The sequence below is a fragment of the Mytilus galloprovincialis genome, chromosome 14 (genome assembly GCF_965363235.1).
Source record: "Mytilus galloprovincialis chromosome 14, xbMytGall1.hap1.1, whole genome shotgun sequence".
Classification (NCBI taxonomy): domain Eukaryota; kingdom Metazoa; phylum Mollusca; class Bivalvia; order Mytilida; family Mytilidae; genus Mytilus; species Mytilus galloprovincialis.
In genome coordinates, this window is record NC_134851.1 from 46,665,595 (window position 1) to 46,719,077 (window position 53,483).

Sequence of the window (53,483 nt, forward strand, 5' to 3'; positions counted from 1 at the left end):
TTGAAATAATATGAAATGTTAGCTCATATAGTTGGGTCACCGTACTTGATTGCTACCAAACATTTAGAAAATAAGTCTCCTGTACATTATATATAAAGTATTATTATCTGAGTTCTTTCCCCTTTTTTTTAATTTAGTAGGTAAGCATATCAAACAAAATCTATTCTCTTTTTTATATAGTCGTATTAACAAAATGAAAGTAATTTTCTTTATCTAGAAGTCTAGTCATATTCATATTGTTTTCAAGGTGTACACTGATTGTTTTCTGATATTTTGTAGTTATAATATAAATTGACGGATGATCTCCTTGTAGTCTTTATTTTCTTCTTCTCATTTTTGTAAAGACCAATATCAGTATTTTCCCCTTGTATTTATTTCATCAGGAAATTGAAAACAACACGTTTAATATTTTCTTGCGTCCGAAGCGCTTTTCTGGATTTACCTTCATCAGGAACGATTAAAGCCAAACGTTTGAAATCCGAAGATGGATAAGTGCTGAAACCGTTGAAGAGCTATATGCCAAAAATACCTAAAATAAATAGCTAAATTCATTTACAGCCAACTATGCCTGAGGGAGTTGAAACCTTAGTTTCTTAATAATTTCAAAATTTATAAACGGACAATTTTAGTCAAGTATATTAAATCATGTCAGCAGCGAAGTACTGACTACTGAGCTAATGATACCCTCGTGAACTGATAGTCCACCAGCAGAGGTATCGACCAAGTGATGTAAAAATTGAAAACAACACGTTTATGACAAACGAGACGATTTTGATTTTGAAATTATCAATTTCCCCCACCTTAGTAGCAACATACCAACTTCACCTGCATATGGAATATACATTTCCCAACTTATTCGGTATTCAAGAGCTTGCAGCTCCTACTCAGACTTTGTAAAACGTCACCAGTGTCTGAGCAGAAAGTTGATGAACCAGGGGTATGTCAAAGAACGTCTCGTCCTTTTTCTAAAAAAGTTCATCGGAAGGTACCCAGAACTTGTTGATAAATATTCCGTATCAACTTCACAAATAATACACGATGGTCTTGAAGTATAGATTTTGCGTACTGACGTTGTTTGTCATCTTAATTACGTGTTATATTATTCTTTTATTTGTCTTTATTAATATTACTTTTACTGTTGTCTGTTTTTTGAGATATCCTTTTGACGTAACTCTGTGCTTATGTATCCCATCATACTTTGAACGACAAAATTATTTTATGATGTGACTCTGTACCTATGTATCTTGTCATACTTTGAATGACAAAATTATTTTATGATGTGACTCTGTACCTATGTATCTTGTCATACTTTGAATGACAAAATTATTTTATTCATTAATATTACTTTTACTGTTAACCAACTTTTTTTGTGATATACATTTTACGTGACTCTGTACTTATGTATCACGTCATACTTTGAACCACACTATTATTTTATTTATTATTATTACTTTAACTGCTAAGTCAGTGTTTGTTATATCTATTTTGCGTGACTGTATTTATGCATCCCGACATACTTTGAACGACAAAATTATTTCATGTCTACCTGTGCGAATTTCAAACGCGCAATTTTACACCAGTACCCATACCCTCCTTCCTTGATGGGTGCATTTTACATAGACAAATATAATCGTATAATATAATCAAAATGAGTATGTTAATTTGATGTATGCCTTTTTGTGCTTCTTCGTTACATTTGTTGTTTTTATAGTGATTAAGATGATAACACAATGTTGACTGCTGTACCCCTATTTTTGACATTTTTACCTATTATGTCTGTTTGTTTTGTTCACGCATCGGTGACTATATAATGGAATTTGATGCGACTGTCATACAAGTGAGAGGTTTAGCTAGCTATAAAACCAGGTTCAATCCACCATTTTCTACATTTGAAAATGCCTGTACCAAGTCAGGAATATGACAGTTCTTGTCCATTCGTTTTTGATGCGTTTTGTTATTTGATTTTGCCATGTGATTATGGACTTTCCGAATTGATTTTCCTCTGAGTTCAGTATTTTTGTGATTTTACTTTTTAATAATTTCTTGTGTCCGAAGCGCTTTTCTGGATTTACCTTCATCAGGAATGCTCAAAGCCAAACATTTGAAATCCGAAGATGCATAAGTTCCGAAACCGTTGAAGAGCTATATGTCAAAAATGCCTAAATTAAATAGCCAAATTCATCTAAAGCCAACTTTGCCTGAGGGAACTGAAACCTTAGTTTCTTAATAATTTCAAAATTTATAAACGTACAATTTAGAAATATGTTCTTTTCTGTTGATTTGTTCTAAATTAGTTGAGCATGGAAGCAGCTTTACATTTATAATGCAAACCAATTCAATTATTTTTTTTCTTTTGAAAAGTGATATTTAGGTGTAACGGTAAATGAATAATTACGAATCTGTACTGAATAGTCTCTAACCACATTTGTTTAAGTCGTGTTTTAATCTAAAGGGTTGTGAATGTCAACCGGAACAAAGTTTGTATCATACAAGCATACTATTTAGTTACACACCATCCTTAAATGTTACATAAGCAGTTTTTTACCATCCTTAAATATTACATAAGCAGTTTTTTTTATATAAACTGCGTTGTGATGGAAAATATATTTTGATGAATAATGAATATACAGTTGGGAACCAATCCATATATAAATTTAAACATGATCATTCAATGATTTATAAGTATTTATTTATTTATCTCCATACAAGTAACAATTTATAAAAGTAACGGCCTTCAACACCGAACAGCAAGCTATAAAGGGACCCAAAAATTACTAGTGTGAAACCATTCAAATGGGCAAACCAACGATCTAATCTATATAAAAACGATAAACGAGAAACACTTATGAACCACATAAACAGACGACAACAACTGAATATCAGATACCTAGATTCAATATCCATATTACAATAAGATCTGCCCTCAACTCTAATGACCTTTTAGCAAAGAAGTCAATAATTCCATCATCTTAATAGGAAGAGAGGTTTACTATACAATATATTTTTTTATTATCAAAGAAATGAATGAAATATTCATCATATAATTGTATATCATTGCATAAATATTGTCTGATATTTTCGTTTACCTTGCAATTAAGAATTGAATACTTCCTTTTGTAACTTTATTGGGGTGTTAAAGCGTTGACCGAAGTACATTTTGTATGAAGCGCGGAAGCAATCTTTAAAAAAAGATAAACACATAAATACTAGTAAATAGCACACAAAAAATGGCAAGGTTCATGATTTGGGACAGGCACATGAATATGTGCCGGGATTGAAACATATTTTATTTTAAGGGATACACCCTTTCATTTTTGAAATGATCTACCAACGAAGATATTAATTTTCATTTTGCGGGGAATGGTCAAATCATTCTTTAGAAGGACAAAAAAAAAACCACATACTTAAACAAACCTTTCTTTAAATTTATGCTCATTTGGTATTGATTTAAAACAAATCTAAGAATTCAAACATGGAAATTTTTCAAAGAGTTTTATTTATTAACACACGAATTCGCGAATGCATGTTATAATGTTCTTCAAAAAACTTTGTGAAGATAACTGTGTCGAAATACAAAAACATTGATATGTCAGCTGACCAGGAAGATCAAGATTTGTGTTTGTATTTCCAAACTTACTCTAGCATCACTGAAGGAGACATTGATTGTAAAAATGCGCATTTGGTGCAAAACAATTGGTACCATTTATGCTATTACTTCTTGAAGTATGCTTTGATGATTTGTATGAATGTTTTTACGGAGATAAGACGGTGTAAAATTATAAGCATTGTACGGGAAAAAAACATAAATGTAAAACGGAAAGTCGTCAAAACATAAAAACATACAAACAACGAAACAATTAAAGTGGTTGTTCTATTAGATAAAAAATGATAAATGTGGGCTTGCATTTTTATTGATTTTACCATCGGTTGACCCTTTAAGCATATATGTTACTCCTCGTTTTTGTTCTAGGCAAGCTATTTACCACCAAGGTCAACACGTTGTAAAATCAATATAAACTATTTACATATATCCCATTTCTTAATGAAGACGCCTATTGTACGTAGCGTAGTATAACATGACACGTCCTGTGATGGATGTATGCTGCCGAATACTCACGAGTCTGGGTGAGGTGATGGATGGACGCTACCGAATACACACGAGTCTGGATGAGGTTTACAGAATAAAAGATTAAACGAAAACATTACAGAATAGAGAAAATTGGGGTCCTGAAATAAAATAAAATAGATAGTTATGACTTTAGAATTCAAGAATACAGAACTAAAGAACCTCCTATCAAGACTCTCCCATCTAGCTGCATAACTTAAGCTATGAGTTTCAATGAAAAATATAAACGAATATAATAAACAAAATATGTATAGAGAGAAATCTTCATTCCTTTATTGTAAGTTTAAATTTGTTAGCGCCTTAGAAAAACTGATATTTCATGAATGATCACCCAAAAGTTTTGTGACTTTTGGAACCGTATTTGAACACAATGAATGTCTGTTGTATTTAATGGAGGAGGAACATTTTGAACGTCTACTTTACCATTCACAAATTGTCCTATTATTTTATAATCTGTACAATCGTTTTTGTTAATACTCTTAGAGCTTATTTCTAATAACGCGCTGTATATTTTGTCTTCTGGGAATACATCTAACCCAGAATTGACAACAATTCTTTTAATAGATTGAGGTTTGTTGAAAATAATTCTAAAGTTATCATTTTTCCTTGCCTTAGATTTGGACCAAAAATATCCGAAGCTGGTATTGTATGCATTTTCAGGGGAATGTTTTGAAAGGAACCTTAAACTGGTAAATACTTTTGCGGGTGGATTATCTCCTTTTAAAACTTTCTTTTGATCATTTGCAACAAAAAATCGGTCTTTAAGTGCCTGTACGTGGCCCCATTGTGAGGAAGTCATTCCAATATGCTGAAACAAGGTCGGTTTCCTTATTATTCGACGAAATTGAAGCATCTGCGGATTGAAATGTAAATAAGTATTGTCTGCAGGTTGTTCCTGGTAAAATAAAGCTACCATTTTAGCAAGTGCCTCTAAATCATGTGTGTGATATAATTTAGCAATCATTCCTAGTTCAGAGAACTCTAAACACGTCCATTCTCCTTTTTGGTCGTTAATGAAATTTTTCATAGCTTTGATGTACCCTCCAACTGTTATGACGTCATCTTCAAGATGCAAATAAAACTCTGAAAGCTTTGTTTTATATACATACAACCACAATAGAACAAAATCTATGTTTTGTTTTGCTTTCCACGTGGCTTTAGATTCTGAATGCCATTTCCGATGGTGAGTTAGATTTGTCAAACTAGGATACATCCAATCAAAACTTCCAATTATTTTAATTGTTCCATTTTTAACTTCCTGTGGATATCTATTTACAATTTCTGACGTCATGTTTGTCCTCCATTCTTGGTCTAAATCCGAAAGCAATATGACGATATATATTTCTCTAAAGTCTTCTCTATTAGCATTTGTAATAAGCGATTTCAGTGTGTTGTAGAGGTAAACAGTGTTCTGTGGTCGCTTTGCCGTAACCAGACCCATTGTCAAATATCCTACAAAAGGAGAAGAATAAGAAATCATACGTTTTATATATTGTTTAAGCAACATGAAAACCATATTTATATCTTTATTTTAAAACTACCATCTCCTTTACATGTAATAGATATACATGTAATAAGATATGGTATGAAGGCCAACTCTTTCCTGCAGCTCATAAACTGTAAAAGTTAACCATTAGAGATCAAAGTACGGTTTTCAACATGGAGCCATGCTTAAAATTATTTACATTAACATATTTAGATAGGTTTGGAAGAATCTAAATGATAATTGTACTTATATATCTTATGTGTATACACAAATGGCTTATATAACACAATTTAGCATTGTTTGTTTACGTTTCTTTGTTGAGATGATTTTCGCTTTCACAAGCGTGCATTTTACCTTAAAATGATTATATTCTTATGTCACACCATCGTTCTATGACGTCGGGTAGCTCATTCATAAAAAAAGTATATGACGTGGGATACGATCGGAACAGCTCAAACAGTATATTCATATCTTACATCAGGTGTGTACTCAACGCATCTGAAGAATGTCATGTTAGAATGTGTTATCACATAAAAAAAAAAACGATAAATGTTACATCCTATATTTTAAATTGCTTGAAAATATTCACTTAATGGCTATGACAATATGAGAATAATAAACACAAAATATACACTTACGTCTATTAGTTTCTTTTGGTGATCTTATTAATGAAACTGTGTCTGTCCAATTTCGATTAACGTTATCCAAATCAAATTGCGGGTATAAAATACGTTTTGGGGAACGTTCAATAATTTCCTATCAAATATAAAACACATAAATATGCAATAAAATAGTTATCATCTAGTTTTACATTTACTTTTTGAGTTGATAACAATGATCAGCAGTTGAATATGACGAAACGACGGGTGACATATGTGGAGAAGTCTCTGCTTACCATTTCGAAACACCTGTGTTCGTCCACAGTTTGAATCTTATTATTTAGTTCTTATTAGGAAAAGATAGGAGAAAGATACCAGAGGAATATTCAAACACATAAGTCTGACAAGAAGTAAAATATGATCAAACAAGTATCATGTCAAAAACACAAGCAATTGTAGGGGTCGGCGATCCAGGATGTGCAGAAAGAAAAAAATATTCAAGGCGATGATCACATTTACTCACTACTTCAATTATACATATTTACAACATAGCGGATAGCATAATTTTATAAAATTAATTACAGTTCTAGTTCTTTTTGATATTTGAACTGCATCGGATAGAAAATGAGCTTATTCTACACAGGTAAAATAGCTACGGACGTTTCACTGATGTGGTAATAAACATTAATGAATATCAATAAACCATTTGTAATGCGACTGTCAGGCAAGTGAGAGGTTTAGCTAGCTATAAAACCATGTTTAAGCCACCCCTTTCTACATAAAAATATGCCTGTATCAGGAATATGCCAGTTGCTATCCTTTCGTTTGATGCATTTTATTTTGCCAATTACCGATAAGAATTTTCGATTTCTTTTATTTCGTAGTTTTGTAATCAAAAGTCAATCAAGTTCTTATACATGTGCATAAATACGTGCGCTTGTAAAAAGTTGATTCCTATCCAAAGTAAATATATATATATACCTTTGTTGATGTTATAGGTCTGATAGATGATTCTTTGTTGTTATAATTCTGATAAAACTGTGCATTATCTAAATCAATATAAATAAAAAAAAAGTCAACAAAATTATTTGTTAAAAGAAATAAAAAATATAATTAGTAGTTGGCCTATCTGTACATTAACAAGGCTTTACCCTCCATCTTCCCTCGTGTTTTTGTATGACCAATCAAAATAAAAGGTAGTTTGATTATCATGTGTTCCTAATGAAGAGATAATAACGAATTATCTTACTTAAATAAAGGCAACAGTAGTATACCGCTGTTCATAAATCCATGGACAAAAAAACAAAATCGGGGTAACAAACTAAAACCGAGGGAAACGCATTAAATATAAGAGGAGAACAACGACACAGCACTAAAATGTAACACATACAGAAACGGACCAAGCATCAGACAACATCCCACGAGAATAACAAATATAACATCAAAATCAAATACATGAATTAGGGATAGACAAGTACCGTGACACGTCTTATCGCAATGTGAATATTCACTCAAAAATTAGAGAAAACAAACGACGCAACGTTAAAATGTAACACACACAGAAACGAACAATAATATAACAATGGTCATATTCCTGACTTGGTACAGGACATTTTTAAAGGAAAAAATGGTGGGTTGAACCTGGTTTTGTGGCATGCCAAACCTCCCTCTTTTATAGCCATGTGAAATATAACATCAAAATGACAACACAACACCACAGGACTACAATATAAATAAATTGGAGAACACAATTGACAAAAAAACACACGAACAACAGGCAACAAGTTCAAAATTTTAACACGCGAAAAGTGCATTTTATCCACACAAGACCTACTAGTGACGCCCAGATACAAAAGTTTGAAAGCCGAAACAAGTACAAAGTTGAACACTATCGAGGACCAAAAGATAAAAAAAGTTGTGCCAAAGTTGAACCAAATATTTTCTCCCAAACAATAAAAAACAAAATAACTAAAAAGGGTATTTCAAGAAAAACTCAAATCGGACATTTTAATTCAAAATGTCAAAACTAGGGGTACAGCAGCGAACAGTATCTTATAATCATTATGAAAACAAACAAAAATGTCAACAGAGAAAAAAAAACCTGACAAATAGACAAACATGGCAAAACTCGGAAGCAAACTAAAAGACAGGCAAACTTCGGGGTTCAGTTTTTTGTGACTTTATTTTTTAAATGTTATCAATCAGCTTTTGAAACTTGTACTTACTTTGAATTTGAATAACAAACAAAACCGTTTGAAAAACAACTATCACAACCATAACTGTAACTAGGCTCAATATTGTCTGTAAAATATTCTTCCTCTTCTTCATTTTCTTTGAAATCTAAAATTAAATTAAATAAAAAATACAGAGCAAATGATCAGTATAAATCATAGTTATATTAACCCAAATAACCCAGTCGTTATATTTCACTCCCTTCGATCGCTACATTAACATCAGGACGACAATGACCGTAAAGGGGCACTGTAATTATTCGAGTTACAGTTATATTAGAAATTACTGTATGAATTCAATTCAAACCTAATATCCTAATTTTAACCAACTTGACTCAAAGTCTTAACTTAAAGATCACAGTAAAGATATTTTGTCTAGTGTTGTAATAAAGGCAACAGTAGTATACCGCTGTTCAAACTCATAAATCCATGGACAAAACAAAAAACAAAATCGGGGAAACAAACTAAAACTGAGGGAAACGCATAAATATAAGAGAACAACGACACAACACTACAATGTAACACACACAGAAACGGACCAAGCATCAGACAAAATCCCACGAGAATAACAAATATAACATCAAAATCAAATACATGAATTAGGGATAGACAAGTACCGTGACACGTCTTATCGCAATGTCAATTTACACTCAAAAATAAGAGAAAACAAACGTTGCAACGTTAAATTGTAACACACACAGAAACGAACTATAATATAACAATGGCCATATTTCTGACTTGGTACAGGACATTTTTAAAGGAAAAAATGGTGGGTTGAACCTGGTTTTGTGGCATACCAAACCTCGCACTTTAATGGTAATGTTAAATATAACATTGAAATGACAACATAATATTACAGGACTACAATACAAATAAATAGGAGAACGTATTAGACAAAGAAACACATGATTAATGAATAACAAAAAGCATCAGGTTTTAAATTTAATACGCCAAAAAACGCGCCTCGTCCACACAAGACTCACCAGTGACGCCCATATATAAAAGATCGAAAGCGAAAAAAAGTACAAAGTTGTACAGCACTGAAGATCAAAAGTTGAAAAAGGTTGTGTCAAATACGGCTAAGTTTTTATGCTTGGGATAAGAACATCCTTATTATTTAGAACAATTAATGCTATTGCAAACAGTAAATTTTATCAAATGAATATAACAGATATACATAATGAAACTGAAGTATTAACTCATTACATAAAACAAACACGAATACATAATGAAAGACCAATATATAAGCTATATAAAGCAATTGATGGGATTGAGAAAAATAGGCCCACATTAATCAAATATCTTTATACTCATATATGTATATTATTAATATTGACTTGTTGACCACGTTTTATGTAGTGTATGTTTCTTGTGTTCATTATGTTTGCATTTTAACCAGTCAGGGTTTTCCTTTTTGCAATAAAGTTTATTATTAGGATAATTCTGAGCTGATGATAGTAAATCTTTGATATAATCTGTTTAATTCTTATTTACACTTTAAAACATAATTGAGATGGCAGAAATTTTAAAATATTGGATCTCAACCTGTCATTTCTTAAACATTGTATTGATCTCTATTTATTATTATGTCGTTTTATTTCTGAGGATTCATTACGTCGTTTTATTTTTTAGTTATTTATACTTTTTCAACATCTTCTTTACTGATTTACACTTGCACAGATCATATTGATTTATTTTTGTCTTACGTTTTGTCCAAATATAAACCAAAGATGTTGAACAGGAATATTCTTCAGAAAATAAGATACTGATATATGTTGGATTTTCAATCAATCTTATATTCCATTGGTGTGTAAAATGCTTCTCTTTCAAAAACTGTCATACGTATATCGATAATATGAAAAAACTATTAGTCTTAAACATTATTACTTTCCAATAAGACAATCGTCAGATGCATCATAGTACATATTTTTAAATAATTTTAATTTTAACTGTCTCGGGAAAGTGTGAAGATAGGCGCCTGTTAGAACATTAGACCCGCCACGGACTGACCTCGCCACATTCTATATGTGCCTGTCCCAAGTCAGGAGCCTGTACCATTACATCATTGTCGCAGGAAAGGAGGCGGGTATGGCGTCAACAAAATGAGTTTATACCTGCTGCATTTTATGCACCTGTCCTAAGTCAGTAGCCTGTCGTTCAGTACTTGTCGTTTGTTGTTGTGGTTCATGAGTGTATCTCGATTCTATTTTTCAAATATATATGAAATGGATGGTTTTTCTGTTTAAATGGTTTTATACTTAGCCTAGTTTTTTGGGTGCCCTTTATAGCTTGTTGATCGGTGTGAGACAAGGCTCCGTGTTGAAGGCCGTACTTTGACCTATTATTGTATTCTTTTTTTATAAATGGATGGAGAGTTGTATCAATTGTACTCATATCATGTCTTCTTATTTAGAATCATAATGAGGATCCTGTTGCTCGGGTAAATTATTCAACGGATTGAGATAGAAATAACGCCTCACGACACACGAAGTAAGATTTTTAATTAACTGGAATTTCAAAACGCATATTCATTACTAAGATTACTTAATAGTTGTATCATGTGCATCTGTCATACATAATTTAAAACCGGTATATATGATGAGTTTATATACATACACGGTATACACCTAGTGATTAAGTTGATTTAAAAACAATAAAACAAATCTTTCGGCGTTCACCTATGATATTAAATGGGTGGCGTTTAAATTACGTAGCTAATATCTGTTTAATTCAAACGATCTAAAAACTGAAATATTTAAATGCAATTAACAAACAATCCTTCCTTTAAACGACAGTTATACAAACACATGTAAACAAGTCTTTTGTTGTTCAGGTACTAGTAGTTATTTATAGAAGGAAATTATTTGTGAATACAACAGAGATGACGTTTGTCAGCACCCATAATTTCATATAAAAAGGGAAATTAACAAAAATACTGAACTCCAATGGAAATTAAAAATGAAAAGTCCTTTAAAAAATTGCGAAAATCAAACATGAAACGACAAATAAAACTGTCATATTTATGATACGGTACAGACATTTCCGTATACAACACACATTTAACTTATTTTCGTTGAATTTAACGCAGACGATAGAAGAGGATGTTTTGCATTCCGGTCTTTGCGTCCGTCATTCGGCAATCATCGGTAGAATCCGTTACTCTCCTTAAAGGAGGGTACGGAATCGGCCGAGTTGTGACGAATGTGTCTCCGTTTGTCTGTTTGTCTGTTTTCTGTTTTAAGTTTAAATGGTTGAAACCGGTCAATCAGGAAACAAGAGACCGTACAGCCACTGCAGCCCCTCGCACTTAATAAAAGTCAAGCGGGAATCTTCTAAAAAAAAATTTAGCATAAAACATTTCTCCACATAGATATACAAGAATGTTACCTTTTGACTAATAAAACAATCAATCTAAATTCTAATAGATGAATATTGTTGTCTTTCACTAAATAGACTGCCAAAAAAAAATATCACAAAATATTATTTTTCAAAGTCAATATTGAAACAAACTAATTCACATTTCACTTAATTAAACATTTCATTGTATGTAAACTTATCTGTTAGTTAAAATTTCACTGATGATTTGTCCTCTTTTATGGCTATTTTTCATAATTATATTATTTGATTTCGAGTCAAACATGTGCGTGATGTTATTACATCTTATTTGTTTAAAAAAATCAATTATGTCGGAACATAGCTTTCCAATTGACATTTTGTATATAGATACGAAGGTGACATTGAACTGTTTTTTTTAATGGAGGGTGACTGTTATTGATTCAGATAACCTTTGAAATTATTGTTAAGGAATCTTTAATTTCTGACTTTGTTCTCTTATATGAATATATTGAATATGTACAGCTTGACAATTTATTATTATGAAATATATTAGAATGCACTTAAACATTTTTCTATTTTAGAATTGTATGAAATATGTTTTCTATCTATGAAAAAAAAATAAACCCGCATAGTTGATTATTTAAAAGTATGCATCACATTTATTATGCTATTTTGTATAAATCCTTTACCTCGGATAAAATCTTCAACGGATTTATAAAGAAATAACGCTTCACGATACACATCGTAAGATTTTAAATTAACTGGAATTAAAAAAAAACGCGTTTTACTGAGTCTTCTTTTTATGTAAGTTAGTCTGTTGAATCATGTACACAATTCAGCCCAGTATCTATGATGAGTTTATATGCATACACGGTATACGCCTGGTGATAACGTTGATTTACAAACAATAAAAACAAAGCTTTCTGATTTCGGTTGATTATTTTTATTTAACCAATGTTGTTCTAAGGATGGTATTTAAATTACGTTCTTTGTAATTTGTTCTTTAATACCAACGATAAAGGAGTTCTTTCGATTGAAATATTTAAATACAATTAACAAACTATCATTTTTTCAACGACAGTCATAAAAACACATGTAAACAAGTTATTTGTTGCTAAAGTAGTGACTTTTGCAGAAGGAAAGTTTCGGTAAATACAAAATAACAAATATACTTAAACTTCAAAACAGAAAGTCTTTTATAAACTGGCAAATCAAAAGTTTAAACACACCGAACGAAAAAAAAAAACCCAAAAAACTGTCATATAAGAATACATGTCTTACCTTTTGACTAACAGAACAATAATTCCAAATTTGTATAGATGACTATGACTGTCTTACTCTAAAGGGACTGTAAAAAAAGTCATACAAGAAATTATAGCTTTACATTTGGGAATATATATTTCTTAATTCAAAATAGCACAAAATGTCATTTTGAAAGTCAATATTGAAACAAACTGATTCACATTTCACTCAATTAAACATTTTAGTATATGTAACATTTGTAATATTATCTGTTAGTTAATATCACTAATTCTTTAGCTTATTTTATGGTTATTTCTCATAATTATATAATTTTATTTTGAGTCAAACAAGTGCGTGATGTTTTACATCTAATTAGTTTTTAAAAAAATTAGTTATGTCTGAACTTAGCTTTCCAATTGACATTTTTAAATAGGGAAATAAACTCATCATAGATCACAGGATTAAATTTTGTATTTTCGCCAGACGCGTATGTCGTCTACAAAAGACTCAGCAACGACGGTCGAATCCCAAAAATTTAAAAAAGCCAAATAAAGTACGGAGTTGAAGAGCATTGAGGACCAAAATTCCTAAACATTTTGCCAAATACGTTATAAATAATGCATATTTAAAGGTTTTCTTGTTGAGAACACACCGAGGGGTGTCAGGATTGATCAAAGGAAAGAACTACCGTAGGGAGATCTTTCTTTGGGCAATACTGAAACCCCGAGGTGTGTTCTACAACAAGAAAAAACTTAAAATATGCATTATCTAACTTATATACCGTCAAGAAAATACTGTTTTTTTTTTTCTATAAAGACTTGTAAAATTTAACATCCTATTTTACTGACATTACTAAAGTAGGTTATTCCTTTCTCATGCGTTCAGGGTTTGAAACGCCGTACGGCTCATTTAGAATGTGAAAGAAAACTCACTAATTAATTTAGATATAAACCTTAGAAATTATTTTCCATACACAATGAAAAAATGTTACTGTAACTGCATGACGGAAGACACAAACGAATTGTTACCATCCGATAACGGTGTATGAAAAATACAAGACACATTGTAAGTAGTTTGTTGTACCAACTTAGTTTATAGAAAAGAAGGGGGATACTATGTTGTTTGATTATTTTTTCAACAATTTTAATTGAATCGAATGATATATTCAGAATGATTAATTTTGGATTGCAATACATTTTTTTAACAGATAATCAGGATATAATTATACACCCTCCCCACGCGACCCCATTTATGCGTGAATGTTATTCAATAGAATATAAGAATATTTTATTAGTTGATCATGTGATAGGGTAAAAGGTATACATAAATGTAAAAAAGTTACGAACTGACACGAAGGGGAAAAACGAATATCAATACATATGGTTTACAGTATGATTTCCTATTCAGTGTGTATCGTCTGAACATGCATGAAATATTTTCCAATGGACGTTAAGTAACCATCAATCAATCAACCTATTCAGTGTGAATCAATGAGATTTTAAACTCTTTAACACATATGAAACCTCTGGCTTCATATCTCTGTATTGTAGCGATAAATTAACACGACGTCACATTATTTGATTCTAAAATTAAAATGCGGACAAGGACGATTTTTATCATAGATTAGAATAAATTCCCAAATCGGCAACAAATAAACTTTCAGAAAAATATAATTTTGAAGTAAATTATAGTTTGCATTTTTATCAAGGAAAATAATGACCTCGCGCAGGTCATTATTATGTGCCTTGGAGCATATTTAATTGTAATATGGTATCGTCCGGGCTGATTCTTCAAAAGAATGACCTAACTCCATATAGATATATAAAGCTACGGTAATCTATTCCTGAGGTACAAAACCTTAGTATTTCAATTTTTTTTTTAATAATATGACCATATCAATGATAATTCATGTCAACACCGAAGTCCTGACTACTGGGCGGGTGATACGCTCGGGAAATTATAACTCCACTAGCAGTGGCATCGATTTAAGGAAAGACAATATAATGATTTCTATCTATGAAGAAATAACATAAAAAATGTGGTACACAATGATTAACCTGCAAGCTTTATTACTAGTATTTGAAAGGGAAAATCGCAAAAATACTAAACTCCGAGGAAAATTCGAAACGGAAAGTCCCTCTGGCAATATCAAAAGCTCATACACATCAAACAAATGAACAAAAACGGTCTTAAATGTGTAGACTACATTTTAAAGGTTATGTAAAATACACAGAAAAAATATAACAGTACTCATATATTTCAATTCATTTTTTGATATTAAGGAGTAAATCATGTAAAACGTTGATGACGTCATGAGCACATGACAAAGGTGTCCAATAGTAATTCGACATTTTGGATATTACTTTATTGCATAAGCATCATATTGACTGACCAAATTATATCGTGAATATAAAAACATATTTTGAATCACTTGTAATCATTAGAATGACATTAATGATTGTATATGTTGTATCCATAATCGGTAATAGGGTGCGACTTAACGAAGCAGTATTCTTCATACTAAGGAAATTACCACAAAAGTCAAAGTATTTTTACTTACAGTTCAGTAAAATGTTAAATCAAGATGAACAGTAAATAACTGGTAGTTTGATTCGATTTAAAAAGAATATAAACGAAATCTTTTAAATTACGTTCATATATCATCTATCATAATTGGTTGTTTTGTTAAAATGTTGTAGGCGTATATTCGGTTCAATGGTTGTATTATATCCCTTTTTGGTCACAAAGTATAAGAAGTATTTCAATTGAGATATTTGACCCGAAGATCATTTTTAAAAGATGATTTTTAAACATCAAAATCACATGTTTTTTTTCTTCAATCAATTTATAGTTCGTTCAAACATATAAAATATTCATCGCACCGTTCATTTGATAAATGCATTCGCGTCAGTCTTTGCTTTACGATTTTTGTTTTAAACATCCCCAATTCAGTTTTTTTTTATCATACGCATGCGACTACATCACTTTGATAAGTATATCATGTATATACACATATAGAAGGGAACGTTACTTATCTGCTCTTGCGTTTATCTGTCCATTGATTGTTGTTTCTTCTTGTTTAAGATTTGGGTGAAAACTGATTAACAGATATATCTCAGTTCAATCCGGGCAAATAAAGTATACATGATTTGAAAAGTTATTCATAAATAATATAATTCATAAAATAAGGGAGTATTACAGTTCCGGTCTTATTGTCCATCTGTATGTTTACTTGGCGTTTTTCTTGTTTAAGATATGGTTTAAAATTGAAAAAAAAATATTACCCAGATCAAATGAAATTATATCTATTCATCGAATGGATTATATAATGCACAGAGGAAGTTACACATGACGCGCACATAAAAATGATAATCATGCGTGATATCTACAATACTTATCTAAATATACTATAAAGAGATGTGGTATGATTTTCAATGATACAGCATCCAATGTAGTCTAAAAAACGTGGTTTAAAAATATTCGTTTCCACTTACAGAGCAGCAGGCCGCATCTTGGCCATTTTGTTTATATATATTATCGATTAACAAATAGGCGGGAATTGATACCCTCTACATTTTTCATAGAAAAATAACAATGATTTATAACAGTTTCACTGTATGTGATAAAATTATTCGAGAAAAACAATGTGATCGTTAGCGATCACAACTTTATTTTCTCTTCAAAGAGAAACTAGAGAGTTTAGTATTACTGGAAACAAATCCAAAAAACAAGAAAAGCAAACACCAAGAAACAAGCAACTCCAAATTAAAAAAAAATCTTATCTGCTGACCCTTCCGGAGCACCTGGTTATTTGTGGGGTTCGTGTTGTTTATTCTTTAGTTTTCTATGTTGTGTCATGTGTACCATTGTTTGTCTGTTTATCCTTTTCATTTTTAGCCATGACGTTGTCAGATTTATGTGTTTGATTGCCCCTCTGGTATCTTTCGTCCTTCTTTTAAACTAGTTAATATATATTTCCAATGGAATTGAATAACGCTTGAAGAAACGTGTTTAGCCAATTTCTTTAAATATTTGTTTTCGTAAAAGATGAATATGATTTGATTTCTGACCGTTTTAGTATTTATAATAAGTAGACAAAATGATTTGGATTTAAGGAATTATGAGTCAGCGAAGGCATTCAAAAAGATATCATTTCCTATAGACAGCCATAAAAGGCCACAACATGGCAACATGTAAAAATAATTTTAAAAAAAGTAAAAAAAAAAAAAAAAAAACCAAACGGGTAAAGATATGGCTTGAATTGTGACAAAACAATAAACAATAAAAATATATTAGACTGAAAACAAAATCTTGATTCATCAGATTGGAACTAAACACAAATAAAAAAATTGCACTAGGAAAAACTGCAAAAAGATTCGTTCTTAGAATAAGCCAATTTACTAAAAGCTATTACAAACAAAAAGCATTATACTCTTTTTTTATTAAATAAATTGATAAAAAAAAAATCCTACCTTTTTCTAATAAAATGATTTCCAAATGTCACTTTTTGTAAATGTTCAAGTTTCATAAAATAATTCAGATATAATCACAGGGTGTTGGTTTCGAGGGTCAAATGAGTTTGCTTGAATTTAAAAAACTCATTCACATTTCATTCATTTATATTTTCTCACGCCAGTTATCTAACCCATAACATTTAAATAACACTGTGGTTTCGTTTTATCTGGTTTTTTTTTATATTAGTTATGTAATTATATATTAAGGGCATCCGATACAGTTTCTCGATTAAATGTCATTTTTATAAATTTGTAATATGTTGTAGGCCTTGGCGAGATATAAAATAAAACACAAAATAAAACATAGGTCACCGTGCTTGTTTTCGAGAAAATTGAGGCTAAAAATTGGGGATTTATGTAATTTTGTAAAAAAATTAGGCAATGTTAAATTTTTTTTGGAGCAGATATGTTTCGTCGTAAATTATTAAGATCGGGTTCAATCTGAAGCTGAGATAAGTGACAAAAAGGAAAAAAATAAATCACTACATGAATAACTATACAGTTATTCAAGCCTTGCTTGTCATTGCGGACCAGATGCTCAAAGTGGTATTTTTTTAAACCTAAAAAAAAAAGAAATAAACTGTTTCTGAAAATGTCATTTTTATGATTTTTCTGCATAAATTGCATTTTGACATTCTTTCTCCAAATCCCAAATAAAAAATATAGGTCACCGTGCTTGATTCCATGATAAATGCGATTTATCCTAAAAATTGCGTCCCCCCTTTGTAACCTCAACGTTAGCGCTAAAGTGCACGACGTCGCTGGCAGACAATTTCGACGTTATCTCTGCAAATGACCGGAGACATTTTTCAGATGTATAAATATTGCTTGTAAGATGTGTAAATTACTATCTATAAATTGGTAATATTGTTTCCGGAAATAAAATCCTGTGAATAACAAATCCCTCTATCTGTTTGTGGTCTAAGTGAGAAATAAACATCTCAAGAAAAGTTAAAACGGACTGTTGATAATTTTTACGGCTTTTAAAATTAAATACTCGGCAATTTAGAACTTGACATACAGGTACATTTACTGTACACACTCGTATAGTATTTCATACCGTATGTTGACCTCTAGATTTATTTTGTTTTGTTTGGTGGGCTGCTGTTTCATTACAAATAATCCTTTAAATCCTTTTATTCACGTTTTAATCACTGAGATATCCGGTTTTGTTGATACGAATTAAAAGTTAACGTTGTTTGGACAGTAAATCAAATTAATTAAACGCGAATTAGAATTTACGTTAGTACGTAAAACATTTTGAATGCGAATTAAACTAATTCGAATTAGTTGCATGTAATGCGAATCGAATTCGAATTACACGTGAACTCAGCATTATCCTGCGAAAGGAACTTCTTTTTTTGTACATAAATTGTAGCACATAAATTAGGCCGTTACTTTTCTCCTTTGAATTGTTTTACATTGTCATTTCTTGATCTTTTATAGCTGACTATAGGATACGGGATTTGCTCATTGTTGAAGACCGTACGGTGACCTATATTTATTCATTTCTGTGTCATGTTTGTCTCTTGTTGAGAGTTGTCTCATTAGCAATTCTACCACATCTTCTGTTTTATGTGGTCAGAAAACAAAAGCAAAATCTTATAAAGGAGAAGTCTTTAATTTGCTTAAGAATGCGTTTGTCCAAACAATGAAACTATAACTTTGATTTTTGTTTTTTTGGCAAATACGATTCGATTAGTTGCGGTGAAAATCCTTCTCTCATAGCGTTGGTCAATAACTATATATTTTTTTCACCATATAACGCGTACATAAAATATCGCACGTCCATTCCTCTGTCTGTCCTTCTGGTCCTTCTGGTTAATCACATTTTTCAAGTATACAATTCTTGTTAACTTTTTATAAAACTGATATCGTATAGACACGCTCGAAAATCAGTGCATATCAACTATTCTTTAAGAGTTATGCCATTCGGAAATATTGATTATATTGGAAATTGCATTGTATTTGCTGTCATTCCGTCATTTCTCTAATATATTTATAAAAAATATTAAAAAAAAAAAAACCAAAATAAACAGTTGCGCTACGAGCGCATACGCCCGTCGTCTTATGATTTTGAATAATATGCTGTACCATGTTTACGACGGACAGACGGACGCGGGCATTTGTATACCATAATATGTCCCGTCAAAATATTTACGGATGTATAAACATATTGTTGGCTATTGCCTTTTGTTAGATTTAATACGTGCAACGTGGAAGAAATAAGAACTTTGTTCTTTTATAAAAGTTGTGTCATTGTTTATATTAGCGGCGTTTACCTACATTTTCCGTATTAGTTTTAAAATATCATTGGTTTCTTGTCATGTAATAAAATGTCAATCATGGATGATGATTGATAATAAAAATGATAATTGACATGCAACAAAAGGGTCAGTCGACTTGAGATTACTCACTTTACGATATTTTGTTGAAGATCTCAAAGAAACAGTAATTTGTTTTATTTCTTATAATGTTATTAGACTGTTATCCTTTTAGAATCGAATGCACTAATATTAATGGCGTAGAAGTTAGCATGCGGGAGAAAGAAACAGAAATTGGAGCAGAAATTGGAGCATGAAAATTCCACATTACGTTTCTTATTACGGAACATTACACGCATTACGTCCCGCAAAAAGTGACGTTTTGCGGGAATTCGAACGCTTAACGTCGCGCCAAGAGTTAACTCCCTTGAAACTGTATCGGATGCCCTTAAGTCAACCAAGGTCGTGACTTATTTCAATCATCTTATTCAATTATTTTAATACATTATGTTAGATTTGTAATTGATATGTCAACAAGCATCAGACATTCTTCATTAAAGAAATATTCAAAAGAATTAAAAGGGTGTGCTGTGAAATCATTTTGCATGGATTAGCGTTATAATGCACATGAATAAAGGCAGAAGTAGTTAACCGCTGTTTAAAAGTCACAAATCTATTGAGAGAAAACAAATCCGGACTACAAACTAAAACCGAAGGAAACACTCCAGAAAAAAATGGAACAACAGAAATACTGAATTGCAACAAACATACATAAAAGCATGAGATGAAAATAAGTTCGATATCTATGTGAGAGAAGTATAAGAACTATTTTTGTTTTGGGGGAACAAATGAAGGTTGCACTTTGTAAATACAGCTGTTTCTGACAACACGCCTCTTTTGGGGAGAAATAGAATATTCATAGAAAATTAATTTTGTTTACATACTGGTTCCCAGTTATGCTCTCTGTGTTCCATATCGCAGAGACAGAACTGGGGAATGTTACCAGTAAATAAACACGTGCATATTGTTTACATTGAAATCTGTGGTAACCTTTCATTCGAGGTAGGGGTAGTTAAGAAAATAAGTGTAAGTTTCAACTCTGAGAAGTTCGGGGCATATAAACGTTGAAAATATGCCGCACAGCCCTATATTTTGACCTTTGAAAAAAATTGTGGTGCAAATGAACTTTCAATTCTAGGATAAGATTTTTTTCAAAACTTCATAGTAAAAGTGGTACAGTTTTAGCCGTAAAAGGAGTTCCTATGGGAAATTGCATTGTCAATATTTACAGAAATGCAACCTGAAAGACTAAAATTGGAAAAGGGGAATCGTAATCGATTATGATATTAAAAAAAAGATTCAAATTTATATAGCTTCAAGTGGAGATAAAATTGATATATTCATTATCAGCCCTAAAATTATTGAAAATTTATTAAAAACAAAAGGAAATTTAAGTACATTGCAAATCATAAGCAAATTATAGAAATTATTGTTATACATAATAAAGTTTTACGGTTTCTAGATTATAGGTTCAATTTGGCAATTTCCCGCTTTTCATTCTGAACTATTGAACGTTAAAAATTATAATCTAATACAAAGACACAAATTTACATTTTTCAAATTTTCAAAACAATGAAGCGGTACGGCAAATTATTTAACGTGACCCTGTAAAGAATTCAAGATATCAAAAGAAATTGTTTATAGTTTTATAAAACAAGCAATTAAATTACAAAAACAAAATATGAGAAGACAAACCATAACAAATGATTACATATGAACCGAATGATAAAGGGAGCTACCATTTGATTTTTATGGGGGGGGGGGGGGGGGGGGGGGGGGGGGGGGCTAGGATAAAAAATTTTGTCCTGCATTTGTTTTAGTTGTAATCTCTGTCCTGCCTTTTTATTTTTCACTCTATTCGGTCCTGTTTTTTTTTTATTTTTAGTTTATCCTGACTTTTTATACATAAATTGTCAGACTGATTTTTATTTTGCAAGTGTCTCATCCTGCCTTTTTTTTTTACTCAAAACTCCTGTCCTGCCTATTTTTTTCAAATTTCATCCTAGCCCCCCCCCCCATAAAAATCAAATGGTAGCTCCCTAAGTCACGCAAACGCCACACAAATGGTGTTGAATCAAATCCTCTGGAAAGGTAAGGATTGTTGCTTATCGGTGGCAATACATACCATGTGGTTTCAAACATTTATTCAATGAAAATAAAGCAATTTAAGCCTTGTTATATCTATACCATTTCAAACAAAAAGTTATAATCGGATATCTTATGTGATATACACATAATAATTAAGTTTTGACAATGTACAACATGTGTTTATAAAACGCATTAAAACAATAGTTTTCAACATACCTTATCACTTACTTAATCATTCCATTCAAATAGGCACTCCTATCTTAGTTTCTTTATATCTATTCAGTATGAAATTTTAAAATACTAGAGTGCGACAAATAGAAGAATATATTTTCATATTAAGGAAAATACTACAAAAGTCCAATTATTTTTACTCACAGTTCAGTCAAATGTTAAATCAAGATTAACAGTAAATTCCTTGTAATTTGATTCGATTTGAAAAGAATATAAACGAAATCTTTTAAATGTCGTTCATATATCATATATCACAATTTGTTTTTTGTTATAACGGTGTAGGCGTATATGCAGTTCAAGGATTATTGAGTTTTGATCAATAAGAATATAGGAGTTTTTCAATTGAGATATAAGTCCCGAAGCATTTTTAAAAGATGATTTTTAAACATTAAAATCATTTTTGTTCAATCATTTTATAGTTCGTGCAAACAGAATAATTATTCATTGCCAAAGAAACTATTTGCTAATAGAAAACAAAATTGTAATAACACAACAGAATTACAGATAGTTTTTTCTCACACCATTTATCTGATATGATTAATGCATTCGCTTCGGTCTTTGCTTTCATATTTTTGTTTTAAACATTAACAATTTAGTTTTTTTATCATATACATGCGACTTCATCGCGTTAATCATTATACCATCTATATAAACCTATAGAAGGGAACATTAATAATTTGCTCACGCGTTTATCTGTCTATTTTGGGTGTCTTTTTCTCTGGTTTAAGATTTGGGTAAAAAAAAACCTGAATAACAGATATTAAAGGTGCAATCTAGGCAAATGAAGTATAATTCTTCTTCATCGATAAAAACAGAGTGCATTATATTTCCGGTCTTATTGTCCATCTGTATGTTTACTTGTTTTTTTCTGGTTAAAGATTTGGTTTAAATTGAAATAAATATATTACCCGGATCAAATGAAATTATATCTATTCATCGAATGCACTCTATAATGCGCAGAGTTATGGAACATGCCGCTTTCATAAAAATGATAATCATGCATTTTAGCTACAATAATAATTTAGATATAATACAAAGAGATGGGGTATGATTGTCAATGATACGCTATCTTATGAAGTCTACAAGACGTTGTTTAAAACACTCCTTTCCACTAACAGAGCAGCAGGCCGCATATTTTCTCCTTGAAATGTTTCTACTCCACTAAATTTAAAGAAGGGTGATATGTATTTCTGGTGGAAATGCTTACATTCAAAGCACCTCATGGGGTGTCCAAGTAATACATTGCTCACACATTTTGGTCCAATATAATCACATATTCATTACGGATTTTTTTAAAAAGGTAATTAAATAATCAAAATTACAGTCCTGAGTTATCAAATAATCATAAAATATTTGGTCTGGTAATCCAATAATCACTGAAAAAAAAGACAGAATATTCACATAATAAAAAAAAAAACCAAGATGAGGATCACAAACCTAAAAAATGTCCGCTCCTCTGTTTTAAAATAACAAACGTTATCAAATACAGTTCCAAATGATAGTTTATAAACATTGGAACTTAAAGAGCAAAAAAAAATAAATTTCTATGTCTTCGTTTTTGAGGTATAATCAATTAAAAAAATAGGCGCTAAATGATACCATCTAGACTTTTTATATATTTAACATTGACACCTTTTTTCATTTAAAACTTTTAAAAATAACAATGATTTATAACAGTTTGACAATATGTAAAAAAAATTATAAGAGAAAACCAATGTGCGTGTTAGCGAGCATAACTTTACCTTTACTTTGCCTCTTAAAGGAAAAGCTAGAGTAGCAAACACCAAGACAAAACCGACTTCAAATTCGAAAAAAAAATCTAATCTTAAACTAGATAATATATATTTCCTATGGAATTTGATAACGTTTGTAAGATACGTGTGCAGCCAATTTTTTTAAATATTTTTTCGTATAAGATGAATATAATTGGACTTCGGACCGTTTTAGTATTTAAAATAAGCAGACAAAATCCAAATGATTTGGATTGAAGGAATTATGAGTCAGCGAACGGCTTTCAAAAAGGGTAAGAGGCCCTAACGTGACAACATATAAAAATAAAAAAACGAATAAAACTGTTAAACATATGGCCTGATTTATGACAAAAAAAAAATAAGCAATAAAAATATAATTGACTGAAACCAAAGTCTTGACTCATCAGATTGAAACGAAAAACAACCCTAAAATTTGCATCAAGGCAAACTGCACAAAGTTCTGATCAAAGAAAAAATCGAATTTATATTTCATTCATTTAAATTTTCTCACGTCAACTTATCTATCCTATAGCATTTAAATAATACTTTTTATCTGCTTTTTTAAATACTGTAACTGTATTTTGAGTCAAGCAAGGTCACAACTTTTTTCAATATTCTTATTTAATCATATTCATATAATATGTGCGTTTTCTAATTAGTATTTCAACAAGCATTAGACGTTCTTCATTAAAGAAATATTCTTAAGAATTAAAAGGGTGTGCTATAAAAATCATTTTGCATGGATAAGTATTATATTGCACTGTTCAAAAGTCATAAATCGATTGAAAGAAAAAAACCACGGGCTACAAACTATAACCGAAGGAAACACATCATTACCAGCTTCAAAATTATTGAAATATTATCAAATGAAAGAAAACAAAGTCACAATGCATATCATATGCAAATAATAAAAAAACATTATTAAAAATAATAACGTTTTACTGTATTTAGACTATATTTTTAATTGAGCAATTTTCCGCTTTATTATTCTTATCCATTTACGAACTTGGATATCATTACTTAATACACAGACACATTTTTATATATTTTTCAAATTGATATCAAAACAATAAAGCGGTACGGCAAGTTATTTAACGTGACCCTGCAAGAGGGACTGCTTATCTTTTTATTTAAAAAACAATTAAATGACAAAATCAATTATGAGGAGACAAACAATAACAAATTGGTGTGTTTTCGTCTGTTTTAGTTTGTTACCCGGATTTGTGTTTACTTTATCGAACTATGACTATTAACAGCGGTATACTACTGTTGCTATTATGTATGCCGATTACTTTGAAATAAAAATAATAAATGGAAAAAGTATAGTCTATATCATTTGTTAACTTCAGTAAAAGATCATTCTTGATAAAATTTTTCTACAAAAAAGTGGTAAAATTTAGAAAATTTCTTTCGTTTTATCAGGTTATATGTGGTGCAGAATCAGCTTACCCTTCCGGAACACCTGAGACCATCCCAAGGTTTTGGTGAAGTTCGTGTTGCTTATAAATTTCCTGTTACATAACTTTGAATTTTTCGAACAACTTAGGATTTTCTTATCCCAGGAATAGATTACCTTAGCCGTATTTGACACAATATTTTGGAATTGAGGGTCCTCAATGCTCTTCAACTTTGTTCAAGTTTTGCTTTATAACTATTTTGATCTGAGCGTCACTCATGAGTCTTATGTAGACGAAACGCATGTCTGGCGTATTAAACTATAATCCTGGTATCTTTGATAACTAATCAGTCTTGCCTGTTTGTCTTTTTCTTTTTTAGCAATAGCGTTGTCAGTATAGATTCGATTTGGCACTATCTACAATTCTTGATAAAATTGTTCTACGAAAATGTGGTATAATATAGATAATTTCTTTGGTTTTATCAGGTTATATGTTTAGATATAGACTTGTTATATGGTGTGTTAACTTATCTATGTATTTAAAATACAGAGATCCAAGAAGTTTCTTAGAGATATTAGTAGCTATTGGTTAGATATTGACAAAAAAAAGATATACTCTTTATTTAAACTTTTTTTCTTCATAAAAATGTTATAGAATGATCTAAACACTCAAGTTATCGTAACAATATAACAAATTAAGTCGTAAAATCAACGTTCATCACTAAATGATCCTTCAAAAATCATAAAATAGTGAATTGCTTCCTCCTTTAAATAAACTGGTTAGCTTCATTGCTCTTAAACGAGTCAATGACATTCTATAATGTAAGTAATTTTTTTAGGCATTCAAATGGATAAAACCAGAGGATTTCGAAAATGTGACAAAAATTCCAAAACATGACAGGCAAACATCCTTAAAGATAAAGATATCTTTCACGGTTATATCAAAAGATAAGTCAATGATCACAAACAATATCACATTCAATTTATAAACAAGAACAAGGAACACGACAGCTCTTTAACACGTCCCAAAGACGATTACGAGTTACGAAGAAGCGTCAGAAGTTCTTTTTTCACTATTGGCTCATCCATTGTGTGCTTATGACAGTTCAAACCCTATTAGGAGTGTCCATCCGATGAATTTAAAAGAGAGGAAAAAGAGTATGGTTTTGTAGTTGCAACATATTAGAAAATTCAGTGTTATTTATGACAAAGATCATATACCACAGACTTTCTATGACTTCAACGCAACTATTTAGAACTGTTGTTCAATGATTTTGTATAAAATTTCACTCTCTATCTAGGAAATTCGGAAAATGGTATTAAATGGGAAATCTATACTCATTATACTCCATATGCAGATACTTATTTACTCGGAATTCAAAAATCGAAAAATTAAAATTATCTCTTTTACGTTAAGTTATGATTTATTACGCCCATTTTATTTTTTCTTTGTGCATGTCAAGATAATAAAAATTCATTATATTTTTGTATCTTTAAATTCGATTTCAATTGAATGAACTAAATGACCATGCTATCTCATAATATAAAATAGATGCTCGGTAAGAACAGACGAACATTTCGCTCAAATTGAAATACAAATTGCAAGTTAAAATATCAATAAAAAAAAATAATCTAGCATCTTCAAGATTATATGCCTTCGGTTTTGTTTTTGTTCAAATGAGAAAAGGAAAACAGAAAGGTTACTTTGATACATTTTCAAGCGCATTAACGAATGATAAATATCCGATTTAGTGCTTATTGTAGAGATATATGATTATATATCTATAAACTTCATCACGACAAAAGCTCAATCTGCTGATGAAATATTTCAAACGCATACATCTTGACACTGTTATTTTCAACGGCCTTAGAAATGAATCTATGGTCAACAGTAAGATAAGTTTAGGTAGTTCAACGTCGATTTTGATTAGCCATGCACAATTCTGATTTCTTTGAAAATGCTGAAGTCATAAATTCTCGATAGAACCATTCAATTCTGGTCAAACGTATTAATATTCAATGTTTGTTCATTATACTATTTTATAAAGTATTTAGCTCAATTTAAGCATAAACCTTATTGGAAGTCACAATGCATTTATATAATAAAGATTGTTCATATACTCAAATGTTTAAAAATAGTTTTCTAATGATAGCAATGTTTGCTACCGTTTCATTACAACGCCTTATGTTTTATTAGTCTAATAAACATATTGTAATATAATTTATCTTACCCCTAATAGATTTATGAGGATATGATTGGTTAATGGACTACACGTTGTGACTATGTATATTTGATATAGGGTGTCACATGGTTAGTTAGAATATAGGGCTAGCAACCATATGAGGTTAGTAAGGAGTTAATTCCCTTTCAAAACAAAAAGAAGCCACAACCCTTTATAAAAACAACACGATGTTGATGAAAAATCTGAAAGGATTCAACAGACGAAGAAATTGACGATGAAAGGTTGAAATAAGTTCATAAAACATAATTAAAGCAAACAAGTTGTAACTGTTGGCATAACGGAGTTACATCCCTGTCCAAAACAAAAATAATAATTTCTGAAATGATTCAACAGACGAAGAAATAAATACATGTAATACACAATTGAAATAAATTCATACAATGAATTTAAAGCTAAAAATTTGTTATTGTTGGCATTTGTTTACTATATAGACAAATGGAAGTATAGGATCTTAATACTAAATATTGAAGACTTGATCGCTTTGATAGGCCGCTAGTCAAAATACCACAAGTGTAGATAGTCCGTAAGATACATTCGTTACACGGTGTGCTAGTGACCTAATACGAGATATATAGGGTCGGTAAATCCCTATATATATCTCTTATTAGGTCACTAACACACTTTGTAACTAATAATCAATCAATATAATTGTCAAGATAAATCATTTCAGATAATTTTATTGATTGCATCTTCAATTTATTTTACAGATGTCAAAATATGCGGATATTTTCTTATTTACATGTTTTGAGAGGGATGCAAGGAGCTTTTTATGTCAATTTATGTCAATTACAATCAATTGCTTAGCTATTGACAAAAATCAAAATATTTACTCTTAATTTAAATTTTCAGTGAATAAAAAGCCACTATGCATAATAATTACTGATATTGATTGATTGATTGGTGTTTGCTTTACGCCACATGAACGCAAAAAGGCTATATCTCGGCGTGAGAAAAAAATGACTCATACGTTCATTTTCAGATGATGATGACCATAGAAACTTTATTAAATTTTTTAAAGAACACTTTAGATTTCCACGCTATTTTGATTTATAAAATTGACATTCTATAAAACAAGTGACTCCGTACCTGGTCATTTGTTTCTAGCACTCTGCAATCAATCTTTACTTCCGTAAATATAATAAGGAATTTTCCAATGACTATTATAGAACTTCCTAACCATTAAAGTCGTATTGAACACTATTTCGAAAAGTTGATGTCATATCACTTAACCATTTTTTGTAAAGATGTTCGAATGCTTCGAATAAACTGAGTCACTCAGTTAAAACGTGTGTCCTCATCTACCTTGCATCTTGTTATAGCAACTCGTTAAAGTGATGTCAATGAATCATAGAAGATAGCTTAAACCCGGATTTATGATGATACCAGGGAGACATTCAAAATCATAGATCGAAAACAAACGGACAACACTATTGCTAAAAAGACAGACAATTAGGCGAGCGCCAAAACAAGTTTTCGGAGGTTTTTAATGCACCTACCTAACACACGGCTATATGATATATCATTTGAAAGGTATTTTATCGTACATTCAGAATTGCCTGGTCGTCAAATTGGGAAATGGTCACATTTTTTTAAAAACGGCAAAAAAAGGGGGAAAAATATATGTAATAATTTGAGGATATTGTTCGAAAAATGAAGTTTAAAAACAAATTCATCTGCAATATAATATGAAATATATCATTTGATAAACTTAAGTCTATCTAATTTTTGTTTCTGAAATAAAATTTCATAGAAAAAAGTGTTTAAAATGAAAAAAATCTCGTATTTTTGTGAAAATCATAATTTTTACGGGTATTGACGCAAAACGCTCGCTAATATTTAATTTTGCATCGAAAACACACAGTTTTATTGGTTTTATAATAATAACATATATAACTAGTTTTTTTAAGTTCTAATGTCTCCCCTAGCATGCTTTTTATACCGACAAAATATTGATCAAACTATATTAAAACATCTCGTAAATCTGCTTAAAAACGCATATTTACCATGTTTACAGCACAGTTAAAAATATATGTTATTTTGGTCTCTTGTTAGCTCGACAGTTTAATATAAATACATTATGGTTTAATTGTCTTAAGCTTGCCAACCACGTCTAGGTCGAAGATCACCAGCAAGGTTTTTTTTAATTTTTTTTAATTTTGTTTTTAATTTTTTTAACTACCACTATCATCGCATACGGAACTTAAGTACACAACCATTTATTTCAGCTGGTATAGTTATAACAAAAACACAAAATTAATAGTAATATACATATTAACATTATATAACAGTGAGGCAAATTAAACTCTATGTTGCCCCTTTGCTCAAATGCTCTTTGGCTATTAGTCAATGATATCGTTTTTATCTTCATCATCGTCATTCATTTGATCTTCAAGGTCAATGTCCTCTTTAGAATATATAAGTTTGCAGGTATCACTACCATGACATGGACAAAGCTCAGTGCAAGACAACTGCTACATATATATTTCCCCTTGCAAGAACTTAAATCTTGCAGGAAATCAAACGTCAGCATGCCTAAAAGTAGACTGGATCCGGGCCATGTGAACTCTTTTTCCATCCGTATTCATAAGGAAACAAAGGATTTGGGTGATCGAGATGTAAGGACATCCAAATATTCGTTTGAAGACATGACCGCAAAACATGTTCTTTGAGTGCAGGTTTGCTTGGTTTCAATCGCTACAAACTTGTGTCTTTGCATGTTGCAAGTTTCACACGTAACTTGTATAAGTCAACATGTGATGAAGCGAATTTGTCTTTCATGTCTTTTGGGTCATCAAAGCTTGAAATAAGCTTTCTGGCTGCTGACAACGATGTGGAAACTTACACGGAGATTTTCTTATCAACTTAAATACAGTCTTTTTGCCAAACCCAAATATAGCGGAAGTGGTATCACAACCAGTTAAAGCATGAACTGCAGGGAGAATGTTAGCTAGTAAAGGTGAAAGAGATTTACTTAACTCACAGATTGTTATGTACCTTCTACAGTCCCTAAGAGAATTAGCTGACTCCGTCAAAAACCACATTTGTTCAGTCGACACAATTAAGAACCTTGAAATAATGAACACAGAGCACAAACACATGTGTAACGGAACACTTGACTATGATTCGTCCCCTTATATTCAACAGCTGAAAGATTTTATCAGAGTGTATAACATGAAGCGAGATTCTTGTGTCTGCTTCTTCGTGCTAACAGAAAAGGTCTGGGAGATCGATTACATGCTCATTAGAGAGTTGACGCACTATATTTCTGAATTGGAAAATGCACCGGCAAGAACTAAACATTTATTTTCCTCCTGGAACATATCAGACAAATTGCTGCTCAGATAATTACCAAGGAAAGTAATCAGAGCTTGCTTGTTTTTGTTGTTTGATAGAAAAATATATTCCAGTCTGGAACAGTTCGGCCTTCAGCGATAATGATAAACTTTTTGCGTAGTTGTTGTTGCCGATCGTCTATGTCGCTCTAGATTTTATGGAATGTTCAGTGTCATAGCGATCGAAGACATCAACAACCTTGTGTATGAATTTAGAAGCATGATTATACCTGCTTAATGTAAGATTTGGCTAAGTCTCCAAATGTGGACATCCTTTTAACATCAAATGACTGAACTAAGCTCATTCCATCTCTTATTAGTACGGTAGCACTGTGGTCGAATGGAGGAATTTTAGGGACTGATCCTACTAAATATTCCAATTCATGGGCAAAATCAGACTTATTCGTCTTCCTCATGAAATATTGCAGTGGGAATGGGACAAATTGGATAGGTCAAAACAGTTTTCACAGATACGTCATCTCTACATTTAGTTAGAGATAGTGCACGTCTAAACACAAGCTCGGGATTCAAATGACCTTTTACAACTTGCCCAGATTTGCATTTTAGTTGTACTTTGGGGTTCATATCTTTAAAGGTCTTCAGTCCTGATCTTTGGATGGGATGGTAAAAGCTACCTGCCTTGTTTGTTGATAGAGATGACTCAACAAATATCTTCATTCTAGTTCTTCCAGTTTCAACTGATTTTAACAGTGACTCTTCAATGTCGTAACTTGCATGTAGACCAGTTGAAATGTTAATAAGCTGACGGAGGTGATTATCAACATCAAATGGATTTGTCATATTTTCTGTTATATAAACAATTAGATCTTGTACATGTTTTCCATCCCTTTTTCATAGCAGCTGGTTTTGCTTCATCGTGACATTGGTCATCAACCTGAGCAAGACACGCACGTGCTATCATTGCCGATGTTATCTGACTAAACACATGCCTTGTAAGATTCCATGTTATCAACAAAGCATTCTTTCTTGATAAACCAACAATGCCTCTTATGTATCAACCTCACTCACAAACAACCTAAACACATCATATTGTCTTTGCCGTACAGCATTCATTAAGGTTGTAAAACCTCTATCAGTTGGCATATTGAGAGTCTCTTGTGTAATATTTTGACATATTATACAGCGTTACCAATTTATGGACATGCGACCTCGTTTCGTTGGAGGTGGCGCACTTTTCACAAGACTAGGACACTCATCCATGATTTTAGAGAAGTCGTCCAACATTTATTATCCATCATTGAGCTTCGAAATGTGTCGCAATCTTTTCAAGGTATATGAAATTTATAAAAACAAAACATCTGAGAGTTTTAAAAAGTCATTGACACTGACAATCTTAGAAAATATGATAATTTTTTTTACATTTTAGGGTTGGTCTGACAGATGCCTCTGAATTAACTAATTTTTCATAAAATCTTCTTTTTTTTTGATTCGATGTCTTTTTAGAATGTAGTAAAAGCTATCTTAGATAAAAATGAATAATATATTTACAACAATGCCGATATATTCAATGTTTAATGTCACCGTATAATCCATAGTATTTCGACATGTCTGTGTTCTCGTGAGATTTGCAAGAAACCTTAACGAGAGGCTTTTTCTCAAATCGGCGCTCGCCTATAATAAGACTACACAAGACACAACATAGAACACTAAAGACTAAGCAACAGGAATCCCAGCAGAACCTGGGTGTGATCTCAAGTGATCCGGAAGGGTAAGCAGATCCTGTTCCACCGATGTAAAAATGTTAAAATACTTTCTATCTTAATTTAATAAACTTAGTCACTCAGCTAAAACATCAGTCCTCATCTAGCATGCATCGTGCTATAGCAACTCGTTATCGTGATGTAAATAAATCTATTGAGTTTTTATAGAAAATAGCTTAAACCCGAATTTAGGATGATTTGTACTTTTACAATTATTTTAAGATTAGTATCAAATAGGCTTTACATAATTATGCAGATCCTTTCACAGTTGCAAAAATATCAATGACCGCATACATAATACCATATCAAATTGTAAAATGATGAAAATATAGATAATAGTAAGAAAACACCAACTGGTCAACTGGATCACTGATGAATAGTTTTCATGCACTTAAAAAATGCCTAATTTTTGAAAATGTCTTTGATATTCACATGAAAGTGTTTTCCATGTACAATCCTGAAAAAATAAAAAATCTTTAAAAAACCTGCAGCCCTTTTCACAAAAACATCTTAAGTGTACAATTTATCGTCTAAAGTCTAAAATATTCCTTGACAATTCAACTAAATAATTTTATCGTAAGATTGATTTTTCACTTAAGATGTTTTGTGAAAAGGGCTACTGTACCCTTAGGTACAGGGTAAAATATTTTGCCCCATGATATCCATGTTTCTTCTCATATAAGACTTCAATAGCTTATCAGGTCATATCAAAATTTAAGCAGATTCCAGATACAGTCTCGATTTGAGACCCAAAGGATACATTTTATACAACTGCAAATACAACGAACGAAAAAATCCGAGTCAGTCTTTCCCTCTATTGTTTTAAATTTTAAAGCTCGAAAAAGAGCTTTATAACCTTTCAATAATTAATCTTCCTTTGTGTCTTACCTAAATCTCTTCTGACTTGTTGTACCAATACTAAATTCTAGAGTTGGCTAATATAACCTAAGTAAATATTTAAAACAAGATATGTGACCAAAACGTAAAAGCGTATTATTATCTAAATTTGCATGGGGATTTAAATTAATATTCACTTCAAGTAATGTTGACCTTAGAGAACCTAAGCCAATTTTGAAAATTTGGTTCAAATACACTTAAGGTTTCCATGCTATAATGTTTAATGAAATTTACATTTTTAAAAACTGTCGAAAGTTATTCCAGCATTTTGATATCAGTTTTAAATGTCTTTACCTTCATAATTAAAATAAAACCTTTTCTATATAAATATTTGTAAGAGCAGTCTTACCAGCTGACTTATATCATAGATATCTAAAATATGTTGGTGTCTTGCAATCGACGTCAATCATTTAATAATCCTTTAAAAATCTTAAATTGTTGAGTGCTTCGGTCGACTACCTGCTATCGTCAGAGTAAAATGCTGTCGTGATGTAGCGGAAGTGATTTAGTCATAAAAGAAAAAAAAACAGTATTAACCCGGATTGCTGATGATATGTACTTAAAAAGGGTAAAATAAGCTGGTGATGCATTTATTGATATTCAACCCTTTCATTTTTTTTTCAAATTCATACGTTACTGATGCGTCTTTTTTTAGAACTTCTGGCGTACATAATATAAGTCTGGTATATTTGATAAGGTTTTCGTAATAAGATTTAAAGATGAATAAGTTCATCTATATATAAAATCTACATTTATCAATCTATTTCGAAGGGAAATGTCTTTAACCATTTCAGAATAAAACAGATGTTTTCCTTCCGTTTCGTTGGTTGATATAGTCGAGCGTTTGGGTTTGTCAGATTTATGAATTTACCCTGAAGTTTGGTATTTTAGTAAATACTGGAGTTTTTTTTTTTTAATTTTGCAGTAAAATCCATTTTAAAGAAAAACTGAAAATTCAAAAAAGTTGATTTTTCTTATATAACTTAAGTAAATCATTAAAACAAAATGAGTAACCGAAACGTAAAAGCATATTATTATCTAAATTGCATGGGGATTTAAATTAATATCTCCTTCAAGTAATGTTGACCTTAGAGAGGCTAAGCAAATTTGAAAATGTTGTGCAAACACACATAATGTTTCAATGGTATAATGTTTACTGAAATTTACAGTCTTAAACACTGTCTGTTTACCTAGTGAAAGATCTTCCAGCACTTTGATATCAGTTTTAAATGTCTTTACCTACATAACTGAAATAAAACCTTTTCCATTTGAATTATTTTAGATCTTTCTTATTAGCTGACTTATATACTATCATAACTATCAAAGTATGTTGGTGTCTTGCCATCGACGTTAATCATTTAGTAATCCTTTAAAAATCCTAAATGATTGAGTGCTTCGGTTGACTACTTTCTATCATCATAGTAAAACTTAATTTCGTGATGTAGCTAAATCTAAGTAGTCATAATAGAGACAAAAAAAAAAAACGGTATCAACCCGGATTGCTGATGATTTGTACTTTTAAATTGTAAGATAAGCTGGCGATGCATTCATTTATCTTTAACCTTCTATGTGATTTGGCCTTTTGATTTTTTATTCATGCATTACTGATGCGTCTTTTTGAGAACTTCTGGCGTAAATGTTATAAGCCTGATATATTTGTTAAGTTTTTTGTTAATAAGATTTGAAAATGAATAAGCTTATCTATATATAAAACCAACATTTATCAATCCATTTCGAAGGAAATATCTGTACCCATTGAAGAACATAACAGTATATTTCCTTTCGTTTCGTTGGTTAATATAGTCGAGCGTTTGGTTTTGTCCGATTTATAAATTTACCCTGAAGTTTGGTATTGTAGTAATTTTGCGGTAAAACACACTCCAATGAAAACAGACTATTCAAAAAGTTTTTCTTATATGACCTAAATTTAGAACCTGGGGATAACCTTATATTCTCTAAAAAGGCATATACATGAATAATAAATACCAGATGTGTTTGCCAAATTTAGAGATATATGTATAGATTAGATAAATAAAACTTTCCAAGATATCATGACAGAGAAAGAATCCTTCTGGGAAATCGCAAAAGCGTATACCATATCATTGTGCTAGGTTTGATAGCAACGACCTTAATTATGAGTACATTGTCAACAGTAGGATTATCAAAATTATCTGTACAAGTAGTCGAATTTATAATAAAATATAGTAAAGTTATCAATAAAGAAAGTGACCAATTTCAGGTTACATGTATTCGATAATCTAGAAAAAGAGTCCAATACAAAGTGACATTTGATGCAATCATCTAAAAACAAAAAAGTGACTGATTATAGGCTAAATTTCATACAATTGTCTATAAAAACAAATAGTCTAATTTATTGTAAAATTATCAAAAAGTGATAAATTAAAGGTTACCTTATATACAATTTTTTAGACAAAGTACCCGATTTATTGTCACTCTATACAATTTTCTACAAAAACAATTAAAACAATTAATCGAATTTATTGTAAAATAATCAATAAAAAAGTGGCAGATTTCAAGTCCCATATAAAGCATTTATGTAGAAAGCGTGACTTCTTAGAGATTACTTCTAATACAATAACCTAGAAAAAATAGTTGAATTTATTTGAAAATATAGTAAAATAAACAGTAAAGAAAGTTGCCGATTTAAGGTGATATTCAATCAAATTAATGTCCTCGATTATGTACACTCATTGACCTTCTTTTGATTTTCTTTTATCGTACTTAAATTGTGATTTTGACCGTTTTATTATATTGAAATGTAAGTTCGTGTACATTTAATTTTTAGTCATTATCTTGAGAACCGAACTCTATGATAAACTTAAAGCGAAGTCCATTTCGCGCATTCGTGAATTAATGTGTTGTTCGATCAATCGTTGAATATATTTCTATAATTAAATTACTTGATTAGTATTTCTCTAAATATCAGTGTACAAATAACTTATTTCAGATATAATACTACTGAATATTCATCATTTTGATACTCTTATGTCATATATCTGAAAGATGTACTTAGGTGAAATAAAAAAAATCTAGAAATTAAAATTGATGCGATTAGTCAGTAATAGTAACTTAGTACGCCAGACGCGCGTTTCGTCTACATAAGACTTATCGGTGACGCTCAAATCGAAATATTTATAAAGCCAAACAAGTACAAAGTTGAAGTTAAATAATAAAAAAAAATGATAGAGTATGGAGCTTCTTTTCGAGATATTTAAGGTTTAGAAAATGGCGGGAAAAGGAAGACTCGGAATTTTGCCTTATATTTATATAGATATTATATGAGTCTCAAATCGAAAGAAAAACAATCTGGAATCTGCTTTGGTTTGGTTAATGGACTTTAATGAGCTTTAATTGGTGTTATAGGTCAAAATAGTTTACCCTGTGTCGTAGAAAAAAAAAAAGGTGTCAGAGTATTGGTTCAAATATGTAAACGTTCACTAAACGCCTTCAGGCCCCGAACCAACCGTGTGAGGGCTTCACGACCAGCTAAGGTAGTTAAAAACCACCGAGATAGATAGATAGATAAAGTGGTATAATGCATAGACTGAAGACTGTAATGACTAACCCCATGAAAATACGCGCGAGTTTGAACTCTTTATATGAAATACGTTTTTGTGAGGATAAACGATCATAAGTTTAAATTTGAATTTTAAAAGTTATGAAATAAGTTATCTTAAGTCAACACAGCGGTCAGATGATTATTTTAAAGAGTGCACCACATTTCGTATGTTATTTCGTATAGATCCTCTACTTCGGACAAAATCTTCAACGTATTTATAAAGAAATAATGCTTCACGATTAAGTAAGTTTGTCGAATCATGTGCATAATGTTCAGCCCGGTATCTATGATGAGTTTATAATTATATATAATTATATATATAATAATTGGCGTACTAAATTATAATCCTGGTACCTTTGATAACTAATTATATACATACACGGTATACGCCTGGTGATTAAGTTGATTTACAAACAATAAAAACAAAGCTTTCTGATTTCGGTTGATTATTTTTATTTACAAAAATAATATCTGAGGGATGGTGTTTAAATTAAGTACTTTGTAATTTTTTCTTCAATACCAACGATAAAGGAGTTTTTTCAATTGAAATATTTAAATACAATTAACAAACTATTTTTTTTCAACGACAGTCATACAAACACATGTAAACACGGTTTTTGTTGCTAAAGTAGTGATTTGGTACTTTTGATAACTATTTACACCACTGGGTCGATGCCACTGCTGGTGGACGTTTCGTCCCCGAGGGTTTCACCAGCCCAGTAGTGATTTTTCTAAAAAGGAAAATTCGGAAGATACAAATGAGATGAAAATTTCGCAAAAAATGGCTACTTTTTGTCTCATTGGCACTCACACCACAACTTCTTATATTTAATTAACAGATAAACTCAAGGGAAATTCAAAACGAAAAATCCTTTTTTAACTGGCAAATCAAAAACTAAAACACACCAAACGAAAAAAAAAACACCTCACATATAACCAGGTGCTCCGCAGGGCGCAGCTTTATACGACCGCAGATATCAAACCCTAACCAATTGGGGCAAGTATGGACACAATATTCAAGCTTGATACAGCTCTGAATTTGGATTGTGATAAAATTTTTGACATAATATGAGTTTTTGACACAAAACAAATGTTAAGATCTTACAAATCTATTGCGCAATATTGTGCAATTAAAGATTTCTTCTTCAAATTTTTCAAAATTTGGAATTTGAGAAATTTGGAAAAAAATATTTGAGAACTACTACCACCCCTTTTTTTGCAATTAGTCCGAAACCTGACATTCCTTTATAGATAATTTACAAGAAGTGTAAGGGAGGTATATCTGAAAATATCCAACATTGTGTGTTAAAGGTTTTTGAATTACCTCCCTTACACTGCTTTTAAATTGTCTTAATTGTCCATTGACCAGAAAAACCTAGTTTTTCCCTAATTTCCAAACATTTTGAGCCATAACCCCCTCAAAGTCATTACTTACCATCCCTTCATGGTATGGAATTTCAGAAAGATTCATACACTTGAACACAAGTTATTGTTTGAAAACTGCAAAAATGATCATTTTGGCCCCTAATTACTTAACTATTTGGACCATAACCCCCAAAATCAATCCCAATCTTCCGTTAGTGGTTTTAAACCTTCTGGTAAAAATATATAGAGATCAATTCACTAAAACTAAAGTTATTGTCCGGAAACTAAATGTGTCTTCGGACGACATGATAGCATTATACGACGCAAAAACAATTTTGCGGTCGTTTAAAAATACATTTCTTATCTTTTAACTAATAGAACAATAATTTTAAATTCGAATAGATAATTATGGCTGTCTTATTCTAAATAGACTGTAAAAAAAAGACGTACAAGGAATTAGAGCTTTGCATAAGAAATTTATTCCTTTATTCAAAATAGCACAAACTATTATTTTTAAAGTCAATATTTAAACAAACTGATTCACATTTCATTCAATTAAACATTTTAGTATATGTAACATGTGTAATATTATCTGTTAGTTAACATTTCACTGATACTTTGTCCTCTTTAATGGTTATTTTTTATAATCATATAAACAATAAAACAAAGCCTTTGATTTCATTTGAATATTTTTATTTAACCAATGATATTCTAAGAAGGGTGTTCAAATGACGTACTTTGCAATATTTTCTTTAATACCAACGATAAAGGAGTTTTGCAATTGAAGTATTTAAATACAGTTAATAAACTATACTTTTTTTCATCACAGTCATACAAACGCATGTAAATAAGTTATTTGTTGCTAAAATAATGACTTTTCTAGAAGGATAATTTCAGTAGATACATTATCAATTTTGCGCCTTTCCCAAGTCAGGAGCCTCTGGCCTTTGTTAGTCTTGTATGATTTTTAATTTTAGTTTCTTGTGTATAATTCGGAGTTAAGTATGACGTCCATTATTACTGTACTAGTATACATATTTTAAGGGACCAGCTGAAGACTGCCTTAGGGTGCGGAAGTTTCTCGCTACATTGAAGACCCATTGCTGGCCTTCGGCTGTTGTCTGCTTTATGGTCGGATTGTTGTCGCTTTGACACATTCCCCATTTCCTTTCTCAATTTTATATGAGATGAAGATTTCGTAAAGGAAAAATCAAAATAATCAATATACTAAACTTCCAGGGAAATTCAAAACGGAAAGACCTTTATATACTAGCAAAACAAAAGCTAAAATACACCAAACGAAAAAAAACCAAATTGTCATATAAGAATACATTTCTTACCTTTTGACAATGAACAATAAATCTAAATTCCAATAGATGACTATGGCTGTCTGACTCTAAATAGATTGTAAAAAATCCATATAAGGATTAAGAGCTTTGCATTTGGGAATACATACCTTCATTCTAAATAGCACATTTTATTATTTTTTAAAGTCGATATTTAAACAGCCTGATTCACATTTCACTCAATTAAACATTTCAGTTAATGTAACATGTGTAATATTATCTGTTAGGTAACATTTCACTGATTCTAGCTTATTGTATGGTTATTTTTTATAATCATATAGTTTTATTTCGAGTCAAACATGTGCGGGATGTTATAGCATCTTATTTGTTTAAGTAAATCAATTATGTCTGCACTTAGCTTTCCAATTGACATTTTTAGATAGGAAGGTTAAATGGAAATACACTCATCATAGATACCAGGATTGAATTTTGTATTTAAGCAGACGCGTATTTCGTCTACAAAATACTTATCAGTGACGCTCGAATCCAAAACAATTAAAAAGGCAAAATAAAGTAAGGGGTTGAAGAGCATTGGGGTCCAAAAGTTTTGCCAAATACAGCCAAGGTTATCTATTCCTGAGGTAGAAAACCTTAGTATTTCAAAAAGTCAAAAGTTTTGTAAACAGTCTTTTTTTTTATTGATATGACCATATCAATGATAATTAATATCAATACAGAAGTGCTCACTACTTGGCGGGTGATACCATCGGGGAATTAAAACCCCAACAAGCAGTGGCATAGACTTAAGGAGTGACTTTATTATGATTTCTATCTATGAAGAAATAACATAAAAAAAATGTGTAACACACTTATTAAAATTGAGAATGGAAATGGGGAATGTGCCAAAGAGACAACAACCCGACCATAGAAAAAAAAAACAACAGCAGAAGATCACCAACAGGTCTTCAATGTAGCGATAAATTCCCGCACCCGGAGAGGTCCTTCAGCTGGCCCCTAAACAAATATATACTAGTTCAGTGATAATGAACGCCATACTAATTTCCAAATTGTACACAAGAAACTAAAATTAAAATAATACAAGACTAACAAAGGCCAGAGGCTCCTGACTTGGGACAGGCGCAAAAATGCGACGGGGTTAAACATGTTTGTGAGATCTCAACCCTCCCCCTATATCTCTAGCCAATGTAGAAAAGTAAACGCATAACAATACGCACATTAAAATTCAGTTCAAGAGAAGTCCGAGTCTGATGTCAGAAGATGTAACCAAAGAAAATAAACAAAATGACAATAATACATAAATAACAACAGACTACTAGCAGTTAACTGACATGCCAGCTCCAGACTTCAATTAAATTGACTAAAAGATTATGATTTCATCATATGAACATCAGGCACAATCCTTCCCGTTAGGGGTTTAGTATCATACCATCATAACATATATGAGAAGAACATAACCCGTGTCATGCCAACAACTGTTTTTTTAATAAATGTGTTTAGTTCCGATGCAAAGACCCTATAAGTGAATCAATATTAACGCCAAAATATGCAATATTTAATGAACTGACAACAGTATCGTAACTATATCCCTACTTATTCAAAGGTTTTGTTAGTTTTTAGGTGAATACTGACACCTTTGTGCTTTATAAAGAATATTTCCATAAAAAATTGGATGTGAAATACCTGAACGTATAAGAAGTCTGCATGTTGAGCTATATTTACGAATGATGTCCTTATACCGATGATAAAATTTAGTAAATGTTTTGACTAGTTTGTGATATCGAAAACTCTGGTGTAATAATTTTTCAGTAATACATAAATTTCTCTCGTTAAAATCTAAAACATTGTTACATACACGAGCGAATCGTTCAAGTTGAGATATATAAACACCGTAAGATGGTGACAAGGGAACGTCACCATCTAAAAATGGATAATAAACGATAGGAAATAAAAAATCATCTCTTTTATCATAAATTACCTGCATGGTATAATATTTGAAAGGTAAAATCACAAAAATACTGAACTCCGAGGAAAATTTGAAACGGACAGTCAAAAGCTCATACACATCAAACGAATGAACAAAAATTGTCATAAAAGTGTAGACCACATGTTAAATGTAACTTCAAATACATGGACAAAATATTGCTGAGTTCATATATTGCAATTCATTATTCCATTTTAAGGAGTAAATTATGTAAAACGTTCCTCACGTCACGGGCACATGACAAAAGCGTGTCCAATAGTAATTTGACATTTTTTATATACTATAAATGAAAAAAGTCATTTAAAAAACTATTTTACTCGTGTGTTGTGCCTATACTAGACTATGCATCCGGAGATTGAGGGAACCGAAAGTTTCAAGCTCTAGAGAACATCCAGAACCGATATATACGTTACTTTTTAGGAGTTCATCGTTTTGCCCCACTTCTTGGCATTTATGGGGATATCGGATGGATCCCCTGCCACTACAGACATTGGGCTAATATTGTGCGTCTCTGGAATAGACTTGTTCAATTTGATGACAATCACATTACAAAACAAGCCTTCAATCACGACTATGAAAAATGTAGAAATAATTGGTGTTCTGACTTCAAAGACATACTCATGAAACTTGGTATAGTGGACTATTTTGAGCGCAAGGACGTTACAATTATGACTTTGTTCGAATCCATCTTGAAGGATTACTATAACTGTTTATGGAAAAATGACATTGTGAAAACTCCAAAGTTGAGAACTTATGTGAAACTAAAGGCTAATTTTGGAATAGAAACTTATGTTAAATTAAGTTTCAACAAAACTAAACGATCTTTCCTAACACAGCTGAGATGTGGAATTCTTCCTTTGAGACTAGAGACGGGTAGATATAGCGGCGAACAACCAAATGAACGCTTATGTAAGTTTTGTAACAGCAATTCCATGTAGGATGAGTGTCACTTTGTTCTCCACTGCTCCTTATATAATGACTTGAGAGAATCTACTTTTAATGATATATTTTCTGGCAATGAACTACTAAATATGACAAACGATGAAAAAATTATCTTTTTGATGACAAACTATCCTAGAAAGCTTGCTAAGTATACAGTGAAAGAGTTCCGGCATAGACGTGAAGTGTTATATACATGAACAGTTTGATAAACATTATATTGCAATTCCAGTTGACAGTATTGATTGTATTTGACTGTAATATGAAAATGTAAAAAGGTTACTTCATGGTCAATCTGAATATTTCCAGTTTCTTTATTATAAATATTAATTTATTATGCATTCAAACTTGACATTTACTAAATCGATCTTCTAATAACATCTTTTTTTATATAAGTTTGAATTTTTCATTTTTAATTAATTATTCATTCAAATTGACATTTACTAAATCGATCTTCTAATAACTTCATTTTTTTATATAAATTTGAATTTTTCATTATTAATTAATTATTTTGAAATCTAGCTTAATCTTACTTTTCATTAATTTGTTTGAAATCCGTGATAAAAGAATTACATTTTCTGATTTGAAAGTGACTTATAGACCCAATGGGTCGGGTGTATTTTATTGTGTATGTAATATATTTGTACTTTACTGTAATGTGATTACACATGTCACTATGCTAAACATTTACTTACTTACTTACCATATTGCATAGGCATCATATTGACTGACAAAATTTTATCATGAATATAATAACAGGAATGAAGCAGCAGAAAAGAAGGTGAAACATAGCCTTTATTATTTCATATTGTGTCTTTATCATTTTGAATCACTTGTAATCATTAGTATGACATTAATGTTGATTGTTCTGCTCCTGTGGGCGTTGTGATTATCAAGAAAATATTTGGTTGTTTTTTTTTAAATTATATATAGATATTTTATGAAACTTTAAATGTGACAAGTAAATTGTTGTCGTGAAGACATTTTTTAATTATAAGAACTCTTTTGGATCGAACGCACTAATATATGCATTGATATTTTTTTTTTATAATAAGTATAGTCCTAACGTCATATTTAAAACAAACAACTTTTAGTTCTGTTAAATTAAAATAGCATATATGTATACATTTGTGTGAACAATTTTCGAAAATTGACAATAAATGTCCCGTTTGTGGTGCTCGAGGCAACACAAATATGTTATAATCTAAAATCTTACAAATTAAAAGCTTATAAATCAAAAATAACAAAAATATAGGCAAAGCAGGACAAGAGCTTTGGATTTGGGGAGATATATTCCTTAATTTATATTAGCATGTACTTTTAATATATTTTTTCTCACACTAATTTCTAAATTAATTTTTAACTGTCCGATCTGAATTACTGATTGTATCTGTCGTATCTATAATCGGTACTAGTGTGTGACGAATCGAAGCATTAATCTTCATATTAAGGAAATAACTACAACAGTCCAATTATTTTTACTTACTGTTCAATCAAATGTAAAATCAAGACTAACAGTAAATCACTTGTAGTTGATTCAATTTGACAAGAATATAAACGAAATCTTTTAAATGTCGTTCATATGTCATCTATCACAATTTGGTTTTATTTTTATCAAAACGTTGTAGGCGTTTATACAGTTCAAGGGTTCTATTATATCTTTTTGATCAACAAGAATATAGGAGTATTTCAATTGAAGTATTTGACCCGAAGATCATTATTTAAAAGATGATGTTTATTCATTAAACACACATGCTGTTTTCTTCAATCAATTCATTGTGCATGCAAACATTATTCCTTTCCAATGAAACTATTCAGAAATAAATCGTTAGAAACATAACAGAAATACAAATCGTGATTTTTCTCACACTATTTATTTAAGATGAATTCGAGTCGGTCTTTGCTATCATATTTTTGTTTTTGTTATGATACACATGCGACTTTGTCACTTTAATAAGTAGACCATGTAAATAAACATATAGAAGGGAACATTACTTATCTGCTCTTGCCTTTATTTGACCGTTTTTTCTGGTGTAAGATTTGGGTAAAAACTTATTAACAGATATATCACGGTTCAATCTAGGCAAATGAAGTATAATTGTTGTTCATCGATTAAAGTAGTGTGCATTGTATTTCCGGTCTTCTTGTCCATCTATATGTTTACTTTGTTTTTTTTTTCTCTGGTTTAAGATTCGGTTTTAAATTGAAAAAAAAAATATTACCCGGATCAAATGAAATTTTATCTATTCATCGAATGGATTATATAATGCGCATGCAACGCACATAACAATGATAATATAATATAAAGAAATCTTATATGACTGTCAATGATACACTATCCAATTTAGTCTAAAAGACGTGGTTAAAAAACATTATTTTCCACTTACAGAGCAGCATGCCGCATCTTTGCCACTTGAAATGGTTCTACTTCACTCAATTTAAAGAAGGGTGACATGTAGTTCTGGTGGAAATGCTTACATTCAAAGCACCTCATATGGTGTCCAAGTAATACATTGTTCACAATTTTTTTGGCCAACATAATCACATATTCATTACTGATTTGTTTTGTGGAAAAGGTAATTGAATCCTTGATTGTCAAATTAAAAAAAAATAATTATAAAATATTCGGTCTGGAAACCAAATTATCACTATAAAAAGACCACATATTCACATTATCAAAAAACCCAAGAGGAGGCTCACAAACTTAAATGATGTCCGATCCTCTGTTAAAAAATAACAAACTTTATCAAAGACAGTTCTAAATGATAGTTTAAAAATATTGGAACTTAAAAAGCAGAAAAAAGTAAAGGTCTATGTCTTCGGCATGATTAACAAATAGGCGGGAACTGATACCCTCTAGACTTTTCATAGAAAAAATAACAATGATTTATTACAGTTTCAATGTATGTAATAAATTTATAAGAAAAAAACAATGTGCCTGCGAGAACACCTTTATTGCCTCTTTAACAAAATCAAAAAACAAAAGTAGCAAACGCCAAGAATCAAGCGAGTCCAATTTGAAAAAAAAAATCTTATCTTAAACTAGGTACTATATATTTACAATGGAATTTAATAATGCTTGAAAATACGTGTTAAGCCAATTCCTTTAAATATTTGTTCGTATAAGATGAATACGATTTGATATCTGACCGTTTTTGTATTTAAAATAAGTAGACAAAAAGATTTGAATTTAAGGAATTATGAGTCAGCGAAAGGCCTTGAAAAAGATCATATTTCCTATAGACAGCTATAAAAGGCCCCAACATGACAACATGTAAAAATAATTTATAAAACATGTAAAACAAAAAACCAAAAAAAAAAAAAAAAAACGAAAAAAAACGCGTAAACATATGACCTGATTTATGACAAAACATATTAGACGGAAACCAAAATCTTGACTCATCAGATTGGAACGATACACATATCAAACATTTGTATCAGAAAAAACTGTACAAAGATTCGTTCTGAGAATAATCCAATTTACTGAAAGCTATTACAAACAAAAAGCATCATACTCTTTTTATAAAATAAATTGATCAGAAAAAATCCTACCTTTTTCTAATAAAATGATCTCCAAATGTAAATGTTCGAGTTTCACAGAATAACTCGGATATGATAATCACAGGGTGTTGGTTTCTAGGGTCAAATGAGTTTGCTTGAATTTAAAAAAACTGAATCACATTTCATTCATTTAAATTTTCTCACGTCAGTTATGTATTCCATAACATTTAAATATCACTGTGATTTCTTTTTATCTGTGTGTTTTTTTTTAATAATTATGTCATTATATATTAAGTCAACCAAGATATTTCAACAAGTATCACACATTCTTCATTATAGGATTTTCCATAAGGATTAAAAGGGTGTGCTGTAAAAAAAATGTGCATGGATTAGCGTTATAATGCACATGAATAAAGGTAGAAGAAGTTACCCGCTGTTTGAAAGTCACAAATCTATGGAGAGAAAACAAATCAGGACTACAAACTAAAACCGAAAGAAACTACCCAGGAAAAAAACTGGAACAACAGAAATACTGAATTGCAACAAACATACAAAGAAGCATGAGATAAAAATAAGTTCGATATATACGTGAGAGAAAAATAAGAACTATTTTTGTTTTAGGGGAACAAATGAAAGACTAAAATGGGGAAATGGGGAATCGCAAACGATTATGATATCAAAAAAAGATTCAAATTTATAAAGCTTCAAGTGGAGATAAAATTGATATATTCATTATAGGCTCCAAAATTATTGAAATATTATTAAAACAAAAGGAAATTTAGGTACATTGCAAATCATAAGCAAATTATTGAAAATATTTTTATGAATAATAAAATTTTACGGTTTTTAGATTATAGGTTCAATTTGGCAATTTCCCGCTTTTTTATTCTGAACTTTTGAATGTGAAAATTATAATCTAATACACAGACACAAATTTACATTTTTCAAATTTTCAAAACAATGAAGCGGTACAGCAAATTATTTAACGTGACCCTGTAAAGAATTCAAGATACCAAAAGAAACTGTTTATAGTTTTATAAAACAAGCAATTAAATTACAAAAACAAAATATGAAAAGACAAACCTTAACAAATGATTACATATGAACCGAATGATTAAGAAACGCAAACGCCACACAAATGGTGTTGAATCAAATCCTCCTGAACGGTAGGGATTGTTGCTTATCGTTGGCAATACATACCATGTGCTTTTAAACATATAATCAATGAAAATGAAGCAATTTCAGCTTAAGTATATACCATTTCAAACAAAAAAATATAATCGGATATCTTATGTGATATACACATAATAATTAAGTTTTGACAATGTACAACATGTGTTTATAAATCGCATCACAACAATAGTTTTCATCATACCTTATCACTTACTTAATCATTCCTTTCAAATAGGCACTCACATCTTATTTTCTTTATATCTATTCAGTACGAAATTTTAAATAATTTAAACAAAAGTTATTATGCATTTGGAATTAAAAACCGTTTTTAATCATGGTTGAACAAAAAAAGTTATAAATTTCTTAATTCATCAATCTTTCATGATACGCACAGTGTATATTTCGTTTGCGGTGTCCTGTGTAAAATACTTCATGGGAGGTGTCCTTGGTTATTCTGCGGTTTACATGTTGTTATTTAACATTATATAATATATTTACTAGTATGTATTTCTCTGTGTTGAGTGTGTTTCTGTTTGTTTATTTGTTTGTACTGTACTCCTATCACGTACTATCTATTGTTATTTTATCGTTATGTTTAGCATTGCCATATAAGCTGGAGGTCTGGCTAGCCATAAAACAGGTTTAATTACTATTTTTCTCGAAATATCCTGCACGAAGTCATGAGTATGGCAATTGTTACCTACAGTCCGTGTGTATGAATGTTGGTACTTGACTTTTGTTCAGTTACCCTGTTTCTCTATTGTACCTTTAATAAATGGTGTGTTTTCTTCGGTTTTAGTTTGTTACCCAAACTTGTGTTTGTTTTATTGAACTATGACTATGAACATTGGTATACTACTTTTGCCATTATTTATACCGATTTATTTGAAATGAAAATAATAAATTGAAAAGTTATAGTCTATATCATTTGTAAAAGACAATTCTTGATAAAATTGTTCTACATAAATGGTATAATTTAGATAATTTATTTGGTTTTATCAGGTTGTATGTGAAGCAGGAACTGCTTACCCTTCCGGGACACCTGAGATCACCCCAGTATTTGATGAGAGTTGTGTTGCTTATTTTTTAGTTTTCTATGTTGTGTCTTGTGTACTATTATTTGTCTGTTTGTCGTTTTCTTTTTTATCCATTGCGTTGTCAGTTTAGATTCGATTTATGAGTTTGACGGTCCGTTTTGGAATCTGTCGCCCCTCTTTTATTTATAGTTTTGTTTTATTGTTTTATAACTTATCAATGTATTCAGAATTCAGAGATGCAAGAAGCTTTTGAGAGATATTAGTAGTACCTGGTTAGATATTGAAAAAAAATAAAAAAGATATACTCTTTGTGTAAATTTTTCAGTAAGAAAGGAGAACAATTTTTCAAAAATTAAATCAAAATTCTTTTCAGGTAATGTCACATTTTACCCATTCTGGCTTTTGTATTTAGTAAATCTCTGATGCGTTATTAATGAATTTGAAATTTGCATGACAATTTTGCGTACCTGTTGAACCGTTGTGAAATTTATTCCAGCACTTGAAAATGAGTAACACATATCGATCTTCCCACTCAAGTTATATCGTAACTATGTAAAAAATAAAGTCGTAAAATCAACGTTTATCACTAAATGATCCTTCAAAAATCATAAAATAGTTAATTGCTTCCTCCTATAAAAAAAACCTGCTCAACTCCATTGCTTTTTATTCAAATATCTTGTATCGTCTTATTGGGAAGGTCAATGACTGTCCCTTTGGTATTTTTCGTCCCTCTTCAATGACATGCTTTAATGTATCTTGTACGTTATCCTTCAAAAAAGATAGCCAAATCCCGAAAAGCCGATGTATTGCGTATCAAAATTGACAGACAACTATTACGTTTTAAGAATAAAGATTTCTTTCAAGGTTATATTAAAACCTTATGTCAATGATCACAAACAATGCCAGATCAAATTTATGAACAATAACACGAAACACGATAGCTATTTAAACACACCACACAAGACGATCAGGAGTGTTCTAGAAGCGTCAGCAGTTCTTTTGTCACCAATGGTTCATCCGTTGTGTGCTTATGACAGTTCAAACCTGATAAGAACTACCCATCTGATGCGGTTAACACAGAGGAAAGATTTTGTAGTTGCAACATATTAAACAATGCAGTGTTTTTATAACAAAGATTATGTACCATGAACTTTCTATGACTTCAACTCCAATATTTAAAACTGCTGTTCAATGAATTTGAGTAAAATCTCACTTTCTATCTAGGAAATTCTGAAAATAATATCAAATGAGTGATATATACTCCATACACAGAGATATCGATCTAATTGGAAATTAACAATCGGTAAATTGAAATCATTTCTTCTGTCGTTAAGTTGAGATATAGATCACCCATTTCGTCTATTTCTCCTATCATGTCGAAATGAGAAGGATGATTCAATGTATTGCTTGTACTAGTATCATTTTTTTTAGTTCAATACCTTAAATACAAAATAGCAATACGGTAAGAAGAGAGGAGCATTGTGTTCCAATGGAAATTCAAATTGCCTGTATCCCTCCAACCAATGTGTCAAATGTGTTGAAAATTTAAAAAATCAATCATTTTTAAGATTATGCCTTCGGTTTTGTATTTGTTCAAATGAGAAAATAAAAACCTAAAAGTTACCTTAATACATTTTCAAGCACATCAACAAATGATATATATATCCGATTTTGTGTTGTTGTTGTTTTTTTTTTTGTTGTTCTTTTTTTGGGGGGGGGGGGTATATATAAAACTCTGGATAGAACCAATCAATTCTGTGCACACGTTTAAATTTTCAATGTTTGTTCATTATAATATTTTAGTTCAATTCAATCATAAACTTAAAGGAAAGTCACAATGAATTTAATTCATAAGGATTGTTACTATACTCAAATGTTTAAAACTTGTGTTTCCCATCATATCAATGTTTGCTACCGTTTCATTACAACGCCTTATGTTTTTAGTCTTATAAACACATTGTAATATAATATGCATAAATATTATTGTCAGATAAATCATTTTAAATAATTTTATTGATAACACTTTCAATTTATTTTACTGATATCAAAAGATGCGGACATTTTCTTATTTACATGTTTTGAGAGGGATGCAAGGAGCTGCTTATGCCAATTTATAGTAATTGCAATCAATTGCTTAGTTATTGACCAAAAAATAAAAGATGTACTCTTTATTTAAATTTTCAGTGAATGAATAAGCCACTATGAAAATAATCACTGATATTGATTGATTGACTGGGGTTTTCTGTACGCCACATCAGCGCAAAAAGGCTATAAAATTGACATTCTATAAAATAAATGACTCCGTACCTGCTGATTTTTTTTTTAGCACTCTGCGATCAATCTATACTTCCGTAAATAAAATAAGGAATTTTCCAGTGAATCTTACAAAACTTCCATATTGTAAAACTAATACTAAAAAATATTTTGAAAATTTGATGTCTTATCACTAATACAATTCTTCTAAAGATGTTCGAACGTGTTCTAATTAATTTCAATAAACAAGGTCACTCATCAGTTAAAACGTGTGTCCTCGTCTAGCTTGCACTGTGTTATAGCAACTCATTATCGTGATGTAGATGAATTTATTAATATTCTAGATTTTTCCAATATAATCTAAATAAATCATTAAAACAAGATATGTTACCAAAACGTTAAAGCATATTACTATCTAAATTCAATGGGGGATTTATATTAATATTCCCTTCAAGTAAAGTTGACCTTATAGAACCTAAGCCAATTTTGAAAATTTTGTGCAAATACATTTAAGGTTTCCACGCTCTAATGTCTAATTAAATTTACATTTCTAGAAACTGTCTGTTTATCTGGGCAAAGTTATATCAGCATTCTGATAGTAGTTTCAATATATTCACCTTCATAATTGAAAAAAAAACTTTTCCATATGAATATATTTAAGAACATTCTTACCAGCTAACTTATATACCGTCATAACTATTAACTATCTAAAATATTTTGGTGATTTGTAGTCCAAGTTTATACTTTAATAATCACTTTAAAATCATAAATGGTTGAGTGCTTTGGTCAACTACCTTCTAGCGTCATAGTAAAACTTAATGTCGTGATGTCACTGAATGTTTAGTCATTATAGAAGAAAAACAGTCTCGACCCGGTTTACTGATGATTTGTATTTTAAAATTTTAAGATAAGCTTGCGATGCATTCATTGATTTTCAACAACTTGTTTTTGATTTAGTTATTCAACTTTTTTAACTCATGCATCATGATCACTGATACGTATTTTGAGAACTTCTGGCGTAAATGTTAAAAGCCTGGTATATTTGATAAGGTTTTAAAAAGATAGAAAGATTAATAATCTAATTAGCAGCATTTACCAATCATTTTTCAAGGGAAATACCTTTATCCATTTAATAATATAATAGTTGTTTTCTTTTCGTTTCGTTGATTGATATAGTCGGGCGTTTAGTTTTGTCCGATTTTATGAATTTTGCCCTGAAGTTTGGTATTTTAGTATTTTTTTCTTTTATTTTGCAGTAAAAAACCCTTTTCAATGAAAAACAGACGATTCAAAAAGCTAGATTTTTCTAATATAACCTAAGTAAGTCATTAAACAAGATATGTGACCCAGATTATTATCTAAATTACATGGGGGGGGGGGGGGGGGTTAAATTAATATCCACTTCAAGTAATGTTGACCTTGTAGAACCTTAACGAATTTTGAAATTTTGTGCAAATACACTTAAGGCTTCCTCGCTATAATATAGTCGGGCGTTTAGTTTTGTCCGATTTTATGAATTAAACCTGAATTTTGGTATTTTAGTAAATACTTTTTTTTTAATCTAGCAGTAAAAACCCCATTTCATTGAAAAACAGATAATTCAAAAAGCTTTTCTAATAGGACATGAATTTAAAAGCTTGGGATAACTTCATGTTCTCTAAAAAAATTATGTACATGCATAATAAATATCAGAAGTGCTTGCCAAGTTTAGAGACATATGTATGGATTAAATAAATAAATAAAACATAGATTAAATAAATAAATTAAATATAGATTAAATGAATAAATTAAATATCGATTAAATAAATAAGTTATAAAGACAGAAAATGAATTCTTCTGGGAAATCGCAAAAGCGCATACCATAGCATTGTGATCGGTTTGACAGCAACGACCCTAATGAGCCATTTCAGACTATTTGTAATTTCATTGTTCATACTCCAAAATAAAAATAACGTCACGTCATTGGTTGAATTCCCATTGTTTATGACGTTTTTAACCAATCATGACGTTTTGGTGTACACTTTTGAAAATGTTACTCATAATACATTAGATTTTGAGTACATTGTCACCAGTAGGATTATCCAAAATTATTTGGGTTAATTGTCCTCGATTATGTACAGTTATTGACCTTCTTTTGATTTTCTTTTATCGTACTTAAATTGTGATTTGACTTTTTAATCAAATTGACTAATTAGATTCAAATTCATGTACTTTTAATTCTTAAAAGACAGTCTCAACCCGGATTACTGATGATTTGTATTTTAAAAAGATAAGCTGGTCTTCAACCTTGTATGTGATTTGGCCTTCTCATATGATTGATTGATGCATCACTGATGAGTCTTTTGAGAACTTCTGGCGTACATTATATAAGTCTGGTATATTTGATAAGGTTTTTTTAATAAGATTTAAAAATGAATAAGCTTATCTATATATAAAACCAACATTTATCAATATATTTGGAAGGAAAATGTCTGTACCCGTTGAAAAATATAACAGTTGTTTTCCTTTCGTTTCGTTTCATATAGTCAAGCGTTTGGTTTTGTCAGGTTTAATGAAATTTGAAATTTGAATTTACCCTGAAGTTTGGTATTGAAGTAAATATTTTTTTTTCAATTTTGCAGTAAAAACACACTCCACTGAAAACAGACAATTCAAAAAGCTTTTCTTATATGAATGACATAAATTTAAAAACCGGAGATAACCTCATGTTCTCTAAAAAAAACATATAAATAAATAATAGATACCAGATGTACTTGCCAATGTTAGAGATATATGAATAGATTAAATAAATAAAACTTGTCAAGTTATCATGACAAAAAAAGAATCGTTC

At 30.7% G+C, this 53,483-nt stretch overlaps 1 protein-coding gene across 1 annotated transcript; it reads right to left on the bottom strand.

The window, feature by feature from the left end:
* Positions 1 to 4,377: 4,377 nt before the first annotated feature.
* Positions 4,378 to 39,881, bottom strand: LOC143058467 (alpha-1,6-mannosyl-glycoprotein 4-beta-N-acetylglucosaminyltransferase-like). Its single transcript, XM_076231951.1, has 5 exons — positions 39,803 to 39,881; positions 8,437 to 8,551; positions 7,193 to 7,260; positions 6,251 to 6,368; positions 4,378 to 5,578 (listed from the first exon to the last, which is right to left on the bottom strand). The coding sequence occupies exons 2-5, from the start codon at positions 8,537 to 8,539 to the stop codon at positions 4,419 to 4,421; spliced, it is 1,449 nt and encodes a 482-aa protein (XP_076088066.1). The 5' UTR covers positions 8,540 to 8,551; positions 39,803 to 39,881; the 3' UTR covers positions 4,378 to 4,418.
* Between the last annotated feature and the right edge of the window lie 13,602 nt (positions 39,882 to 53,483).

Coding starts and splice junctions, on each gene's coding strand:
- LOC143058467 (XM_076231951.1), bottom strand. CDS start 8,539: ATGAAGAAGAGGAAGAATATTTTACAGACAATATTGAGCCTAGTTACA. Junction 7,261..8,436: donor GTTTGTTATTCAAATTCAAA/GTAAGTACAAGT, acceptor ATATTGATTTAG/ATAATGCACAGTTTTATCAG. Junction 5,579..6,250: donor ACCAAAAGAAACTAATAGAC/GTAAGTGTATAT, acceptor CTCCTTTTGTAG/GATATTTGACAATGGGTCTG.